At 37.7% G+C, this 72,089-nt stretch overlaps 2 protein-coding genes across 2 annotated transcripts in view; one reads left to right on the top strand and one right to left on the bottom strand.

Moving 5' to 3' along the window:
• The window catches only part of LOC129269635 (thiosulfate transporter TsuA-like), a 13,394-nt gene extending 5,836 nt beyond the window's left edge, over positions 1-7,558 (top strand). Inside the window, exons 5-8 of the mRNA XM_054907143.2 lie at positions 1-28; positions 2,324-2,493; positions 3,168-3,319; positions 4,585-7,558. The exon at positions 1-28 is cut by the window's left edge and continues 33 nt beyond it. Coding sequence (XP_054763118.2) covers positions 1-28; positions 2,324-2,493; positions 3,168-3,319; positions 4,585-4,726 — 492 coding nt within the window. The 3' untranslated portion in view covers positions 4,727-7,558. The remainder of the gene's footprint in view (positions 29-2,323; positions 2,494-3,167; positions 3,320-4,584) is intronic.
• Positions 7,559-21,631: 14,073 nt separating this feature from the next.
• On the bottom strand, positions 21,632-56,219 carry LOC135155612 (sacsin-like). Its single transcript, XM_064105158.1, is given in 8 exon segments — positions 21,632-26,983; positions 26,986-34,454; positions 34,777-36,333; positions 36,853-37,111; positions 44,526-44,605; positions 46,485-46,628; positions 48,476-48,506; positions 55,713-56,219. Coding segments are annotated over 8 exon segments (13,143 nt in total). The 5' UTR covers positions 55,716-56,219; the 3' UTR covers positions 21,632-23,383.
• Between the last annotated feature and the right edge of the window lie 15,870 nt (positions 56,220-72,089).

The raw sequence follows: 72,089 nt of genomic DNA, 5'->3' as shown, positions 1-72,089 counted from the left end.
ACGTTAGCCTGGCCGCCGTATGTATCTGGTAAGTAATGGATTTTTACGTAAAGTTCAATAATGATAAGCTTTTGCATAATGTGTGCAAATATTCTGTATTCTCAACTACAGAAAATGCGTGTATATAATAAGTGGACACTCGACAAAATACTTGATCTTTTTTCAAACAAGAAAGCATATCATAACTTTACATCAATTTTGGATGTGCTTTATCATGTATCCAAAGAATATACACCCATTTAATAAAGGTTGCACATTTCCTTTGTATAATTCATTACATAAATCATTAAAAAAAGTAATAAAGGGTGTAGTTTTCTCACGGTGTAGGGGATAAAGTAGACCAGATCCTTCTTTGGAGAATGAAAGGTCAAAGGAAATGACTTCTGTCTCATATGCCTCCGGCTTTACGCAACACCATCCCTCAGGGTTACGTTTTATCACCCTTGCTATTCAGATACACCATTTTTTTTTTCTTGTCACAACGGTTGCATGCATGAGAAGATAAAATGCCACACTATAGCTTTGAGATACATATCTATCAGTGTTGTGGTCAAAGCTCAAACCTCCAAGGCCCTCTCAAGGCCAAGGCTTGAATGTTCAAGGCCAAGGCCATGACAAATTAGGCCTTAAGGCGCCTTAAGGCCAAGGCCGAGCATCAAGGCACTACAACACTGATATCTATACTACAGAGGTTTGATGATGAGTAAATCAAGACGGGGGCATTAAAAATTGCAAGAATTTGAATCAAGAAATAAAAAATAAACTCACCAGAATCTGAGTGCTTGATGAACAAATGCTGACAATTCCTCAAATCGTCAAATAGGAGTCCAATTGTATCATGTCATGTTCAAATCAGTTTCGGAGCCTGATATGGCACGATGCCCGCTTACTGAAGTGTGAAATATTTACAAATGAAGAATATGGAAGTCAGGCTGCGCTGCAAAGACGGCACATAGCAGTGCCCTCGAGTGTTCTTCCAAATTATATTCTATAATTCCACTTGGATAACACAGCCATGGATATTTGTTGGTGCAAATGAAAGAGATGTATGAAAACTGGTTTTCCTCATAATTAAAAATATCACTGAAGAATAATCAACGTGTAAGCGTCCACAATGTTGAAGGAAAAACAGGTGAAGACTTCCTCGAGACGTATGGTATGTTTGTTTAATAGTGAGGAACGCATCTATAGGAACAGTAGCAGAAGAAATTCCTTTGCTGTATTAAAGTATATGAATGAATTCGGGGCTGCTACTTACACAGAACAAAGGCATTAAATTGGGGATCACCTGTTCTGCACTGGGCGTAATTGAAAAAAAAGAAGTGATAATCAAGTTCTGATTTAAGACGTCGGATGATGAAAAACATGCAGATGGATGCTACAATTCCATGGACAACTTTCACATACCATAACACCAGAAACATTTTGCCCGTTTTAAGAATGAACTTTGAAATGCTTGATGATGGACCAGAATATCATCCTTAACCGCCTTAACATAATATGAGGCCCGTTTCATAATAAGTTACAAATATGGTAATTTTGCCAAGTTATAGCTACCACACAAACCTTGATTGTAATTGGCTGCTGAAGTCAATGGCGACAATAATCAATTTATGACTAATCGCCACTCAAACCAACCGAGGAAGAAGAAAAGCTGAGCTTTGTTACCATGGTAATTGCCATAATGACAAAGTTACTCATTTTTAAACAGGCCCCTGATGGATAAGGAACCCTTCCTTTCTCCCTTCATCCTTTTATATTTTTTATATATATCGTTCAGTTTTAATGAAGGAAAGCATATGTGTCAGACTTTCATTACGTTATTTCGTTTCTTTAACATATTATTTTGCGAATTACGTGTACGGAAACATCTTTTTTTAAAGCATACAATACGTCATTTGTACCATATACCAACATGAACATTGCATGTCTATATGAAAATTTTATATCCCCATTGTACTTGTATTTTTGTTTGGAATAATTGCGTATTTTATTTATTTATTTCATTATTTACATTTATTCATTTATTTATTTAATTTATTTCATTCATTTTTTTTTTTTTTTTTTTTGGGGGGGGGGGCTTTTTATATTGCAGAATTGTTTTTATACCTATCTTTCTTTCACTTTTTAAGCATTAAGGAATAAGATCCATGCACTCATTCGTTTTTGGATATCAATCTCATCCTGTGGCCTTCCCCAACAAACGTCATAAAACTCGAACATCTTGTGAACACATATTTAAGATGTTTCAAATAAACACAAAATATATGGAGCTGAAACAACTTAACGTAACTTATCATGATTTGAAATCTTTTCTTTTTAGGAATATTGATCGGGTGCCTTCAGATCCCACTCGTATTGTTAATGAGTGATACCATAGGAGGGAGCAGTAGTTACTGTACCTTAGGGGCACAGGCTCTCGTCACCAAACGGATGGAATTGTGGTCCCCCTACCTCGCGAAATTCAAGAGAGGTGCCGAAAACTGGTGGCAGGTGAGTCAGTTGGTGATGGTGATGATTTTTTTTGCCTGATTAATAAGAAAGCATTAAAGCAACCAGAGGACCGACGGCTTAAGGTACTTTTGAGGGACCTGGTAATGAGGATAAATGCCTTACCGTGACCAAACATGCCAAAAGACACTCGTACATCAAGTGGGAATCGAACCCGGGTCATCGGAATCCGAAACCCCGCTCTACCGACTGAGCTATCGCGCATCCTCATCGAGTCGTTACTATTTAGGCCTAATCAGTATTCATTACTTTACTTTTTGAATTGATAAATACATCGTTATTCTGATAGGAAAATTATGAGAAAATATATTCATTTAGAAAGAAAACAATGTAATGATTTTTTTTCAAACATGGCAGGCGCTAGATGAAAACAATATTGTACTAGGCGTACTAATCAAGATGGGGAGGGGTGGGGCATAATAATTATACAAACAAAACTAGCGCGTTGTCCACTTTTTTATCCCAGTAATACATGAAATTAATGATTTGATTGCCCTTTCAGAAGTTAACCACTTGAGCTTTGGTTAGTGTCGCACATTTTCAAACAAATGAAAAAATACGAGTGTCACACACAGTGCCTAAGATCATGGATTGGTTTAACCCTACCATATTTTGCAACAATTACTCATGTAGGCCCTATATTATTTTGTTTGCAGGTGTTTTATGTGACAGGGGCGATAGCTGGTGCTTGTATCTCCGCCGCGGCTTCGGGTAGCTTGGGCAGCACGCCCGGTGTCAGTCTGGCGTCATCGTTCCTAGGAGGAGTTCTGCTCATCTTTGGGGCTAGGCTCGCAGGAGGCTGCACTAGGTAAGATATTGTGATTCCGCTGATTGCCGCAGTCACACCGAACAAGCTAATCCCAAATCGATCGATGGTCTGTCATTGGTGAACAATGTTATAGCTTTTGTCGGTCTGGATGGATTTCGCGGGTGTGACGGTAACATCACTGATCCTGGAAAGGGTGTCGATTCGACGGTTTATTTCCAATTCGTCTATAATGCCAATTCATCCAATTGCCAACTCGTCTACTATCATTTGGTCTACCATCAATCCGTCCACTCACCACATGGTCTACTTCCATTTGGTCTAATCCCATTGCGTCTAATAATCAGTTGGTCCAATAGCCATTTAGTCCATATACCATTTGGTCTAATTGGATTGAATGATAAATTGTGCAAAATGAAGGAAACTGAAATGGATATTAGACCAACTGGTTATGAGACGAAATGGTCATATACGAATTGGTGATTAGACGAAGTGATGATTGGACCAGATGGTTAATGTACTAAATGGTTGTTAGACGAAATACTGATGGACGGCATGGCATTAGACTAAATGAAAGTAGACCATGTGGTGAGTGGACGAGTTGGCAGTAGACGGATTGGCAATTTTTCGATTCGACATCCCCTGCACAATATTTGCGATTGTCCTATAATATTGCAACATAATGATATACCATGAAATCGGGAAATTAAGGTCGCGGGTTGGCGATATAAATTGTGTTGTATAATCGGACGTAGAGTGAAGATGAATACCGCTTTGTAAAATAGGATTTTTTTTCCATCCTAAGCAATTTCAATAATATTTCCTCATTTAGTATTTATCAAAATTAAATCATGGAACGTAAGAAGTAAAAATCAAATTATGAACAGGAAAAGAATAAATTCACATTTATTCACATTATTGAATTTTATATTCTACAATACTGTAAAACGCGGTTTAAAATCATAGGAACGTTATTTTAGTCCGTCACTCCAACAACTATTGTTTAGACTTTCAAATAATTGTCTAAAATTTTTGAACAACCTCTTTAAGAGCTTAAACACGTAATCACAAAGTTTAAACAATATTCATTAGGGTGACGGGCTTAAACAATGAGCTGATAATTTTAAACAGCGTTTTAGAGGTAACCCATGAATGTACATGTGTCCCACTTGAAGCAATATAGAGTCTCAGTTGAGCCCTCAAAGTGACCTGAACTATCGCCCCCAACCCTCAAAAGAAGCTTACTGATGTGCTCGTATAGTAGGCTTACTCTTACCTTGCCATATTTATCGCTTTTTTTCACCCAGCGGACACGGACTATCTGGCATGGGGGTTCTTTCAGTACTGTCCTTTGTCACCGTCGCCGCCATGTTTGCGGGGGGCACAGCCTTTGCCTTCATTTTTTGGGCCGTCAGTAACGCAAGCAAGTTGGATTACTACACTTTCTAAAGCAACAAGATTTTCCCAACAAGACCATGAAGACCCAGCCAAAGGACACATTGGTGAAGACATCATCATTCGTTTTCCTTCTAGAGAAACAAAGTTGTCCCAACAAAACCCAGGCACGGGACGCCCTTGTGAAGACATCATCATCCATTCTTGGTCTGAAGCAACAACATTGTCACAAGTCCATGAATACCCAGACCCAGGACGCCCTGGTGAAGACAAAATTACCCATTCTGCTTCTAAAGAAACAAGATTTGTCCCAAATAAAACCCAGGCACCAGCCGCCCAGGTGAAGACATCATTATCCACTCTGCTTCTAAAGCAACAAGATTGTCCCAACAAGTCAATGAAGACCCAGGCCCAGGACGCCCTGGTGAAGATATCATCATCCATTCTGCTTATAGAGAAACAAGATTGTCCCAACAAAACCCAGGTACCAGCCGCCTTGGTGAAGACATCATATCCACTCTGCTTCTAGAGAAACAAGAGTGTCCCAACAGACACCAGACGCCCTGGTGAAGAAAATCTTCACCCATTCTGCGTCTAAAGCAACAGAGTTGCCCCAACAATGAAGAACCAGGTACCAGACGCCCTGGTGAAGATTTCATCATCTATCTGCTTCCGACATAATCTGAATCCGTTTATCGTCGGCCTCATGCCCAATTTTGTTGGTTGTTAATATTTACATCATCATGTACATCTCGACATGCTTTTATTTAATAGTGTCCCTCATTAGTCAAAAAGCTATATTTATTAAGATATTTATGAAGTCCCCCCTAACACGTATCCCTGATTTCCATTTGCCACTGGGCCTTAAACGGGGCGGCATCAGATACAATACGCTACAACTGATATTTTGGCACATTATGCATCGCGCCTTCTCCACATTTCTTTATGTCAAAAGGTCATTATTGTATGCGCATGCGCACACTGACCCTTTTGGCATGAGGCATATCTCATACATTAATCATACATATATACGCTTCGGCTACGGCCCTACTCGGCATAAATGCGAGTCATTTTTACATGATTTTTTTATTGAATATAAAACTAAATATCTTGATCTTTCATCAAAATATTCAATATAGTAGGCCTATTGTGTGAGACACAGTCAATAAACTTATTTGTCGAGATTGAGTTTACAAACGAAGAAACGCGCACAATCTTTCCAATAATAAGAAAGTGAAAACTTTAAAGCCATTTATCTTCGTATGCAAAAAGCAACAACTAACAAAAAAAGGCTAAGGCCCTTTTGGCATAAGACCGACGATATTTGATGTTCAGTATTATTATACATACAACGGGTCTTGTGGTCTAGTGGTTAGAGCATTGGACTCGTAAATCCCAAGGTTGTCAGTTCGAATCCCCCTCTACCATTGTCTCCTGTGTCCACTTTGATAATAAGTCCCGCCAAGAGTAATTTTGTCGTCTACTATGATCAGCCACTCCCGACAGCCACTATACATGATAACTTAGACGTAAAATATGTTATAATTATGTAATTGGTTATATACCAGCTTGGTGTTTACCTGCAAAACGATTTCCTGCCGATCCCTATATACGGGCGTTGCTATAAACAGAACCAGAATACTTAGGAGAGCTGGTTTGGTCAGGTCTTCCAGATGAAAGATTTAGTCTGGATGATCGGTGCAAAAATTAGCAAGAATTGTTCAAATTATGGTACAAGCATGAAATTTGGCTGACAGGTAGAGTAAATAGTGCTGAACATTTTTAGCAGGGGGTGCCAACCTGATCTCTCCTCGTATAGCAACAGTTGCTAGGTAACATATTTACCGTAGCAACCACCATTTTGGGGTGTTATCTACATTTAAAAAACTATATTTTGACTTCGAACTGCCAATTTTACAATCACATATCAAGCAACGTTCCAACCATATACAGGAACAGTTGCTAAGCAACACATTTTCCATAGCAACTATAGAAAATATTACTAAATACAACATCTGGTCATAATTTTTTAATGGAAATGGTAAAATAATTGGTCAAAGTATGAAACCTTGGAGTAAACAATATCTCATTGACCTGAAAAATAAATAGTCCAAATAATATAATATCTGCATAATAATAATAGTTTTTAGGTAAAACAAACATAATTTTGATATGCATGATTTGATTATTTTGATTTTTTCTTCATATTATTTATTCATACATGACACAGCTAACACACCGACAAAAATCATCACTGGATCATTGAATGTGCTTACTATTTAATGATTATATAGGATCTCGCCTGTTATGAAAATGAGAAAGGGTATTGTAGTGCATGAACTTTTAGGACAAAGGGAAGCAGAAATTTGATAGGTATGAACTAATCGCTCCCAAAGGACAATGCATAATTGGGAAGCAATGGCGATTAATGCCCACACACTTAATTGTCGGTAAAGTTTTGATATTTTTGACTAACTTGAAGAGCATGTACAGTAGACCTGAAACGGCCTCAAGCATTGACTGTATGTTCACTGTATAGCATGTACAGTAGACATGAAACAGCCTCAAACATCATTGACTGTATGTGTACTGTGCATAGCATGCACAGTAGACCTGAAACTGCATCAAGCAGCATTGACTGTATGTTCACTGTATAGCATGTACAGTAGACCTGAAACAGCCTCAAGCATCATTGACTGTATGTGCACTGTACATAGCATGCACAGTAGACCTGAAACAGCCCCAAGCAGCATTGAATGTATGTTCACTGTATAGCATGGACAGCAGACCTGAAACAGCTTCAATCATCGACTGCATATACATGTACCACTTGTGAATACGTCACGAAGCAGTACATTAAAATACAACAACACATTTTAATAGAAATGGTTATCTCTGTAATTGACACTAATCATTAACGTCGCATCCTATCATGAAGATGAAGCGGTAATATGCAAGATATTGTATGTTGTACCAAGACATCAAAAAGTATGGCTGGAAAATGGAAAGCAATTTTAAGGTGATGGTACAGAGCTTTCTAACCAGCTTCAAATGACTTCTTTCATCATTCTTGCCCATTATATTTCAGCATCTTTAAACAAAACAAAAAAAACCCCCAATGATTCTAATCCCAAGTTTAGAAGCAATTGCCACTGTATGTATTTCCATTATTTTATCATAATTCTGGGCACTTGAGTCATAATTTACATGATATTTTGCAACAGTTTCTAGATGAAGGAAAATAAATAAATAATTTTTACACTGTAAGTTTCCAATAGCTTGGGACTTTGGGTAGAATTCTAGCGAATTAATCGAACATACATTTTATGTGTCGCACATGCCTTCTCAGAGTAGGGCATATATTTAGTCAAAAAAATAAGTTAAGACTGTCTGGGTTAATCATAAGTGCGGAAAAGCAAGGCCACTGTGAAACATGCAGTATGCTCGACAAAGAATAGCAGATGCAACAGAGGAATATATCAAGAAAGTTACAGTCATCATCCTCTTCGGTCGGACAATTACTTGTTCATCAATCAAAGTGTAAGAAACATTTCTCTTCATAAGGAAATTCTATTGCGAGACAAGGTGGTAGTGCCATCAGCAGGATCATTTCTATCTGAGTTGGACATGCCAAGAAGTATCGGAGGTATACGGAAGGAAGAAGCATATCAGAACTTCATGCTAATGTTCTGTGGCCGAGTATGGATCGCGTCGAGCCAACCTGATATCATAAAAACTTCATATACGTAGGTGATAAAGCATAGTCCTGCAAGATTTATCAAGTCATGATCGGTCTTGAAGCTGCAAGATCCCGGCCAAAATACCTGCAATTGGAACTAACAGGTCAAACTAACTTATGCGCATGCTTTCAAATCATGGATCCTGGAGCTGCAGGATTGATCCAGGTCAAAACACCTGGATACAGAAAGGACAGGTCCAATCAACTTCTGCAGGATCGAGCCATGATAGATCAATCATATAGCTGCAGAATCCAGGTCAACATGCCTAGAAACGGAACTGACATGTCAAAATCATCTCTAGCAAGATCTTTCATGTCAAGATAGATCCCAGAGCTACATTATTAATCCAGGTCAAAACACGTGGAATAGGAACTGACAGGTCCAAATCGACATTTACAGAAGTCACAATGGATCATGTAGTTGCAGGATCGAGACCAACACCCCTGGAAACGGAACTGATGGTCTAAATCGAATCTAACAGATCTTTCAAGTGATGCTAAGTCCTGGAGCTGTAGGATTGATCCAGGTAAAAACACCTAGAAAAATATCAAAAAGGTCCAAATCAGCTTCTGCACAAGCTTTCAACTCATGATAGAGCCCTGAGCTGCAAGATCCAGGCCACCACGCCTGAAAACAGAACTGGCTGGTCCAAATCAACTGTTGCGAAATCTTTTACGTGATGACACGTCCTGGAGCTGCAGGATTGTTCCAGGTCAAAACACCCGGAAAAAGGACGGACAGGTCCAAATCATCTTCGGCAGGATCAAGTCATTTAGCTCCAGGATCCAGGCCAGCATGCCTATATAAAAACGGATCTGACGGGTCTAAATTATACCTCTAGCAAGATCTTTCACGTCATGATAGATCGTGGAGCTGCAGGATTGTTCCAGGTCAAAACACCTGGAATCGGAAGTAACAGGTACAAATCAACTTCTGCAGAAGTCATGATAGATCATGTAGCTGCAGGATCCAGGCCAACAGGCCAGAAAACGGAACTGAAGGGTCGCAATCAATTCTAACAGATCTTTCCCCCAGCTGCGCAGGATTGATCAAAACGCCTGGGCAAAATCAACTCCTACCCATGGCGTTTGGTTTGGGAACAACATGGAGAACTAATATGATCTTCATTGCAGGCTACGGAAGGGAGTGGGTAAACCAAGGCAAAGTGTGTTGGCTTTCAAGCGAACGACTGCTGTTAGCAAGGGATAATTGGTATCCAATCACTCATTTGAAAATTAATTTTTGACAAGATTTATGTGTTTGAAATAATTCTAAACTTATATGACTCAATCAATTCTTAGTGGTCATCTCTTCGAGGTTATCTCTTCAAGATCAGAGCTATTTAGGTTGTAAGTACCCATGACCTCCTGGGGAGTTCTTGTAACCGTTCTTATACAAGAGTGACCTCTTGCTAAATGTTGATATAAGGTGGTTTCAGACCGCCTCAAAGTTCGTCAGTTCCAGGTATTTTGGTAATGTGAAAGCAAACTACGCGAAATTTCCCCGAAAGAAAATACCCGCTAAATAGTAGGTACTTGGCCAAATAACGAGAACTTTCGTGGGGATTTATCTAAGGTCGCAGGTATTTTGGCAATGTTAAAGCAATTTACAGGAACTTTTAGCCCAGCGTGTCGTTGGGCGCCGTGGGTGGCTGCTGGGCTAGTGATTTTGAATCTCGCGCCTTGCCTGCTTATCAGAACATACTGCTCATGCTCGTAACTTCATGCAGGAACTTATCCTGGGGAGCGTTTCATCAATATTTTCATCCGACAAGTTGTCAGATCTGACATCTTTCCTTGATTCTGATTGGCTGAGAGGCACTGTTCCTATGGTAACTGTTGGATAAACTGGTACTTGTCGGATAAAATGTCCGACAAGCCCTTTCATGAAACGCCCCCCCCCCCCCCTGAAGGGTATGTTTCGGGGCGGTGTGAATGCAGGAATATGGGTATTTTAAGCCTTAAAAATTCTCGTAACTTAACGGGGATTCTTGTGATCGAGGCGGTTTGAAACCACCTTTTGTTGAATTATTCCAAGGGTCGATATTTTACATATGTTTAGGTTAATCCATAATATGGTTTCAAAATGGATAAAGATTGGTGTTAAAGGTGAAGTTCTTTTGATATGCAATAAGTATTATTATACCAATACTATGGAACCCATAGGCATCGTCTTTGGAACTATGAACCATTTCATGAGGTAGTTTAATTTGTGCAAGGTTTTACTTTTTAAGCATCTATTAGTACCTCTATAATTTACACATCAATAATCTTACCATACTGCCTTTAACCATTGGTTGCTACAGAAAACGTAATAGCAACTGGTACTTCGCATGGGCTTGTATACATTGTTCTTTGGTTTTTGTGATTAATGTATTAATGCTTTAATAGAAAAGATGCGATTAAAAAAAATTATAATCATTAAAAGATACCCTATAATAATTGTTACCGTGGGAAATGTTACCTAGCAAAGGTTGCTATGGTACTCATTAGGTCTACCTATGGAAACATTCATCACATGATGAATCTATGGGCCAGATTTAATTTCTGAGCTATTCTGAGTAGATTATAATGATCGGAATTAAGATATAGAATTTGTTGCTACGGAAGAGGGTCCCTTAGCAACCGTTGCTACGAATAAATGGATCAAAACTGTTGTGATACAAAGGAACATGCTTTAGATTAAAATTTGTATGACATATCGCTTATGAAAATGTTACTTTAGCCCAATTAAGCTCAGTTACTAAGGTAAATATGTTACCTAGCAACCGTTGCTATGTTCGGTGAACTCACGTTGGCACCCCCTGCTAAAAATGTTTAGAATAACTTACTCTACCTTTGTGCCGATTTTCATGCTTGTACCATTTTCTGAACATTTTTTTCACCAATCACCTAGACTAATTCTGTTATATAGGTCTTTCATAAAACTGCTTTTAAGTTACGGACAACTTTACAAATGACTGGTGACCCTTTCTTTACAGTTAAATCTACACCTATGGAAATTTGGGATATCCTATTTTCCACAAGAAAATGATCAGCAGTCGTGCATAACGTCATTCGTTACTTCAATAAGAACAGCTTTATGAATCGGCCCCTGGGATTTATAAAAAAATGTATTTTTGTCTTGCCCTTTATCATCGAATTGATTGCATCACCCTAAAATTGATTACAGGTATTGTGTGAATCACTCCATCATGGACCATTTTAGAAGTCCTGTTAAAAATGATGAAAATATTGTTGTCCCATACGTTCATTTATTCATCTAAATAGAGATTTATTTTTTCCCATTTTCTCAATTTTTTCCTCAATTTGTCATCAAATATACGTGTATATCACAAGGTTTGTTTACATATGAAGGATGCGAAATTATAGCACACTGGCTATTTAGTCACCTATAAAATATATATCTTCATAACCATTTTTATCTTTTAAAATATTGTACTCTCAACATTCTGTTTACAGTTTGACATTTTTTCTTAATCAGTGAACATGGTAAATGGATCGTAATTGACACAAACAAATACGGACATCGCCATCTACGTCAGCTTCCTGCAAGTAGGGTTGAGAATTTCGTCCATCAATTGAGGAATTTACCATGGCATAAAACCCTGCTATTTTCAATGTAAACAACATAAATACAAATTCAACAGAATTTATGAAACAAATAGGGAAAATTATAATTTGATATTGAGAACCACTTTTAAAGAATTTGTATGAAAGGTATTTTTTTCTAGATTTGTTTCCTATTTATTCCATAAGGAATACCACATGTATACCACGGAAGATTTGACAATCTCTTAGAATTATATTTTGTGTACAATTTTTGTTGGTCTCCCTGTGGATATAGATCGACAGGGCCCAAGTGTAGACCTTTATTTGGTTGGTCAATAAAAAGCTGACCCCCTCTCCAGAGTATTAATACCATATGTAAAGCTCTATCTAAATATTTTGATTCGTGTGATCGGGTAAATATTTATTTGTCAACATTGTTTTGATAAGTTAGACTGTGTAACTATTCTTTTCTCCGTTTTTTTTAGTTTCTTAGAGACAATGACTCTTTGATGAATTTGTTGTAAATAATATCAAATAATTATTATTGTAAATATTGGAGTGCCTTATATGATATAAATATAAAACATGCCATCAAAACATGGATATTTCCTTGTCATTATGTTGTTTTATACGAGACTGCATTGAAGGTTTGGATCTAGAGAGAGAAAGATGAAGAGGAGAGAGAGAGGGAGGGAGAGAGGGGAGATGGGGAGAAAGATATAGGACAGAAAGCGAAGAGAAAGGGATTATAAGAGGACAGAAAGCGAAGAGAAAGGGAGTATAAGAGGACAGGAAGACGAATAATGGAATGGTACATTCAGTCCGTGTGGTCAGGCCTCGGGGGGGGGGGGGGGATGGGGTCACTACCATTGTACAGCATCCGCAAGGAAAAAAATAACGGATAGGGGTTGTTTTCTGCGGGTATCCATGCACGGGACGCGAATAATAGTGTCATAAACACCCCCCCAAAATATGAGAGAAAAAAGCCCCCTAAATCACAATGACCGAAAACGCGAATAAGGTTGGCCTATAATTTGCAAACCTGGGGCCCGTCTTACAAAGACTTGCGATCGATCCGATCAATAGCAACTATGGAAAGCCAGCAGTCATGAGAAAAGCATGTTTGTTCAAAACAAAATTCTAGATATGAATGTATATCCATGAAGTCATCGATTTCTTGACAATTTGGCGTGTTTTCTTTTGTTTACAAAGGACATTTTGCAAATTTCCTGTAGAAAAAATTGTGACACTGATGGATTTCCATAGAGTTACGATTGATTGGATCAATCGTAACTCTTTGTAAGACGGGGCCTTGGAGCATCTCCACAAAAATCTCTTTTTGGAGTATACAAATCAGGGAAGTGTTTCATCAACATTTTCATCCGACAAGTTGTCAGATCTGACATCTTTCCCTGCATGTTGATTGGCTGAAAGGCACTGTTTCTATGGTAACTGTCGGATAAAATGGGACTTGTCGGATAAAACGTCCGACAAGTCCTTTCATGAAACGCTTCCCTGTGGCATCTGCCGGGGACATCTGCACAAAATCCGCGTTTAGAGTGTCTTACCGGCCTGTCCATGTATCCTAGTTCCTTTAGGGTGCTCTTGTGCAGGACGATTCTCGCTTATGCTGTTACCTCTTAAATGGCAGTGACCCCATCCCCGGGATATATCGAAGGCTATGAATGATCTTCTCTTTCATGTATTAAAATTTTTCAGTTTTTTTTTGTCTTCATCATCTCCTTTTCAAGAGGGAGTACCGCAATAAATTGAATTCCCTTTCATTGGCAAAATTAAGAGGAAAAGGTAACGAAAGTACACAATACATGTGGCCATTGTCTTAAGCGGTGGTGAATTGTAACTGTCAAACTTACCTACCCCATATCAAATAGATACAGAGCCGTAAATACGCCCCCCCATCAGCCGGCAAAAGAAAAACAAAACGGGGGGAGAGAACAAGATGGAGAAAAAGAAACGTTATGAGGAAAGAAGATAATTGCATGTATATAATATATTGTAGCATATAATATTATGCTACAATATATTACATAAAAATTATATTGTATTGTATTATATTATATAAGAAATATTTTTGCATAACTTTATAGAACATAATTTGCTTTGTAGGGCCTATTGTGTTCATCACCCCTGGTGCTAGCATCGTCTGTTTAATGAGATGGATATTACTGTTCGAGGGGATTAAACGGTACTTTTATCATCCCGTTTTGAAATCAATATACACCAAAGATATTTCCTCGCCCTTCGAAAGTTTATTCAATGTCCTTCTTTTTCATGACTACCCTAAGTGATTGTCCCCTTTTAAGGTCTGAATATAAAACATTTCCAGCCGTGATTGCGTTTGCATTAGTAGATTGGTGATTTACAGTGCGTCCCACATAAAACAAAACCGAGGTTTATCGATGATTTATCATAGTTTAATCACAAATACAATAGACAAATAACCTATCATCGTAAAGCTTAGAATGTCTTCTTTCAGTTGGCATGAGTGAGTAAAAACAATTTGAAAAAAGGATATAAAAAAGTCATTTGGCGGGAGTATCAACATTTCAAATAGAAAATCACATGCCTAAAAAGTTCAATATCTGCTCTTTAATTTAACAGCTAAATCGCGGAAAATGGTCAAGAAATAACAAAGTTGTGTTTCTTCAAAACAATGCCTATATTTCCATAATTTCATGAAACATACGTGTTTTCACCGGTTTCCCACAGAAGCTATCGCATATTAACAAAAGACTTTCGGCATGGCTCATTATCAACAAAACGGAGTGTTGAGTAAGTCTAAAAGCTATCCTGTAAAACCTCTTCACTTTATGAAATTATTGGAATTCACGCCTTATTTCAAATAAACAGAACTTTGTTATTTCTTGACCGTTTTCTGTAATTGAGGTATAAAAGTAAAGATCAGATATGGAACTTTTGAAAAATGTTTTCCTTTTGAAACTCAGATACCGCCCGCCAAGTGACTTTTTGTTTTCCTTTCTTCAAATTGTTTATTGCTCACTCATGCATGCATGAGGAATAATCTTAGTTATTTCAAATGAAAGAGGAGATACTAAGCTTTACAATAAAAGGTCATTTGTCTATTGTATTTGCGATTAAGGCATGATAAATCATCTATAAATCTCGGTTTCGTTTTTTTTTGTGGGACGCACTGTATGTCTGCTCTTCATGCATATCCCTTTTCCTGGTCTGAATAAAACAAAATCATCGTAATGAATTACAACAAACAAGTCTTGGAATGCCCCTCTTCAGGTCTGAATGTCAACATTTTTCAGCTCGCGCTTCGCGCTCGCAATATTTGATTAGTGAGATACGTATCATGTTCATGATTCCATTGATTGAGAAAAAGTGCTTCATGTATTTAGGTGTAATTCTAAAAAAAAAATGAACAAGCTCTTGGGGTTCACATAATGATGGCTATGGCATGATATGTATGCTTTCCATGAATTTCTAAAAAGAAAATAGTCCTTGAAATGTATCATGATTATACAATTTGCTTAGAATTTGATAAAATTTTAACCAATTGTTGTGTGGACAGTATGTCGCCCAAAATTTTTAAGAGTGTATTAAATATGGAAACGGTCTTTCTCAAAGAATAAAATTTGACAAATGGTTCAACTGCTAGAAAATATAAGCTATATAAAAACAATGCAATATCAGATGAACATCTGTTGTATACATGTTCATGATTTTTTTCTTTTCTCTCATTCAAGCGTGACGTAAACCTTTCAATTCACTTGTCAGAATAAAGTACATGATAATGATATATATATAAACAATCTTTCGTATATATTTCATTTTAATGCTAACAGTCGTCAACACCAATTACACACACGTACTTCATGGAAAATGTTTTTTTCTCATTGACTTAATTTTGACATGATCCACTTTTGTACAGGGGCCGCAGAAGCGTGGGTGATGTCGGGGGGGGGGGGGTTCCAAAACCGTGTACAAAAACGTAAAAATGACCATATGATTGTGATTTTTTGCATGGTCAACCCCCCACTTTTGGCTTAGCCCCCCCCCCCACTTTGAAAAACGTTCCTTGACCCCTGTTGTAGGCGCTATACAAACAATATTAGGCGAACATCAATTATGTACACATTGATGAATGAAACTCGTTTTTCCTCTACCTTTCTCATGAGCAGTTCAATCAAGAATGAAGTACAGAATATACTTTGTACAAATATTTTTTTAAAATTTATTTATTGCTCACAATCATCAACAGCACTACACATTGAACAACTTTTCCAACTGAACAAATTTTGATATAAATGGTTAAGAAAACGTAGGGATGTATGTACAAACAGTATACCTAATCATTACATCATTACACTCTTTCCTGTTTTTTTTTCTCTTTCTTGAAAAATGTAGGGCATAATCAGTTTAGTACAGTAATTAGTTTCAAATATACCATATATCAAATTAAATCCAATCGATGTGTTTTTATCATTCTCACAATTGTCTTCTAGGCCGATTTGAATAGAAATTGAAGAGAACTTGAACACCAAGATCGTAAAATATACTCCATATGAGATGGATATGAAAACAAAGTTGAAGAGTTGCACTACTTTCCTCGTCATAAACATGTTCGAAGAAATATAAGCAAGACAAATAACATTATAATGTTGATAAAAACCTATTGAAGGTTTAGGTATGAAAATGATTCATGCATATAACAGGCGATATACTCAACAGAAAACATTAAAAATCTTGCATCATGGTGACACAAAAGTACATGAATAGAACATTATTCTCACAAAGAAATTTTACAATTTGAGAAAACTTTCATAACATTCTGTTGACATGGTAAAAAAATTTACTCGGTTACAAGAAACTACAATATCTACTGATATCGTATGTCATCGCAAAGTTTAATATGATAACATTCAAAGATAATAGTGCTACACTTCCAAATATGAAGTGTATAATGTGGGCAGTAAAAAAAAACCACTGCACGATATGAATTTAGTCATGATCACTCAAGATACAAAATACTACTACCGTATTATTACTTATTTAGCGCAAAATAACTAGTGCAGTTCTATATGCGCTTTACAATTGCGAATGAACAAAATACTAATGTACAAAAAGAAATAAAGATTATTCATGAATCATAGCAATAACATAAACAAATTATAATAACATAATGTAACTCAAAATATCAATGAAAAGGTGCATTTTTTAATATATAGCCTTTATGTATAGTTTACACACAAGCCTTGAAACGGCTATCACATTCTTTTTTCAGAATTCCACACTAAATGAAAATTCCATCAGCATATAAAACAATGGTCTACATAAATTCTAAAAGATAACTCATTGGGCTAAACTGAACAGAGTTTTGTATTTCATTTTAATGCTCACAGTCGTCAGCACCAATTACACACACGTACTTCGTGGAAAAAGTTTTTTTCTCATCGACTTAATTTCGACATGATCCGCTTTTGTATAGGCGCTATACAAACAATATCAGGCGAACATCAACATTGATGAATGAAACTCGTCTTTCCTCTACCTTTCTCGTGAGCAGTTCAATCAAGTATGACGTACAGAATATACTTTGTACAAATAATTTTTTGTATTTTATTTATTGCCCACAATCATCAACAGCACTACACATTGAACAATTTTTCCCATTGAACAAAAAAATGATATAAATGGTCAAGAAAATGTAGGGATGTATATACAAACAATATACCTAATCATTACATCATTACACTCTTTCGTGTTTTATTTTTCTTGAAAAATATAGGGCATAATCATTTTAGTACAGTAATTAGTTTCAAATATGGCATATATCAAATTAAATCAAATTTATGAGGATTTATTCTCACAATTGTCTACTAGGCCGATGTGTACAGATATAGAAGAGAACATCACCAAGATCGGAAAATGTATATATCCCTTATGGGATGGAGATGAAACAAAGTTGAAGAAATGCACTACTTTCCTCGTAGTCATAATGTTATCTTCGTCATGTTCGAAGGAATATAAGTAAGACAAATAACATAAATAATGTCGATAAAAACCTCTAATTGAGGGTTTATAGGTATGAAAAGGATTCATACATATAACAGGCAATTAATACACTCAACAGAGAACATAAAACAACTTGCATCATGGTGACGCGAAAATACATGAATAGAACATTATTCTCATAAAGAAATTTTACAATTTGAATGAAAATCTTTCATAAAATTATGTGGACATGGTAAAAACATTATTCAGTTACAAGAAACTACAATATCTACTGATATCGTATATCATCGCGAAGTTTAATATGATAATGATCAAAGATAATAGTGTTACACTTTCAAATTTGAAGTGTATATAATTTTTGTATACTTGAATATACATAAACATTTTGCTTTTTGTCGTCCATGCATCTCATACAGGTATTTCTACGCCATTTTGTAAATATATCGAAATATGAATAAAGAGTAATGTATACATTTTTTACCTCAAATCCTACATGTCCCACGTTAAGCCATTCTCTTCTATCTATTGTTCATTAGTTCTGCCCAAATGCATACAATTTACTTCGATTTTCTGAGTACGCCCTCTTCGCTTTTAATACATTTTACTTTGTAAATAACACACGCACGGTAGACAACACAATCCTAATTTAGGATAATTAGCTATAACCCATGTCAGGTACTATTTCACTTTACTTGTTATTTCTGTTGAGTATGATCCTTTATTATTCCGTGTAATTACCATTAGATTTCTCATATTTATTTTAGTTTTGCTTTAATTTGCTATTATTTACCATTATGTTCGTTCTGTTGCTTATTCTATGAGTTGCTTTATTTGTTTTGTTTAGCAAATAAAAAGTGAAGAAGGCAAGGGCCGAAAGCTTTACAACATTGTGTATACTTTGCTTCATCCTCGATTCTACTCTTCACACATATATTATAAACAATGACCAAAGCGATTGGTAAATATATATATTCACGCCTCTTTCGTTATATATATACATATACATATATATGTTTGCAGTAAAAAAAAACCTCCACGATATGAATTTAGTCACGATCACTCAAGATACAAAATACTACTACCGTATAATTACTTATTTAGAGCGTAATAATAGTGCAGTTCTATATGCGCCTTACAATTGCAAATGAACAAAATACTAATGTACAAAAATAAATAAAGATTATTCATGAATCATAGCAATAACATAAACAAATTATAATAACATAATGTAACTTAAAATATCAATGAAAAGGTGCATTTTTTAATATACAGCCTTTATGTATAGTTTACACACAAGCATATAAATGTATCTATGCTACAAAGAGAAAAAGTGATAGTATATAAACATATTAGTATGAGCACAGAATTTTCCTTGAAACGCCTATTATAACACATTCTTTTTTCAGAATTCCACACTAGATGAGAATTCCATCAGCATATAAAACAATGGTCTACATACAAACAAATTCTAAGAGATAACTCATTATTTGAGTTATACTGAACGGGGTTTTGAACAATCCGAACACTTGAAAGTCTCAACTGTAAATTGTAAAATTTCTGGGATAATCATCTGGGATATATTCACTAAAGGTATTTTCACACTTGCATGCTGTTATTTTTTTACTTTCAAGTATATAGAGACACATGAAAATACAATATAAGAAGAAAGTTATCATATACAATTAGTAACAATCACGTAATACACATTGAAAAGTCGTAAATATACCTAATGATTCTATTTATAGTACCATTGGATAGACATTTACATGCGTTTTGACGATGATCAGTATATCAACAAGAATAGTGTAGCATATATAGTACCAATGATGAGAACATAATTGATGCAATTCGAATAAATTCCCATGCTTGAAATTGTCTGTCTAAACAACAATCCATACAAAACACAGTTCAGCAAACGGTACATATAAGACCCCCCAAAAACCGAAATGTATGATTTTTCATGAAATAAACACCGGACCACAATCATTTCGGTAAAAGCATTATGCTATATTCAAAAGTCAGAAAATCATGTACACACTTATTCGAAACTGGTGCTTATTATATCTTAACAATAAAGTGAGTGACTACACCAAAGTAGACTTGTGTATCAACGAAACTCGTATATCGTTTGTGTTCATTTTCCGTAAGACAAAATATTATACACATTATAAGTTTAGTATTAAGACTCATTTTATCAAGGCAAAACACTGACTACAATATAAAGAAAAAAAAAAAACCTCTTTCATTTGTAAATGTTGGTAAAATATTTTACAACAATAATACTCCACCTGTGACGTATTGGTTCGATGTACCCTGTGTAGTCACCGTGAAATAGCAAAATATACGCCAATTTTACACTGTAAAACTGTGGTGTTAAAACTGACATCAGTGGGTGTTAATAGAGGGCCACACCCTCTGGTGTTAAAATTACACCCTAGAGATTGAATATAACACCAAAAAGTGTACATGTAACAACCAAAGGTGTTGCAATAACACCTATAGGTGCTAAACTAACACTGTCAATTTAACACCGGTGTAAAATTACTGGTGTGGTCCTCTATGTACACCGGTTAACACCGCAGTTTTTGCTGTGTACAAACATTGATTAGGTGCAGAAAATAACAATCCTATTTACATACTTTTGAAATAACATTGTGAACATGAAGTACGCGAAATATCAACTTTGGTCACTATAAGAAGATTAAGTACATGGCAGATCTTGGCGTATATACCTTCCATATTATTAATGTTATCAGCTGCTCGTAAAAATAACAATTAAACAGATACAATGCAATTTACATATATGCCATGTAAGTTGTTACTTTTTGAAGTAACATTGCGACCATGTATTTTGGAATATCAACTCAAAATTTTTTTTTCATTCAAATCAATCTCTAATGTGTAGCAAATGTTTCAATAACAAGTCAGTGGGTTAAATTCATTCATGTCACATAGGCCTAAATACAATACATTACAATAGAAGCCAAATCCTTCTGCCTCACTAGCCTACATGTAGATAATAATTCTACTTGATGTAAACAATGGCAAAAGGTCTAATTTACATCCAAATATAGCAAGCAATCACACTCCACTGAAGCGGTAAATACAGCGAGAATCAAAGCAAAACAACATAAGTATTTCTCATAATTATTAAGCTAACTTTTTACGAAGTAACATGTGGACTATTTACAATACATATATTTTTCATAGACTTCCTATTCTTGAATTTTACACACTTCAGGAATTCATAGCTTGGTCTGTGTAACCCCACCGATTCATGGACTTCAAATTACAAACTCTCACATTGACAATTTGATCATTATAACATAATAACCTTCCACAAATTATCAATCAAAATCATGCCTGAAGAATTGATGGGAACATCATTATGGCAATCATAATACCATAATGTTCTGCATAGTATTTAACATATAAACTCCTTCAAAAATCCTATGACTAAGTACAAGTAATGTTTAATGCTTGATCAGATGCCGATTGTATTGATTATCACATTAGAAATATATATATATATATATAGGCAAAAATGTTCATTATTTGCATAATGATGTATGAAATGTTGATTATAAAAAAATCACAAACAAAGTGTGGACAAAATTAATTTGTTTTCAAAGTGGCATTTTTTCATATTTAGTTTTTTTCTAGGTAATGGATCGCAATCATAATTTGCAATTTCATGGTCGGAAATATGCCAAAGAGAAAGGACGCAACGCGTACAATCACGTATGCGTTCACACTGTCACACACAAACTATATACAGTGCGTCCCAGAAACAAGGAAACTGGGATTCCCACCTTTTTTTTCTTCAAAGGCAAATCAATTATAATATATTTCATTTACATCATCATACAGCTCAATTATTCCTCTACATTTTGATACCTAGTATGTGACGAATACTTCTCGCACTAATGAGCAAGACGAGTTTGAAAAATTTCAAAATCAGGTTGTGCAGAAAAATAGGACAATATTGGTGCGTGATACGACAAACGCGCATAATCGAGGATTGGCTCATTAGCATTTCTTTTGTATTCTTTGTTAAGTTTCTCTGACTGATCCCTGAAATTAGAATGGATAACCTACAAATTAACACGTGTGTTTCTGCGCAAATCGTTCTTGATTTGCCTCAATATTTACTGTTGTAATCTGCCATGCATGCGTGAATGATATTTCAATTCAATTCAAATAAACATTTATTTTCTTCCATTTCATTACATTTTTCGTAAACATTAATTCATACATAACTCAATTTGTTATGAAAAATATAAATATGTACATGCTAAGCTCTTGGTCTTAAATCAAAGATGAGATTCCACTCTTGGTATAAGTATCAATTTCATAGTAAAAACATGTTTAATAATTGTGAAATCTATCTATGAAAACGGGTTTCCTTTTATGTGGAACGCACTGTATAGACAAGAGTAAATATCTCATATCGGGTATTTCATATTGAGTAAGTCATTAGGTAAAAAGGCAAAATAATTGTTACATCGTTCACAAAAATGGCTAATGAGATGGCTAATAATTCATCGTTGATAATAGCCATCCATGGCGTAAAAACCATTTGAAAATATTTAATAATTGCGTATGAATTTACACGGTTATCAATCGATGAAAACTAGCTTAATAACCAATTATCATCTTTCTTTCTTTCTCTGCCTTTTCCTTTGTATTGTTTATTGTATTGTATTTTTGTCTGTAGACGCATCCCGCCACAAACCTCAGCTTTTAGGGTATACGCCTTCTTCCTTAAACCTAACATGTACATATTTGTATTCTTCATAACAAACTGATTTTTGTATGAATTTATGTTTATGAAAAAGGTAATGAAACGGAAGAAAACAAATGTTTATCTGAATTGAATTGTAGCTTTAAGTCGGTTTGGCGTGGTATCATCAACAAAGAAAGAAATAATAATATAGTGTTTTGCAATGGAATGAATCCATGAAATCATTCATTGACATAAAAAGAATATATTTTATATACAACATACGTTCGCGTTTGACAATATTACTTATCCAGCATGTCCAGTGGAACATGAAATATTACTCAAAGAAGAACTGTGACAAGTATGACAATAATTCTTCCCCAGTGAAATTTGAAATTTAGAAATATTCAGAAAATATCTATTTTCCATTCAAATTTTGCAACTCCTGTGGAAAATCTCGATCAAGCAGTCGAATACCATTTAATCATTTTTTTTTTTTTGGGGGGGAGCAAAAAGGATTGAACATCTCCAAGAAATTTAGGGGAAATTTGAATCATCACCTAGGCTTATCTAAAGACATCATGGTGGATCTCTGAAAGCGGGCTTCTATCTGGGTAACAAGCAATTTGATCGCTTAAACCTGCAACTCCCGTGGAAAAAGACAGATCAAGATGAAGCAGTTGCAAGTACAATTTCAGGATCTGGAAGGCAAAAACGATTGAACATTTCCAAGAATTTGACGGGCGAGGTCAATCATTTCCTCACCCCGTGACTTGTCTCTAAAGACTTCGTGGGGAATCTGTGAAGACGCACATTTGTCTGGGTAACGAGCCTGTTGATCAGTTACAAGAGAACTGAGCATGTCCACATTCTTCTTAAAATCAGCTGAGTTTATTCTGCCTTCAACTTGATAGGCAAGAGAGGAAATGGAATGAGTGTAGTCATGTTGTCCATCAATGGCTAGTTTAGCAGCTTTGAGTGCCTTTTCTACACTCTGATGGCATTTGTAAGCAACCCATTCTAATGACGGCTCGTCATCGTGTGGGTTAAGATCATGACGGGCAGCACGAAGATCTTCTTGTCCTTGCCGAAACCAACGGCGCGCATTGCGGATATCTGGTGTTCTTGAAGCAGAAGTAAAGAAATCCTCAAAATTCCAGAAACCAGATTCAGAGCTCCTTCCTCTTCTTCTTCTGAAACCACCTCTTCCCCGAAATCCTCCGAAGTGAGTATACCTCCGGCGGTCTTCCCTTGCTCTCTTTTCAGTTGATCTGAAGAGGTCTTTATAAAATGAACTTGAAATACCTTTTTCTAATCGCTGCAGTTCACTTTTGAGGTGTTTGAATGCTTCATGAAATAGTTCCTTCGGACCTTCTGGATGCTTGTCTGGATGCCATTTCAGCAACATTCGCCGAATAGCCTTCCTTCTATGTTCCTCTGGAAGCTTCCAGATCTCCTCCAATTCGGTTGTCACCTGTCGCTTCGCTTGTTCCACGTCAGTTGGAAAAGATGATTCTTGATTCCCAGTGAGACATGGTCCTGCATCCTCCGAGTGAACTTTTTCAGATAGAACAAGCTCCATACCTGATGTGGACTTAGGTATGTGTATCTTATGTATGTCCAACACATTTGCTTCTATTGGTTTTTCCTTTCCAATATTGACAAGATAGACAGACTTGAGTGATTCGTTGGATATCCTCTTGACAACTATTGCATATATGTAGTATTCGCCATCTTCATCAGTTTGTGCATATGCTATGAAATCATCAACACTGAAAGACGTCCAGGGGTCCTGCTCTATGAGATGATACAATTGTTCTGGAATGGTAGTTCCAGGATCAGGTAGCTTGAAACTTGTATCATCTTCCATGCTCTCTGCAGCAATGTTAAACTTCGAAAGTACTTTGTGTAAGGTAGATGGTGATTTCTGGGATAAAAGGGCAGATACATGTATATAGGCTTTATCTTCAAACACGTTTCCCAGGACTTGATTGACATTAATCACAACACTTAAGAGTGTTTCCGTTATACTTTCTCCTGCACTGTGTTGTACAAACAGCTCACTCTCATTGTTAATGAAGGAAGGTACTTCATTTTCACTTCCTTCTATGTATTCACCATTGATTTGTAGAATCGAGTGTAATCGCTGCATACACGTTATCTTCAATCCATTCAACGAATTTCTAAGGAGTGACTTGGTTTCGTCATCTACTTTTTTTCCATTGTCCTTCATGATGATACAAACTGCCTGCAAAAATTCCTTCGAATGCAGGATCTGAAGTCTTTTTGCAAACTCACAAGGCTCTTGTCCACCTAGAATACACCTTTGCGACTCGTTCCCAGCCTTGCTCAGTATTTCTTTCACCTTCTTGCTTACTAATGTCGGTTTCATCATCTCAGGAAGCCTAGCTACAGCTTCCTGTCCAATGCGTTCTTGATCTTGAAAGAACTTGATGAGAGGAAGCTTAGATTTACGAAGTCTGCGTAAGTAGTGGTCAACATCATTAAGTAGTAGCTGATCTGATCGTTCCAAGTTTTGATGACATGATGGAAGGTAGAGGACTTGTCCAGAATCAAATAAAGCTGCTATCTGCATTTGATCTGTCTTTTTTAGCTGTTCATACAGGCTAGTTGTTGCCCTCTCTACCATGCTTACTACATTTGGGTTTCCCCATGCATTCTCCCCTCTTTCATATATACTTCTGAGAACGGAAGCATATTGTCGAATGGAGGCTTTGCCTGTTCCACCAACCAGCTGAAATAACTTGAAGAAAGGAACCCACTTGTCAGGCAACTGGTAAAGAAAAGGCTCGAAATTCCCTTCCAAAGTACGAGAGATCTGCTCTGCTTTCACCAAGCGATGTTCATCTTCGAGCTCTAGAAAGACAATTGGAACATTTTGCAATTCCTCTCTGATGATACAGCACATTCCACATGGAACTTCATGAGAACAGCTTTCCCCTGTACACTCGGAAGAGAGGAAGGTCATTATTTCATGTAGCACCCCGGATAAATCTTCTGAGAAAGATAGCTTTTTGCTGTTATTTTGTTGGAGTCTGTTGCATATATTCTGCAGATGTTGTATAACACTCTTTAGTCCAGGCTCTTGTGCCTTGCCCAGCTGATCATCTAGTTGGGTTTTACAAGAAAAGCATTGCCTGAGGGCGGCATATTCAGGCAAGATGCTATTAGTAGACCATATCAGTTTCGTGTGTGCAGAGGATAATGAGCTAGAATACCTAATGAGTGTTCCATCCTTGATGAAAGGTGGGTGAATGGATTCTAATTGTTGGTCAATCCTGTCAGTAACAAGAAAATCAATCACACTGACTTTCTGACAGAAGGAATAATTCTTGTGAAGGTTACAGTTCCTGACCAATTCTGACACGAGTGCAGTGGACTTGATTTTCCTATCTTCGGCATCGGGGTATGATTCCCGCACCCGATGGGCAAACGATAGGAACAAGTCTGCAGTAACGGTGGTTTGTAGTCCTATTTCACGAAGGAATGCGAGCCCCAATGACTCTATAATATGTGTTGAAGGAAATTTGTCCTTCAACATCAAGGAGAATACCTCGACTTCTGGGTCATACAGGTCCCTGGCCTTGAGAAGGTTTCCAGACATACCATTTATGAAACACAGGTCTCTCAATCCTAACCTCCGAATCGCTGCTACCCTAATATCCTTATAATTCTGACTTTTAGGGTTGGGTAGAGAATGCAGCAGCTGTTTGATATGTACAAGATGTTCAAGACGACTTTCGTCGCTGAGCTTACCAAAGACAGGCAAAATGTACTTCATGTACACATCAAACTCTGTTGTAATAGTTAGTGCTAGCTTCTTGTATAATGGTTCAAGTGATTTGTTGTCCTGCAGAAATATAGCTCCAGACCCATCAATCCATTTATCTTGTTCCTTTTCAGGAATCATACTTGGGAGAACAAGGACTGTTTGACATTTCCTGATACTGACAAAGTCACCGGCAATGGTCTTGAAGCAAGGAAGACACCTTACTGTCCTAAGATCAGCATCACAATAGCAAAAGGATCTGAGGATTTCATTATGTTGTCTCTCTTTTAGAATTTTGAATCTTCCAGGGTCTCTATCTACCCAGTACATCAAAGCATCTAGAACCCTTGCATTATTCCCCATGTGCTCATGAAGGACAAAATGCTTTATCAGTCTATGATTGTTTTCATCTAGAACAGACTTTTCAATCTTGTAGACATTAAGTGATTCAAGTGCTGAATAGAGTGGCCAATAACCCTTTCTCGACTCGCTTGGCTGATCTACATGTATAACCGTTGGAGAGCTACCTGATGAGAATTGTTACTTCTGCCATCAGTTGGCTTGGTTTCTGTGACTGGTAATATTGCCCAACTTCCAAGTTCCACTTTTAGATTGTTAGCGAAATCAGTGAAGTATTCAACATTTTTACTCAACGATTCAAGTAGAATCCATAACCTACGAAACCATTTTGGTGGATGGCAGGTGCGAGGAGTTATCATTTTATTCGATGTGCACTTGAGAAACGGAAAGCAACCATCAAGAAGCTTCGATACCTCTCTCATATCAATCTTACAAAACACATCAGCCTTTTGTGACAACCTGTGCAAGAAATCAATGTGTAAGAACCTATGACTCTGAGGCCAGAAAAGATCACAGAATTCTGTTGCAAAAACTTGATCGTCATGTGAAAACATCCGTAATGTTTCATCCATGGTGAAGAGCAGCGGTAGACCATGGAGACTTTCTTGAAGGTTAGTTTCTTTACTCTTGCAGTAGTTGATAAGTCCAATCAGTCTATCTTTGCTGTGGATCCTCGAGCTTGATATTGCTATTGGTAACTGCCTCTGAAGGGGATTGTCTCCACGAAGGAAAGACATAACATGGGAAGGTGTAACTTCACGAACTTCATAGTTTGGTTCTCCCCCACTGTTGACTGCCTCTTGATTGAGATGTTTGCATACATTTCGCATATTGTGCATTATCCATATTGGAGACTCTATTAATGGGAATGTCACTTCAATCAGGGTGTCTTTTAGTTTGTTGATGCTTTCTTGAATCTCAGGCGTCATTGGATTATCGTGAATGCTACTTGTGCAGTGGTCAGTCATCTGCCCTGGCAGTGTGTTGAAATATCCAAGATCAAGATCTGACCCATCCGGAGAGGGGATGGGCGTTTTCCAACTCAAGAAAAAGTAATTTCCACCATCATCATTTCGATAGAGTGAAGGAAACAGCAGTAAGGCTTCCACAACAACAATTTCAAACACAGCATCTTGAAGTTTTCTCCAGGACGATCCTTTTCCGGCGTTAGGAAAGTAGTTGTGGTATTTTTCAAGAAGCTTCAAAGTCTGAACCTTGTTTTTACTTGCTAGTGATCCTGACCAGTCATATTTCTCTATGAAAAACTTCTGTATCCATGACAACAACTTTACGTAGGCAGGTGCTATAACTTTCTGAGTAATGTAAAGGTTCCACTTTGTTTGCTCATCTGTCTTGCTACCTTCCCACAAGTGTCTTCTGCTTTCATGGTCCAAGGCAAAGTATCCATGCACATGAACCGGAAGTCCCGTCTGAATAGGGAGTGGTAGAAAGCAAAAAGCCTTACCATTGATTCCCTCTCTTCTTTTACAATTATTCCCCTTTCCTCTGTCAGGTAGACGAGCAGCAACAGCTCCAACTGGAAGTAACTTATGTTTTTTCCTTGTGTGTTCTTCATCTGCGTCTGAATAACTCACTTGCTGGCATACCACCCAATCCTCTTCTCTTTTTACCCCTTTCAGTTTCATCTGGTAGATGACTTCCACTTGTTCCGATTCCAAGGTTACATTACCTTGTTTTGTCAAGGCAATGTCCTGAACTTTCTGCAGAAAATCCATTTTCTTCTCACCTTCACTCCGAGTCATTTCTGCACTGACAACATGAGTAGATCTGATAACTCCTGAATTTGTTACCTTTGAGATCCTGATTTTGGTGACGTTTTTCAGAAACAAAAGACATTCAAATGCCGCAATCTCAAAATCCCGAAGTAGCTTCCGAATATCTTCGGCTTGCCAGACATTGGTGCTTAGGGTTGAAGCTTCTTGTCGCAATGGAAAACGAAAAATGGTAAAGTCTTCTTCTCCGCCTGTGAGTTTGTCTTCCATATAGCACTGAAAGTTATGTGGGTAAGAACGGCGCACACTGCTATTAACTTTGACCTGACGACCTGGTCTTGTTGGGTTTGCTCCTGGAACATACTTCAGAAGAGGGTCAAACATACACCATCGTTCACCTTTGGAGATGAAACTAGGGCAATCTGTAAGTTGATATACTGCATTGAATCCTACTCCATAACGCCCAATCTTTCCCATATGGTCAGCTTTACTTCCTTCTCCAAGATTCTGTATCCCGCGAATGTCATCGTCGGTGAAAGACTGATTGTTGAAGACACAAAGAGCTGGACCCTGCAAGGCTTTCATGCCATCTCCTAGAAGCTTGTGTCCCTTGTGTTTCCGAGGATCGTACACAAAGTGGATTTCAGTAGCTCCAGCATCGTCAGCATTCAGTATTGTTTCATCGGATGGGTAAGAGTCGAGAATACGTTTGATACGGGTTGTAAGTTTCTCATGTTGGCCGAATTCGTCTCCTGGGAAATCCATATCGAATGCTTGAAGCATCTGTTGTCGAATATCCTTCACTTTCAGCTTTCTCGCGACCATGAAACTGATTTTTGTATGACACCTATGAAGTTCAATTTCATCATTTTCAAACCAATCCACATCACTGTAGCATAGATCTGATACAGGCCTCATGCAATTCTGCTCATCTGGTAGAAATGTATCTGCATGTTCTTCTTCTCCGTGGGGTAAACCTGCAAGTCGCTGTGCAGCTAAGATAGCCACCTCTGTGTCATCATTACTTAATGGTTGCCCATTACTCTTCATGTATAGTAAACGAAGAACACCTTCATAGTCTCTGGCATCAAACTCATTCTTCAATCCTGCATGTTTTAGAAGACTTGGATATCGTTTAAGGAATCGAGAAGCTTCAAATAGATACGGCGGAAGGCTGTTTCTATCGGAAATCACAGAAATCTCAACAAACTTGCTACCTACGAGGAAGAATTTTTGATTCTGCAACTCATTGTAAATGCCATCAGCGACACGTTCTCTACATGTATTTTCAACACGCTCATAGATGTCCTTGCATATCATTTTTAAGTCACGATTAGAAATGGATTCACTATTCACTTCATAGTGACTCCGAATGTTCGAAAACTGCTGGATTACATCCTCAGTAGAGGGATATTTGTGTCTGATACCAAGAAAGTCCTCAACGTTCCACGGAAGTTTCCAATCGTTCGATTCGTGCACAACAATGTACATACTGCTCACAATATTTCTTTTAGAATGAGAATAGATATCATTAGCAGATGCATAAGGACAGGTGTTAATGGTTTTCAACCATGGAAGAGCAGGGTCTTGGTTTCTCTCACATAAGATAGGCAAGAATGGAATTCTCACAAGGTCTTCTTTGAAATGTCCCTCCCTACTCCAATCACCCCTTCCCAACGCCTCTGACAGATACTTAAGTAGAGCCTTGGATCTATTTTGAGCCGCTTTCTTGTTGGTTGAATGCAGGATGTGAACTGAATGGCACCTCTCAAGGAAAACTTTCTGATGAATATTATCCTTTACCATTCCCAACTGAGTAAGTGATGTTAGAGTGTTGGTATCATTGAACAGGTTTCCTAGGGGAAACACCTTATCAGACTCAGTATACAGCGGCGCAACTTTACCCCTCGGGTGTACTAGATCACAAGGCTTCCTTAGGTTAGGTCCCCCTTCTACTGGTATGCATTTCACATCTTTCAACTTTTGTTTCAATGTGTCATCACGTTTGTTCAGTGCAAACAGAACCAGCTGATTTCTCATGTCACTCTGCACCTGACTGATTCGTGGAAGAAAGGCTTCTGTGAAGAATCTATTGAAATCATATGTACTTTTCAGAACACTGTCCAGAAGATCTACTCTCTCTAGCGCTCTCCAGGTTTTATCAGTAAGCGACATCACTTGCTTTGATGAAAGGTAGTTGCTTAGAACCTTTCTTATAATATCCCTCACTGATGTCTCCTTTTGGACTTCCTGACTGAGGAACACGACTTGTGAGAACTGATGCAATTCGTTATCGTTCCAGAACAATGATGGTTCACGACCTTCAAAGCCATTTACCATTGCCTTGTAGAAAGCATTAAACAATGCTGAACATTCAGAATTCTTTGGAACATCATCGGTATCAGGCCATAACTGGTCAGGGGAAATATCTGGACCATAAACCTCCTTTACACGCTGAATAAACACAATGTCAGACATGAGTGCAATGTAAGCTCGGCATATCACATCTACGAGAAGCAGGTGATTCCACTTCTCAGATATCAGCGTTCCATTGGGAACTGGCATGTGAAGACTCCTCCGATCTTCTTTGACAGCGAATGCACCATTGATATGCACTGGAAACATGCTTGTTATTGAAAGAGGAAGAAAGCAATATATCTTTTTCTCAAATGAAGACATTGATGGTTTGTGGAAGGGAAAGGCAACTGCACCTTCAGGGGATAGTCCACAATCTTTCCCATCTGGAGATGTCGCAAGAGCAGAAGCCTGATTAGAGGTCTTACAGGTAACTTTGACATTATCCAGGTATCTACCACCTTCTGGTTCATGAGCCATCACTTCACTTCCCTTTGGAGTCATTGTAAATTTGAAGGATTCTGTTGAAATTTCAATGTTCTCATCATTCATCCTTGTGGATTGCTCGGTTTTCTGAATGGTGAATAACTCTTCAGCCATGGAAGGATCGCTACATTTCTCATCAAGGAAAAACACAGCAACCCTCTTGACATTTTTGGTAAACACCAGGAGGTTGTGAGATAAATCCCAAATTTTTTTCATCAAGTCAATCAGTTTCGCCCCATTGTAGCTCTCCTTGCATATTTGACTTTTCTGTGCAGCTTCCTGTGAACGAAGAGGCAGTCTAAAGAGCGTTCCACTGTAGTTGAATGGTTTATTCTTTCCACACAAATCAATGCCAAACACTCCATGGAATGGCTTGAACTGATCTGGGAATCTCCGGAGTGCTTTGGTATCATTCAATCTGAGACGTACACCAGGTTGGTACTTGTTTGGGAGAACGTTGCCAAGGTATGTAGTATGAGGGTCGAAAAACTGCATATACTCCCTGCTCACAAAACTGGGAACATCAGTAATGCGGTACACAGAGTTGAAGCCAGTCCCAAATTTTCCAATCTTTTGGGCATCCTTTTCCTTGGTACGTCCGCCAAGACGGAGAATGTTTTCAAAGTCTTGGTCTGTGAACACTGCATCGTTGTATACCCAGAGTGCTGGTCCCTGACATGAAATCATTTCAGGATCGAACAGCTTTTGGTTTGCATCTCCATTTTTTCTCATGTCAATAAGAAAATTAACTACTTGAGCACCAGCGTCTTCTGCATTCTGTATCATCTCACTAACAATAGCAGTATCAACATAGTTGTTCTTTAGGATATTATACAAACGCATAGTCAGGTCTTCATGCTGACCAGCTTGTGTGAAACCCTGGAATTCTTCTGAATCTAGAAGGAGTCGACTGACAGGACGTATATGGAGAAACATTGCAAGGTTCATAGAAATATTTGAATGAACCAAAGTGAAATCTTCATCATCATCTAAATTCTCAGAGTCAGTGCTTTGTCTTAACCAGTCTCTGTCCACATATGCACCTTTCTCAACAGGAATAAGATGGCATTTCCCTTTTTGCGATGGAACAAGTAATCGCAACCTTGCATCTTCTGAGAGATCTCCTGCAGCTTGTAGATGGTTGAGGATTTGTAATACAAGTTGGAGTTGTCCCTGTTGAAACACCTCATCGATTTCTTCACCTTCACATGCTTCTTTGATTTCGTACAAGATGTCAACCAGGGCACACGAATTTGCCATCATGTCTGTTTGAACTCCTAGCACTTCAAATAACTCTCCAAATGCAGATGTGGCTTTCGGAATAGAAACCATGTAAGGGTACAAATCGAAAGGAAGTTTTCTCGTACATATTCTGCTTGGCTCTGAAAAGCCACTTCCATTCCAGATACACGACTCGACTTGATTCAAGATGAGATCCTTGATGTTTACGTGCTCGTGCATTTCTTGCATAAAAAATGAATAAATCTCTTTCAGCATCGGTACAATGTCAGAAGTATCTTCCCCAGTTCTGTCTTTTGTATACTTGACACAATACTCTAACTGGGCCACAACTTCTGTAAGAAGAAGCGATGGGGTATACATTCCAAGCTTTGTAAAGACTTCAGAGAAGCGACTCCAATCCGCATGAGAACAAAAGCGTTTAGAAGCTCCACACATTAGAACTGCCGACTTCATTTCCCTTAGGGTTTCAGTGGGGGTTGACAATCTTGAAGTAGAATTACCATACCACTCAATAGCTGAAGGATAGTATTCTGGAGGCGACTGTCTGCAAGGAATGCATTCTTTTTGTTTCATATGATCAATGACAGAAGTGCAGAGAAGATCCGGGCTTTTGCTAAGGAGTTCTAGTAGCAAGTGAGACTTGTCAGGGCTCTGTGATTCCTCTATCATGTCAACACATGCATTCAACTCGGATGAAGAAACCCCACTTTGCCCACGCATGCCAAGCTGACTGAAAGCCTCTACAATCTGAGGTGAATCAAATGGATCCATTGGAAATACTCCTTGAGATTCAAACAGTTCGTAGATCAATGCATCTCGTGGATCAAGTAGTTCTGAAGGACTTAACAACGATGCATTCTTATTGGGGATGAATTTCATTTCACGGAGAATACCCACAATTGATTTACAGTTTATCTTGACGTCTTCCCATCGTTCCATAATCCATTGTAAAGCTACTTGTCTTTCATGTTGTGTGTAAAGTTGCCCTTTACGAATTTCTTCCAAAACATTCACTATGACTTGATACTTTGAAAGTGGACATGCTTCTAACTTTTGTAGTAAATATTGATTTGATTTTGCCCTTCCATCAATCAATAGCCCTGTCAACTTCAATGGGTTAGGAATATCTACCTGACTGCATTCAATATATCCCAAGGATTCTTCTACACTGAATGAATGTTTGTTTGACTGGCCAGTTCCATCTACTCTCTTAAACAATGGAAGTTGCTTCAGAAGTTCCTTCCCATTATCACCAAGCTTCGCTTGTGCAAGAAATTCTACAAGGGTATCTCTATAACTGGCAGAGAATGAACGGAGCTTTGGGATCAGCACCTTCTCATCAGAAAGCAAAAGACATTGAACTACCCCATCAGGTGTTGGCATCTTGATATATCCATCCCGAATGACAGCTGGATGGCGGAGAATATAACCAGGACAATCTGTGACTCTCATTCCAATATCATGCAGAATGTTTTCAACATCATCTTTGAATTCGACTTTGCCATCAGCCGTACTGTAACATCTCTGGATAACCCTTGACTTGGAACAAAGTGGAAAAAGTCTTCTGGAGTCACTATCATCTGCAAACAATGGTAATAGATGGATACCATTAAAGAGTAGTAACTTACTTGGACTTTCCCTGTAAAGCATCGACCAGACTTCTTCAAGCCAAGTATTGAGGGTAGGCTCTTGGGGTTCATGTATCCAGATTCCTTGATCATCTATCCAAGATCTCTCCAAATTCTTCAAGAGCTTAGCTACAATTTCGATGGTTAAAGTTTTCAGCTGATAATGTCCACCTACACAAGACGAAAATGGCACAAAATTCCATGAATTTATTTAAGCTGTAATTCCCAATGTGAATGAAGTATTTTCTTATATGCAAATATGAATCGTATAATATTTTTAAAATTTGATTTAAATGGTATGAAAAATTTCTCCATTATCAACTTTCTATTTTTCAATTTCCCACAGACGTATGTTCTGAAGAAAGAAAATAGTGGTATTTAACATTTCAACAGTCAGTGTTTAATCTCTAGTGATGCACTTTCAATCAAAACAAACCGTGTAAAAGCTTCAAACAGTAATTTAGAATAACATATAGTTTACAAAATAACATACTCATATTTGATAGGAGTTGGTGGAGTGGAAGTTCCTTTTGAATCGTTCTGATGAATTGATCACATCCACCTGGAACAAGCTGTCGATGGAACTCAGGGGTTGGAATGTACACTCTTCTTTCACCAGAACTTGTGAACACGTCAAAGCCTCCATTGTCAAGCGGAAGAAGACATAACCCCTCCAAGTCTTGCATGGCACCCTCCTGCAAGATGAACTGCAGGATCAGAAGCTTCTCATCATTAGTTAACCTTTCCAAAATAGTTGGATCATCGTTGAGGCAACGGCAAAGGCTGGATACAGAAACAGTGGATATCTGAAGATCGTAATACTTCCTGATGGCTTTTCTGCATACGCCTGGGACTCTAGCATGTGCTATGCCTTTGAAGTTGAAGCATTTGAGAATTGCCTTTTCTGTCTCTTCGTCTACTTGCAGCTCATTGAAGTGGACATCAGCAATGTTCTTCCATCCACTGTTATCGCTATGTATGATCGATTCACTGAACAGTGCATTGTAGAAGGGTTCCAAGAGAATGTCCCAATTTCCACAAACATCTTCATAGTCTGGCCATGAACGATAGATGCAATCAGCTGTCAATTCTCCCCGAGATTTCTGCATATCAACAATAAATTTGATAGCATCAACGTAAACCATGGGAATCAGTTCTCTCACAAGTAGTTGGTTCCATTGTGCTGGAGTGTCTGTTTGGTCTGGTCCAAGCCACTTTATCCCACGGCGATCACTATTGACACCAAAGAATCCATGCACATGAACCGGTAACCCTGTTCGACTCTCTTCACCAGGTGGCAAGGGAAGAAAGCAGAACACTCTGCCATCGTTGTTCTCTGCTTCATCTGCTACATTGCTTGTCTCTGAAGAACTCATGGGGATGGCAACAGCTACCCATGGCAGATGACCTTGCTTCCCAGCCAGGTCAGTAAGCTCTTGAGACATGCTGTCACCAGCGATGTGATGGCAAACAATCCAGTGCTCTTTCTTGGACTCCCTACGTGTTTCTGTAGTAAATGTTACAGAATCAATGAACTTAATAGACTCTCGGCACCCACTGTTATTAGAGATGTAGGATTGAAGACGCGAGGTAATGTCCGCTCCAGGAGGACACGTTCCTTGATCATGCTCCCGTTGAACTCTTACAATCAGTGACAGGTCTTGGTAATCAGGGGATCTCTTCAACACTTCAATGTTATTCAAGGAGCGCAGAAACAGCATAGCCACATTAGCATCTGCTTGGAAGGCCTGTAGTACCTCGTCTAGTGTGTCTTCTTGTTGATAGATTTTCTCGCTCAATTCATTTGCCTCTTGACGCAGAGGAAACCGAAACAAAGTGCCATCAAAATATCCCGTTGAAATCCCTCCCGTCACTCCAGGAAATACATTGTTGTAGGGTTGAAACTGGTCATGACACTTTGAAAAGATTTCCCTGTCTGATCTCAGAGAAAATCGCCATCCAGCCTTGACTCGACCTTTACTATCAAAGAAGTGTTCCTCCAATGGATCAATGAAAGCCAGTGTTTGGTCGCTCATGATGCTCGGTAAATCTGAAAAGGTTAATCAAAGGAAAATTAAAAGGTAAAAAAAAACATTTTCAACAATGTATCCACGATTTTACGCATGTTTTGGAACATGTTAAAGATGAAAGTAGTTGCAATTAACAATGATTTTATGACAAAGTCTGTAAAACCAAGATTAATTGTCCCCATAACTTCCTAGATCTGGTACATATACATAAACTTAATTTTGTGAAAAGATGAAATCTTAGCTGAAAACAATCACACCGATGATCACCAACACAGATTAAGCATGTGTGGAGCAATGTTTTATTAACACGACATTTTGAAGAAATGTCATGCTTATTTTGCTTATTTCTCAACAATTACGAAATTTCTTCGAGAAAGTTTTGGCACATATTTTGTATTCATACATACAGACACTTGGGTGGTCATTTTATTGCATTCTGTATGAATTCATTTTGAAATTGTTACCACAACTGGCGTTTACACGGCTTCCTACCTTGCCTTTTAATCATGTCATTACCCATTTCATCATACAGCTCTCACCTGTTATGTGGTATACAGAATTGAATCCAATGCCGAATCGTCCAACCTTCAAAGGATCTGTCTTCTTCTTGCTGCGGGCTGGTTGTTGAATCCCTTCCCAGTCAGCTTCCTTGAACTTGGCATTGTTGAAGGAATATACAGCCGGTCCTTGGTAAGGTTGTAGGGAATCTTTGTAGAGTGTCTTGGTACCATGCTGCCTCATGTCATACAGGAATTTGACAGTATCCGCACCTGCATCCTCTGCGTTCTGAACGAGCTCCTGCATTGAAAAAAATAAGACAGTGGCATGCTATTAATTAATCTTTGTTAAAGGGATGCTCCAAGCTGAAGATATTTATATCTCAATAAATAGAGTAAAATTCACAGAGAAAATGGTGAAAATTTGATCAAAATCGGATAACAAATAACAAAATTATTGAATTTGAAAGATTTACATTATCCCGGTGAAACAGTTTTTGGCATGTATTCATGAATATTCATTAGGTGGGCCGATGATGTCATATTCCCACTTGTTCTTTTGTATTTTATCATATGAAATTAGGTTTATTCAAATATCTTCTACCGGGAGCTAAAACAATTGGATTGACTGATTAAGTGCATTAGTTATTTATTTCATCATTATGGAGACACATCATTTACACATTTATGAAAAATATGATTTCATGTAATAACATTAGAAAAAGGAAAGAGGGGATGTGACATCATCAGAACACTATTGAATATTCATAAAGACATGCCTAGAACTGTTTCACCGGAAAAATGTAAATCTTTAAAATTCAATAACTTTGTTATTTGTTATCCGATTTTGATCAAATTTTCAGCATTTTGCTCTGTGAATTTTACTCTATTTAGCGAGTATCATAGCGCTCAATTAGCGGACTTTCAAATCAGTTTACTAATGGGACCAAAAGTGTCTATAAGAGAAAGGAAGAGAAATAAGGAGAGAGGTACAAAAAGGGAATAAAATAAAGGGAAAGAATGTAGTATATAGAAACAAGTGAAATAAGGAATAGGGACTATATTTGGTAATAAAGAAATTAGAAAAAAGGAAAAAAGGAAACGAAAATTATGTACATAGGGGAAATATGACTATTATCATTCTATATTTTCTTTTGTCATTAGCATCATACAATATTTCATTTTGCACATTATTTTGACAATAATGAGATTTCCAAATCATGGTAGGTGCAGCAAAGTTCACGGACGAATCAAACTTTGTTTCCAGAGACTCTAACCCCAAGAACCTTCTGATCTGATCGTGGTCTAGTGGTTCTGACTCTCGCCTTTCAAACAGAGGGTCGTGGGTTCGAATCCTAACCATGGCGTGTTTTCCTTCAGCAAAAAATTTATCCGCACTGTGCTGCACTCGACCCAGGTGAGGTGAATGGGTACCCGGCAGGATTAATTCCTTGAATGCACTGAGCGCCGGTGACGGTAGCTCGAGCTAAAGCCGGGGTAATAATAGCAACGCTTTGTATCCTCAGGCAAAAGGCGCTTTATAAATACAGCTATTATTATTATTATTATCTAGAGATTCTCCCGCCTGGATTCCCTAGCAAACTGGAGATTTCAACTTGAAGTGTGCGAAGCGCACATCACGAGCGCGAAGTCCATTGCGGCAGGGGTCCAGGTCTCGCTAAAAGGGCCCAGGAAGCTCTAGAGAAAATTACCTTTGACCTCTGAAAATGACCTTTGACCTAACCATGTGTCCTCCGACTGCAGCATAACATGCAGGTCCCCAAAGTCCATCAACCATCCAAGTTTGGTTGAAAAGTGATTTACGGTTGCGGAGTTAGGTGTCAGAAGAGAGTCTTGCATGTAATCTTTAACATTGACCTGAAAATTACCTTTGACCTGATCATGTGACCTCCAACTGCAACATAACATGCATGTCCGGAGGTCCCCCAAGTCCATCTAGCATCTAAGTTTGGTTGAAAAGTGATTTACGGTTGCGGAGTTATATAGGTGTCAAAAGAGAGTCTCGCATGTAAACTTTAACGCTGACCTGAAAATGACCTTTGACCTTACCATGTGACCTCCGACTGCAGCATAACATGCAGGTCCAGAGGTCCCTCAAGTCCATCTACCATCCAAGTTTGGTCGAAAAGTGACTTACGGTTGCAGAGTTAGGTGTCATAAGACAGTTTTGCATGTTAACTTTAACGTTGACCTGAAAATGACCTTTGGCCTTATTATGTGACCTCTGGCTGCAGCATAACATGCAAGTCTCCCAAGTCCATCTACCACCCAAGTTTGGTTGAAAAGTGACTTACGGTTGCGGAGTTAGGGGTCATAAGAGAGTCTTGCATGTAAACTTTAACATTGACCTGAAAATGACCTTTGACCTTATCATGTGACCTCCGACTGCAGCATAACATGCAGGCCCCCCAAGTCCATCTACCACCCAAGTTTGGATGAAAAGTGACTTACGGTTGCGGAGTTAGGTGTCATAAGAGAGTCTTGCATGTAAACTTTAACTGTTACATTGACCTGCATGTAAAACTTTAACGTTGACCTGAAAATGACCTTTGACCTTACCATGTGACTTCCGACTGCAGCATAACATGCAGGTCCATCTACCATCCAAGTTTGGTTGAAAACGACTAACGGTTGTGGAGTTATGTGTCATTAGATTTGTGACGGACGGACGACGGACGGACGACAGACGACGGACGGATGACGGACGACATTTGGATCCCTAAGTCACCTCTGGTGGGCGAGACAAAAATAATATCTTATTTCACCCTTCTCTCTTTCCTTTTCTCTTTTGTTCTTTGTCGTGATTTTTTTTTGGGGAGGGTGTACGCCTTAGGATGGTACTTAGTAATTAACAATTCAGTGAATCAAATCCAGGGATCAAATCACACACGTAGGCCATAGGAGGACCTAAGGAGGGATGATGCTAGCTAGCTAGCTAGCTCGCGCCCGCTAAATTTACGAGATCGCGCGGAGCGTTGACGCTCTACTTATATGCAAGTCTTAACTTAAATATCGGCTTGGATATGAAAAATTTATTCCAGTTAGTTCAAAAAGGTGTTTGGGAGAGAGAAAAAGATAATTTTAAGCAGGAGAAAAAACACAGGGCCTGGGCGGGAGATATTAAATCTCGAGCAGGAGAACGGGAGATTTTGCGAAAATGGGCTTTCGGCGGGAGATCTCCTGCCGAAAGCGGGAGAGTTGGATTCAATGTGTTTCCGACAATAAAAAATAAGAATAGACCCCTCTAGTATTTAATGAATATTCTCTCTTAGAATTTAACACACAAAAAAAATATTGAGTGATGCAATCGTTTTCCCCACCTATAAAAAATCTAAAATGTAATAACTTTTGTACATCCGATATTGATAAAAATTTCGGCTTTACCAAAAATTGCTCAAAAACGTCATTTCGTGTACAAAGTCAATGCAAATTGTGTTTTCAACCAAAATTCATAAATGTTTTAGTTTTGCAGGTCTTGATGGATTTGTTTTATGCTGTTTATTGTCTCAAAAGGTTTTAATGAAAAAAAAATGAAAACAAAAGGTCCAAAAAACAACGAAATTCCTAAGAAATTCCAAAAAAAAATCATACATAAGAAATTTATCTCATATCGCATTTTTTTTTCATATACACTTGCTGAGAACACCGCAAAGGGTTTTTATACCAAAGATGAGAACATCTGGAGCTTTGTTTAGGGAGTAAGAGGAAAAATAATGATTTCGCATACTATCTATGCATAAATTAGGATAATCACTTAATAGCAATTTGCATGTAATGATCAATAATTATACAATTTTGTAGATTATGTCCCAGGCAACCTCCTAACCAATTTTCAGCGTGATCGCACGGTCGAAGGCCGAGATCTTAAGGAGGGGGGGGGGGGGGGATTGGAGCCCCCCCCATATGAATTCCCAAAATACCCCGACCTAGATAGGGTCAAGCAAATGACGATATAACTGTCGAAAAATCTTTCCGCTTGAGTAAGCACCACATAGTTTTGAAAAATTCGTGAAAAATGATTTGCGCAGAACTTGGAAATAGTTATATTAATAAATGTAGTAGACGTTAATCATGAAGAACACATAGACTTTACCAAGGAAGATTGATTTGAAGATATCTTTTACCGTTTTAATTTGTTTCCTATAGCCAAATACACTTTATGAAGCCCTGTTACAACCGATAATGTCGCATCAACGCATAATGTCGCACCAACGCATAATGTCGCAGATTGCGACATTATGCCAAGAGCATCCGACGCATAATGTCGCAGTCAACGCATAATGTCGTAGTTTTTCTAACGCATAACGTCACATGTCGCAACGCATAATGTCGCAGCAAGTTGTCAACGCATAACGTCACATGTCGCAACGCATAATGTCGCAGCGGTATTTTCTTCAGGACTCAAGTTACAGATAAGATATAAAATATGCTTTTACTAAGTATTTTGAGACACGAGAACGAGAATTAAGTGATTTGGAAATCAGGATTACTCTTTGTATGGATATTTATCGGTTTATTGCCATTTCGTCTACTGCCTTTTTCCCACTATCGCATGGTCTGATATCATTTCGTTTACCATTAGTTAGTCAACTATGAACAAAGTCCAATAACCATTTCGTCTAATTACCATCTCGTCTAATAGCCAGTTGGTCTAATAGCCGTTTTGTTTATTATCATTTAGTCTAATTGTATTTTTTTCAATTGGTCCAATATCCACTTTGTCCAATATCATTACTTTTATTACCTTTTGGTCTAATAGCCAATTAGTCTAATAACCACCTGGTCTACTCTCATTTCGTCCATGTTCCATTTGATCTAACTTAAGTTGGTCGATCACTTTGTCGAAATCCATTTCGGCTAACAATCATTTGGTATCGTTGCCATGGGTCCAATCACCATCTTGTCCAATCATCATTTCGTCCAATAGGCATATTCATTTCATCTTATAACCACAATGGTCTACTGGTACTAGACCTCTACGGTGACTCTATGTATCATTGCCGACTTGTTGCAGTACTACTCCTGATTTGTGGTTCAGATCAGAAAATGGAAAAGAAGGGGAAAGATAGGAGGGAAAATGAGGAAAAATAAGAGGAGACAGAAGAGTGAAAAAAAGGGTGAGGTGAAGACTTGGAACATAAAAAACAAATCTTTCAAGCTCAAAAGAGGCGCGATAGCTCAGAAGGTAGAGCGGGGGGGGGGGGTTCTGATTCCAGTGACCCGGATATGATTCCTAATTGGTGCATTAGTGCCCCTTGGAGAGGTCCTGAAGCCGTCAGTCCTCTGGTTGCTTGCTTACAAGCAATCATGCTTTCTTAGCAACCAGGTAAAAAAAAAATGTACTACGTGTATATAGGCTAAAATTTTCGCTCGCGCTTGAAAAAGTGCTTAAATTTACCCCTTTTTGGACTGGAATATGAAGCATTCATCTCCACAGGCTTTTGAAAATCCTCATATTTTTTAAAAATTGGGGATGGAAATATAGTCACTCTAAATGTACTCAAATATCGAAGGGCACACGGTTGAATATTCGAAGCCGGCGCGCGGAAAGTAACTTTAAAAATTTCACCAGAAAAATGAAAACAAGTTACCATGCAAACTTGACATATTAGACCAAGTGACATGTAGACGAAATGAATGTTAGACTATCTGGAAATTAGATCAAGTGGAAATTGGCCGAAATGGAAATAAGACCAACTGCACATTAGACCAACTGAATATAGACCAAATGAATAATGGACCAAGTGAGGATTAGACCCACTGGTATTAGACCAACTAGTATTAGACCATCCGATTATTAGACGAACTGGTATTAGACTAAATGCAATTAGACCAAGTGACAATAAAATACATTAGACGAAATGGCAATTAGACCAAATGAAAATTAGACCAAGTGGCAATTAGTCCAACTGGGAATAAGACCAAGTGGCTATTAGATCAAGTGGTCATTAGACCAATTGGCTATTAGACCAAGTGGTCATTAGACCAAAAGAGAATAGGACTAAGTGTGTTTATCACGAATGTTGTTAGCCAATCTGATGATTAGACATAGTGATAATAGACCATCCGTCAGTGAACCGAAAAAATACCGGAAATTGCATTATTGGTGATTGGACCATGGCAACGATACCAAATGATTGTTTGCCGGAATGGGTTTCGACAAAGTGATAGTCACCCAACTTTAGTTAGACCAAATGGAACATGAATGAAATGAGAGTAGACCAAGTGGTTATTAGACCAATTGGCCAAAAGGTAATAGACGTATATAATGATATTGGACAAAGTGGAAATTGGACCAATAGAAAAAATACAATTAGGCTGAATGATAATTGACAAAACGGCTACTAGACCAACTGGCTATTAGACGAGATGGTAATTAGACGAAATGGTTATTGGACTTTGTTCATAGTTGACTAACTAATGGTAAACGAAATGATATCAGACCATGCGATAGTGGGGAAAAGGCAGTAGACGAAATGGTAATAAACCGATAAATATCCATACAAAGAGTAATCTTGATTTCCAGATCACTTAATTCTCTTTCTCGTGTATCACAATACTTAGTAAAAGCATATTTTATATCTTATCTGTAGCTCGAGTCCTGAAGAAAATACCACTGCGACATTATGCGTTGCGACATGTGACGTTATGCGTTGACAACTTGCTGCGACATTATGCGTTGCGACATGTGACGTTATGCGTTAGAAAAACTACGACATTATGCGTTGACTGCGACATTATGCGTCGGATGCTCTTGGCATAATGTCGCAATCTGCGACATTATGCGTTGGTGCGACATTATGCGTCGATGCGACATTATCGGTTGTAACAAGCCCCTCCCCCTCACAAATACATAAATACATAAACTTTTATGCAACAAGGCCCTGCTTTAATGTACGGAGTTGTGACTCACATGAAATGACTTGCGCTTGATTTCCCTTCTGCTTATCATTGTCAAGCTTGGGGGACAGTGTTGAGAAACAAGTATGTGATATGCTTCCGAGCAACAGCTATTAATTATGCTTTTATCACCCCTGACCAGCATGTAGCACTGCTCCATTCTGTATTGTTTGTTTTTTACCATGTATAATGTCATCTATGCTTGTATCATGATTTGGTCAAATAAATAATAATAATAAAAAAATGAAATATGGAATTTAAACCCACTTTAAATAGTTGGCAAAGTTGTTACAAAATATTTAGATGTATCTAAATATACAATATTTAGATGTATCTAAATATATGGGTAACGGTAGGAAACAACCGTCATTGTGGTTGGTTTAGGTTTGCGCCTAACAGGCTGCTTGGAATGCTATGAATCCAGTGACCGGGTAATAATAATTGTAAAGCGCTTTGAACAGTCGTAGATTGATAAAGCGCTATATAAATGCCAATTATTATTATTATTATTATCTGCTTTATTAAAAAAAAAAACAAGTAGTATATTTTTCAATTCCCAGGACTATTTCAAAGTGTAAACATTTTATTGATAGACACTGTATAAGAAATATTCTCATTTACGTTTCAATATGGGAATTTCAAAATTGATAAAGAGAGAGAGAAAGAGAGCATATTTCTTTATTTACACGATGCAACGTTTTATGAATATTGAAATTATCAAAAATAATTTTTAAATGAGAATTCTCAAAGCGTGAAGTACATTAGACCTACAAAAAATAAATTGAGTTGCTCACCTTCAATATTTGACCATCACTATATTCTCGTAAAATTCCCTTTAGGTATTCTACTAACGGTGGAGTCGATATCCCAAAATCTGGGGGGGGGGGGGGGTAGACAGAGAGAAAAAAATGTATTTAAAACATTTAGTTACATACCTAGTAACCGTGACAATGATTTACACACCTGGCCCTTCATACCCCTCCTCATACGCCTACATGTAAATTATGTCAAAACATTCAATTCAATTCAATTAATTCCAATAAAAATCAATACAAAGTATAGACTTCAGTAATAACAAATAAAATGTACACTAATAAAATGTAAGATAAATGTAAAACAAGAGAATAAACAGATACAAATGACAATAAAAATACAATATTGGAATTGGGTGGTCATAAAATCCTTTAAAGGTTTGTCAAGATAACCACCCTTATATAAACGAAATAAGTCACATTAAAATTACAAATGTAGTGAAACTGGTAATTTAAAATAAAATTCAATATTTGAGATCATTTATTACATGAAATATTATAAATATATCAGTTAAACACATTTAGCGAACAAAGCCAAGACATAAACGCACACAAGGGCAGTTCAAATCCTTGCTTTCACACACTATTGATTAAATATAGTTTCAATTTCCTGCTTAAAGCATTTCTATTGGAATATCGTTCCAAACACCTAGAGCACGGTGTCTAAAAGAGAATACTACATATTTTTTTTAATTTGCAGTCCATAAGTGATATCTATTTTGTTACTTGTATTATAATCATGTATATTTACACCTCCTCAGGTGAAAGGGGCACAGTACACGTTCGTGAGGGGGCATATTTCTTGCGTAAAAAGGGCACTTTTTCAGTGCTTCAAAAAGTGGGGGAACTTTGCCCCCCCCCCGGGTCGCCGCCCCTCATGGACCTGGCCACGTAGGATAATCTATTGTTACTGGGGGTGCTGCGACAATGCTCAGCACCCCCTCCCCAGCAACAATAACATAATCCTCCATGGACAGGTCCATGCCGCCCCTCCTAGCAATCGTTGCTAAGGAAAGAGTTGAAAATGTTGGCACCACCCCTTTAAATGATCAGTATGAGGTGAAGAATGATTATACCAAGGTTTATGCTTTCACCATTTTCTGACAAAAAGTGGCTATTTTTTGCACCAATCGCCGCCTCGACTAACTTTTTTTTTATTATAGAATGTACATTCAATGATTGAAAGTCATGTTCGCGGTCAGGTTTGGGTGGTTCTTATCAAACAAGCGAGAATGTATTTTGATTCTCCTCACTAACCAGGGGCGGAAATCTCTTCCAAAAGGTAGGGGGGACAAGTGGCTGGAAAATTTGACAAGGTCTTCAAGCTCGTCAGGGGGGCATTAAAGGTCTTAAAGCTCGTCAGGGGGGGCAAAAAAGGTTTTTCAAGCCCGTCAGGGAGGGCAAAGATACGTTTTTGCATGGGTTGAGACTCGTCAGGGGGGGCATGCAGAGTGCGCCCCTGCCCCCCCCCCCGTAGGTACGCTAGTGGCTAAAATACATGTTTTATTTCGATTTTGAATGATGTATTTCTTACCATCATAAAAGACCACAAATATTGTGTCCCCCCTACTATTTTGAGTAGGGGGGACACGTCCCTCTGTCCCCCCTGGGATTTCCGCCCATGACACTAACAAACTCATCCATCAAGAAATAACACAAAGATGGATGAGAATTTTGCACACACAAAAAAAGTGAGAAAATGCACACATCATGAACCATGTGAGGAACAAAAAATATTATTACCCAGTTAAATCATACATGTTGAGCAGTTTCTGTTCAATAGACCTGTTCATGAACAACGACTTAATTCTTGCTTTGCCTGGCAAGATTTCAGTTTGTCAAGAATAAACTTTGAAAAGTATGGAACTAATTCGAATGTTAAAGAATGGTTTAATGAGGTTTAATGTGGAAGATAGCATGAAGAGAGTTCAAATTTAATACCTGTTGATACTTTCTCCTTGGATTTCTCAGTTCCCTTCTCTTTATCCCTCTTGGTATTCTTTGCTGATGGCTCTGCAGAAGATGTTCCATCTCGATCACTAGGTTGGACAGCAATTTCTCCATGCTTACGTTTCTTCTTCTTCCCTAATCATTCAAAATAAGATATATAATGCAAATAAATAAAATTGATGCAGCGAACCAGTCCGCTACGGTTTTGGTTATCTTGCATTAAACGCAGATGGCACTTTAGCTTTTGATGCGTGCCAGAGCTCAACACCCTTACGGACGCAACACACTGCATAATGCTTCGGTCACGCGGCCATATTACGGACCTGCGGATGCCTGCGTATATTTGGATAGTGAAAATGTACAAAGGCTAAATTGCATGACTCTATGTACTTTGTGAAGAAAGAAAACATAAAAATATAGACATAATTTCACATCACTCTAAAATCAAATCAGTAAAAAAAGACTAGTTGATAGGGTCAGCTGGGTGCAACTGTTATTCCAGTCATATTTGACTATTTTCCAGTCGTATTTTACGAGAACATAGTTATTTTTTACTAGAATATATGTCAAAAATATGACAAGACATATCAGTTGCACCCAGCTGACTACTGGTCTAGTCAACTTGACTTACAAAAGAACAAGGGGGATACTCACATACGTTTGCTCATTGGATATTCATGAAGACATGCATAGAATTGTTTCATCAAATTAACGCAAAATCTTAAAGTGTCATAAATTATTCCTGGTTCGATTTGATCAATTTTCAGTTTTTTTAAATATGTTAAAATCATATTATTTTCAGCCTGGATTACCCCATTATTCAAGTTTTGGACCCGCCACTGATTTTACAAAATCTCTATTTTGAATTGAGAAATGCCAGACGCCCTATTTATTTTTAAGATTTCAAGTGTGTTCGCTCAACCATGAAAATGTAAAATCGTATCAAGATTGCGTGAGTGTTGATAAAACGATGGATGGTAAAGAACATTTACAATTTACAAGTAATTTACAATATCTATTGAAACGGAATTCGCCTGGTTGAAAATGGTGATTTTCACTATAATTTATGCTCACGTGTCCATAAATAAATCATTTAATCAAAAGAAAAAAAAAAGTCACATTCCACGTGATCACTGAAGCATAAATGTTTAATCAAATGTCAATGAACCATTCAAAAAACATATCAATTCCTCATATACTTTACGAAAATCGTAACGGTGCACAAAATGAGAGAATACTTGCCTAGAAACTTTGAAAATGACTTTTTTTTTCTTTAGGTATAAAGGCATATTCAGTGAACGGTGAAATTACGAATACTATGGAAGATACTCTCCCCATAACTAAATTTAATTGTATTCAATATTGATTAAAAAGAGAAATGCGTCCAAATTTTTTTTTAGCATATATGATGTCATTCTTTTTCAACAGTGAAACCTAAAGCAAAAGTAGTATCGCTTGTTGAAAAGCGCCTCTTACAAGTCTTCTGTTCCAATGGAATCAAACTTATAATTTTAGGCTTGCGACCTTTAAAAAGTGAAAATTTCACCTTATTACTTTGCAAACACTCATGCATGACATCAAGATTTTCCGTAATATTCATATCATAAACATAATACATTATAGATTCAAAAATACTGTTTTCCAGTCAGTACTCTGATATTTTTTGTACAAACTTAATAATTGCCTTACATCAATCACTTAAAAAGAAATCTATCATATATTTTTTTCCATACAAGATTTCCATTAATTTTACTTTTCCAAACCAGCAGTTCTTTTGCAAATTAAAAGAGGGAGGTATGTAATCATATATCAAACTCATTCCATTCTTGCGTCTACGGTTACACGCCCCCCCCCCCCCACCGGCCCGCTCCTATGGCCTTCACAAGCACAAGGACAGTAAAAATTACTGTCGAACAATGCACTTTGTTTCTATTAAGAATTTACTGTTTATGATGAAAAATTGAAATAAATTATATACTTACGGTCAGTGTCTTTTCCCCCTCCCTGTGTTGCCTGTATAAAGGAAGGAAAAGAAAGAGGGAAACATTATAGAAAAATCGATCCCCCTTGGCTTCAGTTGATCTTTTCAGAATATTATACATAAAAATAATAATAATATTAATAATAATAATAATATGCATTTATATAGACTATCTATCTAGACATATTCTATTACGAGGCGCGTTGTTATTATTATTATTATTAACCCGGCTTTAGCTCAAGCTGCCTTTCAGCTCTCAAGGAATTAATCCTGCCGTGTACCTAGTCACCTCACCTGGGTCTAGTGTAGCACGGTGTGGATAAATTTCTTGCTGAAGGAAATTATGCCATGGCTGGGATTCGAACCCACGACCCTCTGTTTCAAAGTCAGAAGACTTATCCACTGGGCCACAACGCTCCACATAAATACATAAATATATACAGTGCGTTCAACAAAAAACGAAACCGAGAGTTATCGATGATTTATCATAACTTAATCACAAAAACAATGGACAAATGACCAACCATTGTAATAAGTTCTTATTCACGCATGAGTGGGCAAAAAGAATTTGAAGAGGGGATACCAAAAGTCACTTGGCGGGCTGTATCTGGGTTTCAAAAGGAAACTCACATTTTTAAAAAGTTCAATATCTGCTTTAATTATTTAAATTAATGAAATTATGGAAATACAAGCATTGTTTCGAGGGAACAGAACTTTTTTTATTTCTTGACCATTTTCTGTGATTAAAGGAGAATGAAACCTTTGGAACAAGGTAGCTTGTGTGAGAACAGAAAAATCAAAGAAACAGATCAATGAAAGTTTGAGAAAAATCGGACAAATAATGAGAAAGTTATGAGCATTTGAATATTGTGATTACTAATGCTATGGAGATCCTCAAATTGGCAATGCGACAAAGATGTGTGATGTCACTTGTGAACAACTCTCCCATTACTTTAATACATATTTCATTTAAAATGCCTCTTTTATCACATCTATCAGTAGATCATGTGTTCCTTCTATAGAATAGCATGTAATACAGATTCTTAAAGAATACATCATGGATAAAGAGTTTGTATCAGCATAAGAAAAAGCAAAAATAGACATTTTGAGGGTATTTTATAGTCCATTAAAGGGAAAGTTGTTCACATGTGACATCACACATCTTTATCGCATTGCCAATTTGAGGATCTCCATAGCATTAATGCTCACAATATTCAAATGCCCATAACTTTTTCATTATTTGTCCGATTTTTCTCAAACTTTCATTGTTCTGTTTTTTTTTAATTTTCTGTTTTCACACAAGCTTTCTTGTTCCAAAGGTTTCATTCCCCTTTAAGGTAATAAATAAAAGAGCAGATATTGAACTTTTTAGGCATGTGATTTTCTTTTTGAAATTCAGATACCCCCTGCCAAATGAGTTTTTTGTATCATTTCTTCAAATTGTTTTTGCTCACTCATGCGTGAATAAGGAATAACGTAAGTAATATCAGATGAAAGAAGAGATTCTAAGCTTTACATTGGTAGGTCATTTGTCTATTTTATTTATGATTAAGTTATGATGATAAATCATCGCTAAATCTCGGTTTCGTTTTTTGTGGGACGCACATATACAGTGCGTATAAAAAAACGGGACAGATTTTAAGTCTACAACATTTTTGTTTCAAATTATATTGCTCAGCCGTTATATAACATTTTCAATATGTCTCTGAGTACTGGTTCAGTGCCTGAAAAACTAAAGATAGCAAAGGTTGTGCCATTGTTAATAAAAATCCAGATTTTATTGAAACTTATAGACCTGTTGCACTCCTTCCAGTTTTTTGCTAAGTTGCTTGAAAGAATGTTTAATAGACTAAGTGATTTTGTTACTAAAGAGGACAATTTTATAAAGGAACATTTTGGTTTTCACAATAATTATTCCACTTTTTTAAGTGTAATATATTTTTCTCATTATATTTTAAATGAAATATAGAAAGGCAACTTTCGTTCTGGAGTTTTTATAGACCGTCGAAAGCATTTGACACCATCGATCATCGCATTCTTTAAGTTTTTATATGGAATCAATGTTTTCCTTTACAGTGGCTTGGAAGTTACTTATTAAAACAGACAACAATTTGTGGTGTCGATGGTGAATCTATTAAACTATGGTATTTCAGGTATACCACAAGGTTCCGTGCTCGGACCCCTCCTATTTTTAATTATGGCAATGATAATAATGAAATCTTCTAATTTATTGAAATCTCACTCTATGCTGATGATACTGTTGTTTTTGGTTCGCATAAAGATAATACTCTTATATCTACAATTAAAAAAAAAAGAATTGAACATATTGAATGACTGGCTTATATGTAATAATTTCATTTCCAATGTATATTTCGAACAATAAAATATGGATATGAACGTAAACATGTCTCGACTTTTAAGAAAACAAAGTACTGGTAGATTATTTTTCATTCTAACCTTAATAGATTCAATTGAATAGCCGATACAAATTGATAATACTGCTTTTTTTCTATAAATGAATCATTAAGTTTTTTTCGTGTACCGGAACATGAGTCACTTGACTGGAAATATAATATTGTTAATTATGTTCTATAAGCTTTCATGAAGAATTGGTGTTTTATCAAACCTTATAATGTTCACCCGTTAAAATATTAGTGAAGAATTATAATGCCATAATCTTGACACACCTTAATTATTGTGATGAGACCAATAAAGAGAAACTCTATATTTTACCCCCAAAAAATGAGCACTAAAATTGATAACAAAGAATGCCTTTCGCAGTCCCAGTCTACCATCATTTCTTAATCTACAAATAATTCCTTTATATGAGCATGATAAACTAAATAAATTGGTCTTTATGATTAAGTACCACGGAAGGATTCGAACCAAAATATTTTATATGTTTAAAGCCAATCGTTCCTTCGATTAATAACCAAATATTACATTCATTTGTGTAAATCTAAGAATACTTTGCCATCTGTTGATTTATTTAAAAAGTATGTTGAAAGACAGAAGGACATTGGGTCCCACTTAGCTAAAAAAAAAAATAATAAACAGGCTTTACTATACACTTAAAAAAGAGGCGTTTAGTTGTTGTGTAATCTTGTCTTATTTTAGCCCCATTTATAGTTTTTGGTGAAAATGTTAATCATTCCTGATAATTCCATGCTCTTATTCTAGTCTATATTTTTATTATAAATTCAAACTATATTTTCGTCTTAGCTCTGTGCGTACATGTAGTTCAAAGGTCGTGACCCGGCCACAGCGCAGTTATCTGATTTTTAAAAGACCAATTTGTTGTTTCTCGTCACTGATATCTCCTTCGTCTGTTGTCAAACCTGATCGTCTTGTTCTGGGATAGTTATTTTTTGAGGTATTTTTTAAAATAAATTTATTTTCTCTTTTTCTCTCTCTCTTTCTTGCGGTCATCCCCCCCCCCCACGACTAAATTGCGACAGGCTCAACACTTTTTTCCCGTTTGGAAGGCCATGTCTCCAGATTGTGGATAAGAAGGAGTTGATTGTAAGAGAAATGTCGACTTTACTGGCGGACATTTGGCATGCCATAGATTTGAGGTCTGTTTAAAAAAGGAAGGAGTGGATAAAAAATGTGAGAACAATACTGTTGTTTATTGAGTCCGTCGCTGATCTAGGGTCCTGATTGATCGCAGGTTGGCGCGAGGTCTTTTATTCAAGTAAAAGTCAGTGTTGGGTGTTTTTCTGCTAGATAATCTGCGATGGCTGGCTGATCTTTTTTCTCCTTTTCTTCGAAATGTATATTCTTCTAGTCACTTACCTTTTTTCCCTTTTTTTCATGCTTGTTATTATTACTGCTGTTATTACCTTCTTTTTCCCCCCATTAATTATTTTAGCAATGATATGTAAATATTGTGATTATGTTTGTGATTTTAAAATCAATAAAACTCATTAAAAAAGTTCCTTCCATAGTTAAAAACACATATATGCGAAGTAATATTTGTGTTCCCTTTACTCATTTTACAATGCAAACTCATTCTATTCGATACATAGCCTAGGCGTTCATGAATGGAACTCATTACGAAGCTTTCGATTGTCTGCGACTGCAACGTATTCCTATATAGTTCACCGGAAGTGGTGACACCGCTCGTACAGTATCACGTTCGTACATTGATGGACTTAATCGACGTACCCGTACTGGGCCCGTACCAGACCACAGCATATACCAGCGTGATAGCGAGCGGGCCGTGGGCCGATGCTCGCGGCCGGAAAGTCAGGTGCAGCATCACCCTACGAACCAGTGGGGCGACTGAGGGTGCAACACTTGCACTAATTGCGCAAAAACACAGTTGTTTGGAAATAGAACATCAATTACCTATCGGATATGTAGTGTCTGAAAACAGGGCACACTAAATGTAATGGAAAAGCTGGTAACAAGCAGCAATTTGCAGTTTACCAGCCCTGCTGAATCAACGAAACTCAAGTGTTGATGCGGCTTCGTTCATTTTGGCTAAGCTTGAATGACGTCATCATGCACGAACAAGCGCGCGCTCGTTCACACCGAACGTCAAAAGTTCAAAACCCTCAAATACGAGTCTAGTCACAGATTTGGGCAGTGAACGAGAAGGCTCGTCACAGAATACTTCGCGCATGCGCAGTGCTCCCAAAATCCCTTAATCTCGTACGTCCACATGGCTCGTCTCAGAAAACGAAAGGTCTCAATTGTATGATCATATACCTACTACAACCATAGAGCTATATTACAGTCATGTTCGACACTAGCTCTCTCGTGTCAAGCTATTACTGAAACGATTAATTTTCGAGAAAAAAAAGAAAAAAAAAAAAAAAAAAAACTGTCATCCCTGGCCGAGCAGACTCCTTCTCTTTCATTTTTTCTTCCCCTTTCTTCATCTCATCTTTTCTTTCTCCCTCTCACTGTAATTCTCACATTCCTCTCCATTCTTATTTTTTGTCTCCCTCCCCCCCCCCCCCCTCTCTCATACACTTTCCTTATTATTTTATTGCAATATGTGATTGCGGATGTATGGGTGTGTGTTTTTTGGTAGGTATTGTGTGTAGGCCTTAAGCTCATGCTAATGTTTTTTTTAGAACATGTTTATTTTTTATTTTATTGTATTTTTAATTGTCATTTAGGGCCTCAAATATAAGCAGAGGCTTCCTTTCAGAAGTCCTGGCTACTTATGTATCTGATTTTTGTTTTATTTGTAACTACTTGATTGTGTTATTTTGCGATATAAATTGAAAACGTCCTCCCCCCCCCCCCCCCCACCTTCTCCGGATCGCCACTCACAGTTGCACGCATGTACGTCACAAGAATATCCAAACTTTGTTTCAGAGTACCCATTTTACAACTACATTTTGGACGGTAATTGCACTATATTCCGCTTTGTCATTACTGCGGAACTATGTCATTGCGAAATAGTCCAATATCCTTCTGAAATTATGGCAACATTCTAATGCTTAGGCCATCATTCTGTAAAGAAAATGTCTACAATGTACACATCAAAATCAAAGGTGGAATAAAGCAGGTCGGGTAAAAGGGTTGTTTTTCACGATCGCGGGCAATGTACATAATAATGCCAAAATCAGGGGGAACTTAACACGGAATATTTGTTCACAAGACTTGTGTGCATTAATATTTAACATAGTATAGCATGGCCTTGGGAAGCGGGGAGCTGATCTGATTTTTGTTTTAAGTGAAATCCATTTTTTTCCTTGTTCAAATTTCTCGGGAGATAGATGACTTTCAATTTGTTTTTGTTTTTTAAGGGCTTGTCAAATTTACATCAGCACCCCGGTGAAAAAAAAAATCGTTCCTAGGGCCCCGCACACTAATTGTTTAATAAACGCTTTTAAGTATCAATTCACAAATTAATTTCATTAGAGGTTTGCAAATTTGTTTTCTAACTCTTTTAGGATTATGACACCATTGGCATATGGATTCATTCAACGCAGCCCCCCCCCCCCCCGAATCGAAGTGTAAGTTCATCAACGTGCCCAACACCTCGGCGATACTGGAAAAAAAATGCGGTCACTTTACTTGTTTTGCAAATTTCCCTTTTTTCTATGAAAACCGCAAAACTGAGTAAATAGATTAATATTTTAAAATGTGTTAATATTATATCTCACTCTCATGCACTCGCCCTCACTATCACTACCAGAGCAAGTCTTTGTTTTTGCGAGTGAGTGTACACACACCCTCCAGCACAACAGTTTGTCAAAGTAAACATGTATTGCGGGCGAGCAAAGCAAGCGAAGAAAAAAACCCAAAGTTTAAATGAGTAATGATAATATTACTTCAGTGATAATATTCATAATGTTAATTACGATGATGATAAGAATAATGCTAGTTTATTTTACGTGCATAATATCAATACATTAAAAATAATAATATCGCCATTGACGAGTGGATACCATGCGTGATCATGGGGTTTCGAAAAGCACCCTAAACAAGTATTTTCCATGTTCTGAAAATGCACCCCTGAACAACTATTATTGGCGTGTGAAATCCTACCCTTAACAAGTTTTGGAAACAAAACGGTACCCTTGACAGGTATTCCCTTACTTTGATCCCCTAAACAAGTACATCGATAGAAACAGCCCTAATATTAGCAGCAATTCTTTTTTCTAGAGTACATGCATTTTATTTTGAGTTACAATTACATCAGAGAAGCAAACAAACTATGAGCAAGTTTCCCGGGACCGCCCCATCTCCCACGTAGTGTTGGTGCAAAAAGGGTAAAAACTAAAAGTACATCCTTTATAAAGCATTTTAATATTTTTATACCCTCACAATATGAAACGTAAACATGTAGTTTTCCTATAACGAAATTCCCTTTTTCATTAGCGTTTTGACACGTTGTGTACGTTAAGTGCCCCATCTTGAAAAAGATCCTTTTTAAGTGTTGTCAACCCCCCCCCCCCTGGGCTTGAAACCTGGTTACCGTTTCATCAACATTTTTGTCTGACAAGTTGTCAGATCTGACATCTTTCCTTGATTCTGATTGGCTGAGAGGCACTGTTACTATAGTAACTGTCGGATAAAATGGGACTTGTCGGATAAAACTTCCGACACGTCCCTTCATGAAACGCTCCCCTGGGCCTGGGGGATGATTGTATATACACAGGCACATCACCCCCAACCTTAAGTTTTGGCCGGAGGCATCGCCCATCCGTTCTCTACGCCCCTGACCCCTCCCCTGTACAGGACAAGGGATTTCAACTCCAACTGTTCCAACTTACCATTATGGGGTCGCTCGTTCGTGGGATATCCAAAAAAGATTTCCGATTCCCGGTCTGATCATTCCTTCATTGCCTGTGATATCTCTCCTCGGAGTCCTATTCTTTGCGGCCGTTGCCGGGGCCGGTTTACTGGTACAACCACACAATCTATAATGAAAGCTAACAAGTGGCAGGAGGAACGGGCAGACTAAAATGTCGCTTGGTCACCGGCTTGGTCGTGACATAGGATGGGAATTAGATCCGCTGCAATCAGGAATACCGGCAACACCACTCCACCATTGTCATCATGGTACTATGTTCACTTCGTAAATGACGATATAATGATACCAAGGAGCTCCTTGGTGACGAGCCGAAAAACATCTGTATTATAAGCCAGTCATGCAGCAATGGCCCAACCCGGTGTGTACCATGTGCAGCGCATTTGATGGGAAAAAGTATTATTTTTTAAGGAAAACCAACTTCCCTCCCATTTCACACGTGAAATTTCAGGCTTTGACATCTGACTGTAGTGCAATCATAATTATTGCTCTCTTGTAAAATCTGAGTGCCTATACTATCATGGACCTATCCACGGAGGATTATTCTATTGTTACTGGGGGTGCTGAGCATTGTCATGCACAGCATCCCCAGCAGAGGCGTCGATCCTGGGGGGCAGGGGGGGGGGGCGATCGCCCCACCAATGAAAATATGGGGGCAAACATGTAGTTTTGCCCCCCCCCCCCATAATTCCGCATGTGCAAAAATAAAATAAGATTGTAATGATACACAGAAATCAGCAAGCGAGATTAAGATACACAAATCGTTCTTTATTTAAAATCGTGCTCAAAATGTCCGCTTTTTCAGATTGGAATATAAAAATTTTCAGCTCGCGCTTGCATCATTTCTGTAGCAAAAACCCATACTTTTCATGATTAAATAGGTGAATTGAATGTCCCGTTTTCAGTATAAACCTCAAAAGAACTCCCACTTCGATTTGCAAAAATCTTTTGTTGGATTTAATTGTTCTTTATTAAAAACGTCCATTAAACTTTCAATTTTTTTCAGATCGAAATATCAAAATTTTCAGCTCGCGCTTCGCGCTCGCGCATCTATTGTTGTTTTAGATACCCATCTTAATCATTGGTACCAAAAATGTTTAGAATATCAAGCATTCAGGTCAGAATATAAAGAAATTTCAGCTCGCTCTCGGCAATCGCATTATCTGTGTAGTGATCCTCCTCATCTGGGTTAAACAGTCCTAAACAGGTACCCTTTTCCAGTTTTCAGGTCAGTATACTAAAGCATTGAGCTATATGTCTCTTTCTCATGAGTCATATATATATCTTAAAGATTCACGTATTGGCTTCTGTAAGGTAACAAAATAATGTTAGATCTAGAAATGTTAGATGGCCAATCATATTCAAACACCTAGGTCAATCAGCAATATCAAATTTTAAAATAAGAATGGGGTTGGCTTGAATGAATATATTTTGCCTTCATGTTGTATTTAGGCTCGTGGCATCCCGAGACAAACAATTAGCAAAGGATATTATTAAGAAATTACGTTTGTGTACAGTTTGGGGAAAAAAAGTGTGGGAAGGGGGCTTCAGCCTCCCCCCCCCCCTCGGTTCAGTGGCCCCTGAAAAAAAAATCGGCGCAACTTTATATCAGTCATTCGTACCACCAATTAACGCGACCAACACGCTTTCTACTTGTATTATTTGGTGCCGACTGTGAGTCTTATTTAAATAATATAATTGATTGTTCAAATAATCGTATCTGAAAGCTATTGGCTGATAGAATAGCCTGTATTGAAGTACGAACTAAGAAATCCGAGGGAGAAACGCCCCCTCCCCTATTCCGGATCGCCACTCACGCATGTGACGTCACAATATCCATTTCGACAGCAATTTTGGACGGGAATTGCGCAACTTTCCGCACTGTCATACTGCGGAACTATGTCATTGCGAAATACATCAATATACATATCAGGATTGCAACATTCTAATGCCTAGGCCATCATTCCGCTAAAAAAAGGTCTACAATTTGCACATCAATATCAAAGGTAGAAACGGGGGGGGGGGGGGGGGGTGGGGGAGGTACACTGCCATTACGCACGTATTTTAAGGTCTTAATATAAATAATTTCCTGTCCGTGCTAACGTTCGCATTAGTTGATTTGTGAGATGTCTGCTCTTCATAAATTACTAAAATCAGTCCTGAAAATGTCAATTTTCTGATCTAAATATCAAAAATTTTCAGCTCGCGCTCCACGCTCGCATCATTTGGTTAGTGAAATACGTACGGTCTTAGTGAATTCCAAGCCTTAAAATGCCCCACTTCAGGTCTGAATTTCCTAAATTTTCAGCTCGCGCTTCGCGCTCGCCGTATTTGATTAGTGAGATGCGTATGATTATGACAACAAAAAGTGCTTAATGTGTTTAGATGTAATTCTAACAAAATGAGGAAACGCTTGGCACTCGCATTAGACGACTTTGGTGAGATATGACTTGTATACTCTTAATGGATTCCTAAAAAAATAGTCCTTAAAATATCCATGTTTGGGGTCAAAATATAGAAAAAAAATCAGCTCGCGCTTCGCGCTCCCATCATTAGGTTTATAAAATACGTACGGTTTAGTGAATTCCAACAAACAAGCCTTAGAACTTTCCTCTTCAGGTCTGAATTTCCTAAATTTACAGCTCGCGCTTCGCGCTCGCAGTATTTGATTAGTGAGATGCGTATGATAATCATGATTACAATGACTAGAAAAAGTGCTTCATGTGTTTAGATGTAATTCTAACAAAATCAGCAAAGGAAGGCACTAGCAATAGATTACTATGCTGAGATATTTATACTCTTAATGGATTCCTAAAATATAGTCCTTGAAATGTCCCTGTTTGGGGTCAATATATACAAAAAATTTCGCTCGCTCTTCGCACTCGCATTGTTTGTTTAGCGAGACAGGTACGTATCATGATTACAATTTTTTCCCCTTTTTAGGTCTGAATATCAAAAATTTTCAGCTCGCGCTTCACGCTCGCATTATTTAATCAGTGAGATACATATCCGTTTAATGGCACTGCATGTCATTAAAATGTCTCTGTTAGGTCAGTATACCTGGATCTGAGCGCGCTTCGTGCGCTCCCTAAGTGACTCGAAATTTTTGATGGTTCCCCCCCCCCATGCCCTGACCCACGGTACGCCACTGACTATCCACGAAGATTCCTATAAAATCAAGCATGTTAATCCCTATACCTCGACCCAGTCTGCAGGCAGACTCTGATTGAAACTTTGGTCAACAAGCATGTCTCCACGCAAAGACTAGCGCATACAAAACTTGCCTTCAGTCTAGTACACAGGGCATGAGTAGGCTGCACATTCAGACCCTTAACTCGAGTGAAGGGTTTTGCACAGCAGATTAACCTCGACCCACTGTCAGATCAAGGGGAGAGGGTACAGCCGGCCAGGGGCGTAGCTACGGGGGGGGGGAGCTGAAAAAAATAGCGGAGCAAATAAAAAAATGGGCGAAAGAAAGAAAATAGAAAAAGGAGACAGATAAAAGGGAAAAAAAGAAAAGGAAAGTATATGAGGAGGACGACGAGTGACTAAAATAAGGCGAGGGGAAGACTTGCAAAAGTAAAAAAAAATAATAATAAAAATCTTTCATGTCACTATATAAAATTTTCGCACGCGCTTTACGCTCGCATTGCGTTTTCGATGAGATGCATATCTTACCCATATCTTATTCATGATTTACAAAACATGAATAGTGTTCAATTTTTAGGTCTAAAATCTTAATATTCTTCGCTCGCACTTAGCGCTCGCATCAATTGTTTAGTTACATACCTACCCCTTTCATGATTAAAAAGTGCTTAGAATGACTTTTTTTTAATATTAGGTCAGAATGTCAAAGATATTCAGCTAGCGCTCGCGTTATTTAATTGTTGAAATCATCTTCATGGGTAACAGCAAACATTTTCGATCAGGCTCAGCCAGAGCGTTTAAAATTTCTGCTCGCGCTTGGCGTTCGCAGTAATTATCAAGTAACACACGCATCTTGTTCAGGATCACAAACATTGCTCAAAATGTCAAATTTTCAGGACCAAGTACGTAGTAGTTCTTTAAAAAATAGTTCGCGCTTCGCGCTCGCTCTTTTTATATAGGGCCTATGAGATAATATCATATTAAAGTTACATGTATTTTATAAGAAGTGACTGTCAGGACTATAAACCTTCAAACAAATAAAAATCAACTTTTGGCAGCAGATCGGGGAAAACATGGGTGAAAATAATAGCTTGATCCGCCCCTGTGACACATACACACACAGAGAAAAAAAATGTTGCCCCCCCCCCCCATTAAAAAGCAATGTTTATTTCAGATAAGATTGGAGAGGCAGGCGGCGAAAGCAGGAACAAAATTGTACGTTTTACCATGGAACTACAATGGTTAGACAAACGGATGTACTCGGCTTCGTGGTACGTCACCCCCTTCTCCTAGCCCCCCCCCCCCCTTCCCTTAGCCCCCCCCCGTAATTCCATATCAACATGGTTCCATTATATGTTAGGGCCGGACCACTCCGATTCCGTTTTTAAGGTCAAGTTCACACCATAAAAATGTTGATGGGAACAAATAGAGAAAAATCTAACTAGCATAACGCTGAAAAGTTTATCAAAATCGGATGTAAAATAAACAAAAGTTGACATTTTAAAGTTTTGCTTATTTCTCACAAAGCAGTGATTTGCACAAGACATGCAAAGGAGACAGTTGATGATATCCCTAACTCGCTGTTTATTTTGTTTTTTTATTGTTTGAATTATACAATATCCAATTTTTTTTTTTACAGATTTGACAATAAGGACCAACTTGACTGAACCATGATGTATCAAACAATGCTAATTCCACGTGTTCAGGGAGGAATTAATCGTTGTTTCAATTGACAATGAGGAGAAAATTAGAATATTTCATATAATAAAATACAAAAGAAATAGTGAGGGGATGATGTCATCACTCTCCTCATTTGCATACCGACCATGATATGCATTATAACTGTTTTGTGAAATTAGGCTTAACTTGAAAATGTCATAACTTTCTTATTGTAGGCCTACATCCGATTTTGATGACATTTTCAGTGTTATGCTCGTTGGATTTTCCTCTTTTTATTCAAATCAACTTTTTGTTGGGGTGGACTTGTCCTTTAATTAATAAGTATAACTGCGGGCTTTGTGCATGCCTAATAAAAGCTGTGACCGCCACAAGCTTTGCTCTTAAGTCCGATTCATCTAATAATGTGTTACATCTGACGCCCATTAAAACACGCAGTTTGACGACGAAAAGGCCATAATTATTTCGAATTTAGAATGTATGCCCATGTATAGCAGGATGTATCCACCCCCGGCGAAAAACACACCATTATTAGGCAAGGCAATCCTGGGTCAATCTGTAAAGCACAAAGAGTCAGAGTTTAACTTATCAGTGTAAACGGTGCTCTTTTCCAAATTCCCCTCGTGTGAAATTATTAGTGCGCAGGCCCCGCAGACGTCTTCTGCATGCGTGCTTTGGCGAGAAGGACGGTGGGGAATCCCCATCTGAAGTGTACAGATCAGTGTGATTCGCCGAGCAGTGGTTTTCACTAGTGTTTGCAGCGCAAACCGTCTCGTTTGAGGAAAGTGGTCTGGAATTTGCAGAGTCAGTGGCGTATCGTGGGTCACACGTCATTTTTTGGGAGTGCGAGGGGGGGGGGGGCACCAGCAAAAATTTACGTCACTTAGTGGGCGCGCGAAGCTCGCTCTATAGTCAGGTATACTGACCTAATAGATGTTATGATTGGGAAATCATAGTAATACTAAAGTGAAAGGACTTTAGATAATTTCTGTGAAACTTCTTTGTGTGAGACATCACAAGATGATGACTCAGGTAACCACACATTCCAATGAGATGAAGTACTCTGTACTACTCTCTCTATCCATGCTAAAATGAAAGTTAATTGTACAAATGAATTTAGTTCCAATAAAGTAGTCAAACTATACACACGTGTCTCTCAAGCCTCCTAAATATTGTGTAACTGGAACTCTACATGGTGTCAGAAGTTAAAAACTGACTGTTATCTAGTGAAAATGGATGGCATGCGACCACCAGAAGCCTTTTCTCTACAGGGCAACATCACAGATAATTGGAAGAGGTGGAAACAGCGTTTTGAGCTGTATTTAACAGCTAGTGGACTTGACAAAAAGGACTCAAAAGTACAAACAGCGACATTGCTTCACATTATTGGTGAAGAGGCGTTAGAAATTTACAACACATTTTCTTTCGAGCAGGTAATTTCATCGTCAGGACAACCTGTAGCACCGACATTAAAAGACTTGCTGGAGAAATTCTCTGTACATTTTGAGCCACAGTCCAACGTGACTTTTGAGAGACATATATTCAACACAAGATTTCAACATGAAAATGAATCATTTGACCAGTTCGTCACAGACTTGAAGAAAAAAGCTAAATCATGTGAGTTTGAGCATCTTCGAGACAGTCTGATAAAAGACAGAATTGTTGTTGGAATACGTGATGATGGTACCAGAGCACGACTACTCAGAGAAAAAGACTTGTCTTTGGAGAAAGCAATAGACATTTGCAAGGCAACTGAAATCACGTCACAACATATTGCAGAGCTGAAGCCCAAACAGAACATTCATGCAATGCAGGCGACATCGATGACTAGGAAGACATGCCCTAAGTGTGGAAATAAGCATCCACCCAGAAAATGCCCTGCATATGGCAAAGAATGCCATACCTGCAAAAAGAAAAACCATTTCAGCTCTATGTGTAGAGATCGGGATCGAGATGACAGAGACCGTTCATCAAGGAAGGTTCCATCTAGAGGACAAACAGGCAACACAAAGGGTCATCGCCCCAGCAAAAGAAGGATCCATGACATCCAACAGGACAGTGAATACAGTGATGCCGACAGTGAAGAGTTCCACGTCCGTCGACGCCATCAATGGAGTCCAGCAGAAAGAGGAGAAATCGAAAAAAGAATGGTATGTCAATCTCACATTTCTTTCTGACAAAAACAGGCATAAAGAAAAAGCAACAACCAAAAGTGCTCAATTCAAAATTGATACAGGTGCTCAATGCAATATACTGGCTGCTAAGGCTTATAGAAATTTAGGGATGCCAAAAATTTGCAAGTCAAAAGCAAGATTGATGTCATACACAGAACACGTTGAAAAATCACATTTGGGAAAATGTACCCTAACATGTGTGAGGAAGAACAAATTCCATAACATTGAGTTTGAGGTGATTGATAGAGATGCCCAATCCATACTTGGACTTGAGTCATCTGAATTACTAGGCTTTGTAAAGAGGGCAGATTCAATCAAAGATGATAATTTGGCAAACCAATACACAGACGTGTTTGAAGGCCTTGGATGTATGGGGGAACCACAGCATTTAGATGTTGATAAATCAATCAGTCCAACAATCCATCCTCTAAGGAAAGTCCCAGTGGCAATAAAACAAGATGTCAAAAATGAGCTCAATAGAATGGAAGAAATGGGTGTGATAATAAAGCAAACAGAACCAACACAGTGGGTAAGTTCGATGGTCACAGTAGCAAAGAAAGGGAAAAATAAGGTAAGAATATGCCTAGACCCTAGGGACTTAAATAAAGCAATAAAAAGACCACACTACCCGATGAAGACAATTGATGACATTACTGATAATCTAGCCGGCGCACAGATATTTAGTACATTAGATGCTAATTGCGGTTTCTGGCAGATTCCTCTTGATGATGAGAGTTCAAAACTTCTCACATTTAATACGCCCTACGGCAGATATAGATTTCTTAGGTTACCATTTGGAATCAACTCTGCTAGTGAGATATTTCAGAGAATTATGACCGATATGTTTAGCGACATAGAAGGTGTAGAGGTTCTGGTAGATGACATTCTAATATATGGCCCCTCAGAAAGTGTCCATGATCAAAGGCTGAAACAAGTACTAGAAAGGTGCAGAGAAAAATGCATCAAACTCAACCCAGACAAATGCCATATCAGGCAAACACAGGTCACATACATGGGACACATAGTATCAAGAGAAGGCCTAAAACCAGACCCAAAGAAAATAGAGGCAATCACAAAGATGCCTACCCCACAGAGTAAAAAGGGTGTTCAACAATTCCTGGGAATGGTAAACTACTTAGGCAAGTTTATCCCTAACTTGACAGAGAAATCAGCACCAATTAGAGTACTGCTAGAAAAAGATGTGGCATGGCACTGGGATGACAAAAAAGAAGCAAGTTTCAAAGCGCTTAAAGAAGCAGTAACAAATGCTCCAGTGTTAAAGTACTATGATGTAAGTAAACCAGTCAATTTAAGTGTAGATGCATCGCAAGCAGGCACGGGCGCAGTCCTACTACAAAATGGACATCCAGTGGCATATGCATCAAAAGCATTTACAGATGCTCAGACACGATATGCCCAAATTGAGAAGGAGCTAGCCGCGATTGTATTTGGTTGTAAGAAATTTCACCAATATATATTTGGACGCACAGTGGATGTGGAAACTGATCATAAACCACTTGAAACGATATTCAAGAAACCACTGCATGCTTCCCCACCGAGACTCCAAAAAATGCTCCTCAATCTGCAAAAATATGATCTGCGCGTAACATATGAAAAGGGCGTCAACCTTTTCATATCCGACTGCCTCAGTAGAAATTTCCTAGCCAATCAAAGTGATGATGTTGATGTGGAAGAAATACCCATATGCATCATTGACAAACTTCCCATCGCAGACGAACGAATGAAAGAAATAAAAGATGAAACTAAAAAGGATGAAACGCTACAAAAGCTCCGCAAAACAATCCTAGCTGGATGGCCAAATGAAAAAAGGGAAGTCAGTGAAGAAATTCGACAATACTGGGAGTATAGAGAACTACTAACAGTAGAAGATGAATTGATATGCAAAGATGCGCGAGTGATAATACCAAAATCACTTCGAAAAAAGATGATCGGAAAAGTACATGGTCATGCACACCAAGGAATATAAAAGACTAAGAAATTAGCGCGCGACATCATGTACTGGCCCGGCATGTCAGCACAAATTGCAGACATAGTTGCTTCATGTGAAATATGCAACACATATAAGCAAAACAATGCAAATGAACCAATGATTGGTCACACAAAACCAGACCAACCATGGCAAAAAGTAGGCTCAGATATCTTGGAATTAAATGGAAAGTACCATTTAATACTGGTCGACTATTACTCTAGTTTCTTTGAACTCTGCGAACTAAAAAACATGACAACATCAACAGTCATAAAGCACTGCAAAGAGCATTTTGCTAGATACGGGATACCGAACGAATTCGTATCAGATAATGGACCATGTTATGCTTCGAGCGAATTTAAGAAATTCAGCCAGGAGTATACATTCAAACATGTAACTAGCTCCCCTGGATATCCCAAATCCAATGGGAAAGCTGAAAGCGCTGTCAAAATAGCAAAAAATTTGCTGCGCAAATCTAGCGATATACATCTCGCATTGCTGCAATATCGCAACACACCGTTGGAAGGTTTAGACGCTTCTCCTGCCCAATTACTAATGGGACGAAGGACAAGAACACCCCTTCCAACAAACAAGAGGTTATTAAAACCTAAAACGCAACAGAACATCAACACAAAGCTCAAGAAACAACAAGAGAAACAGAAAATGTACTATGACAAAGCAACACATTCTCTCCCCAACCTGGTTATTGGAGATGTCGTTAGGATGCGAAGTACAAGAAATCCTAAAATTTGGCAAAAAGCAATCGTTGTGAGCCACGCTCATACATTGTACAAGCTGAAGGCTTAGACTACCGTCGAAATCGTAAAGATCTCATCAAAACAAAAGAAAGTCTGAATCCATTTCATCAAAATGATGAATACAATAATCAGACTCAAACTCCTCATGACAACCTACCAAATACCCCTCAAAACACATCTCAACACACAACCCAGCATAAGCAAGGTTACACTACCAAATATGGCAGACATATCAAACCACCAGAAAGATATGGGACATAAAATAAATTTAAAAAAAAAACATGAAAAGAGAAGGGAAAGAAAAGTGATTAAAATCATTCAATGAAGGTTTAAGTTCCACCTGACCCAGCCAAGTTGAGCATTGTTTACTTTGTAGTTATTGTTATTTTATGTATTATGTAGTATTAGACTATTATTATTTTATTTCTTATTTTGGAAATTATTTTGTAGTAAAGATAATGCCTAGATATGTCTGGAAGGAAGTATGAGTATGACATATTATTATTATCCGAATAGTTTAAATAAACACTGAATTCAGCCATGAAGAACCCTATGGACGATATACAGGAGAAATTGAAAATAAATATCAAGAAGAATAAATTGGACTCTGATTAACAAATTCTATCTCATGATAAATGTATGCATGTTTATGTTTTACCAATGCTATGTTTATATAATTCTTTATTATTATATTGAAGAATCATCTTCTATGTAATTGTTCAAAGTTGAAATGAAATGAAATTTCACAGCATCAAATTTCTTTGAAGGAAGATTTAACAAATTGTTTCTAAAAACCTTATTGATAATTCTGAATTTTTTAGTTGTGAAAATTCACAACTGAAAAGGGGGATGTTATGATTGGGAAATCATAGTAATACTAAAGTGAAAGGACTTTAGATAATTTCTGTGAAACTTCTTTGTGTGAGACATCACAAGATGATGACTCAGGTAACCACACATTCCAATGAGATGAAGTACTCTGTACAATAGAGACATTTTGTGGACTGTGCCATAATGATACGTATCTGTCTCACTAAACAAACAATGCGCGCGCGAAGCGCGAGCTGAAATTTTTGTATCTAGTGACTCCAAACAGGGACATTTTAAGAACTGTTGAATTTTGACATTCACGAAGGGCATCATGTCTCACCATTGGCCTTCCTTTCTTTCTCCCTTCTTTTCTCTTTTCCCCGTTTTTTGCCCAGCCAATTGAGTGGGGGGGGGGGGCGGGCACGTGCCCCCGCAGTTACGCCACTGTGCAGAGTGTAGACTAAAGAACTTGAATGAATATTATCCTCCCAACTCCTTGCTCATGCCATGGACATATGTACTAGTAAGTCCTCGCGCGATTGTTCCTTCTTCTTAAATCGAATGAAATGTCACATTCATTGGATAAATTTTCAATCAGGGTGTGTGTAGCAGACTAACAGATAAAACCGCACCGTTTTCTTTCATCCCATGAAATTGTAATCTGGCTGGTGGGTAGGGGCGGATCCAGGATTTTTCGAAGGGGGGGGGGGCACGTTTTTCCGAGGAAAAATTGACAAGCAAAAAAAAGGGTTTTAATCCAAAATTAAGGGTATTTCGTCCATGAAAAAATTTGACAAGCAAGAAAAAAAAAATATAAGGTCTTCACTTTCAAACGGGGGGGGGGGGGGGATCCAAATTCTCGATGCGCTTCGAACTCGCAATTTTTGTAACCATTCCTAAAATATTTGTATTAATTTTCAAATAATTCACCCTGTAAAAATCCTAGCTACTGGTCTCACAGTTACTATTGATATTGTATGATGATGCTGCAAAAAAGCAAAAGGGCGTAAACAGGAAATTATCATTTTCCACTGATCTGGTATTCCCCACCATGCGCATGCGCTCTTCATTATCTCGAGAATATCCAAAATTTTGTTTTATCAAGTGTATAGTATGTGTTTGATCAACTGTCTTCCACTGACAAGGAAGCAACTCGATTAATTGATATTGACTTTTTGGATTGACTTTATAGGGCAGGTCACCGTAACAGTGGCAGATCAAAGGCAGGGGCGGATCCAGCTTTCGCCAATAGGGGGGGGGGGGGTGAAAAAAATGTTCACCCATATTTTCCCTGATTGGCCGCTCAAAGATGATTTTTTTTTCTTCAAAGGAGTTGTCCTGAACAGTCACTTCTTTGCTTTATTCTTATAAACATGATACAACAACATAAATATATGTAATTACCTCATAAACTATTTGAATAGTGCGAGGCGAGCGCGAAGCGCGAGCAATTTTTTTGGAAATTTCATGTATTTTGTCCTGAATATTGAACATTCTGTGCAACATTTGTGATCCTAAACAAGCTGCACAATAAAATAATTACCGCGAGCGGGAAGCACGAGCAGAACTTTTTTTGGTATACGTTCTGGCCTAATAGAAAGGGGGGGGGGGGGGGGGGAGGGAGCTCTTAAGGACTCAAGTTTGCAGTTATAGCCATAAAGACGATAAATTATTATTTCATTCGGCACTTAATGAAAAACAAGACAGCATGTACAATGCAAGATTAAGAAATAGTACAAAAATTCAAATATTGTTAGACCCTTTCTTACCCAACCAGGTCTATTGTTTATCTAATGAGCCTTTTGAAACGAATTTTATTGATAGGCCTATATATTGAGGCCTGAAAACTGGACATTTGAAGCAAACTATGAAGGATGCATGGGTTGACATTATGTTTAAACAATTACTGCAAGCGCTTATCGCAAGCCGATTTTTTTTTAAACTAAAAAGTGTGAGCTGTTATACTTCCTTTTTCCCGCAATTTCTTTGTCTAAGGCTGGGTTCACATAGAAGTATACGGTATACGGTATTCTCTATTCGCTATTTGCTCTTCGCTATACGCTATACGGGCATGGCGGGTCACATAAAGGTAGCACGCGTGTCCTACTTTAATATTCAAAATGGATACTTCAGACGAAGAGGATTTGGCTCTTCTCCTACTGGCCGAGGCTGAGGAGGTACATATGAAGTTAATTTCTGAAAAAAAAGAAAATAAATCATATTTTTTCTACATAACTTACTAAGATTCGAAAATAAGCTTGTTTGGACTAACTTCAAGCAGAGAAGTCACCTCTGCAAATTATTAAACTTCTATTTAATACAACTTTTAATGATTTTTTTTAATGGGGTTAGTTCAGCCAGTCCTTCGAGATGGGCTTATTTGAGCCATATGATTTTACACACTAAAAACTAAAATTTTATTTTGGGGGAGGGGGGGGGGGGGTGAGGAATGTTATTGGAAATACTGTAGCTATGTTTCCAAATTATATTTCAAGAGTTCAAACCTGTATCAGCTTAATTAATTCTATCAATCATTCCTATTTTTGCTTTGATGACGTCATTTTTAGGGGGGAGCTTGATTCTACTCCCCCATCCCAGCTTTGTGAAATCATAGCAAAAGTGAAATAATAAATAAATCATTTTATAAACAATATTTTCTTGAATGAAATCTATTTCCACATTATTATCGACTTATCATAGGAATAATTAAGTAATTAATTAAACATGAGTCAGCGATACACAACAACATAGGTCAAGTAGCCTTCGCTGCGGACCTTTTTGACCTTGTATCTTCAGTCATTTCAAGGTAAAATAAGACAGAACGAAAAATGCAGAGCCTACATTAATCATACAACATGTGCATGAGATAAACTCTGAAGTGCTGGATAACTTAAATATGACGGCATGTGCTAGAAATTCCAATAAAAAAAGAGTACCAAGAAATCATTTCATTTGAACTTACCTCATTTAACCAACGCACACAGTAAATATTATAGGGAAATTCAGAACACCACCTGCCACGTCTGTATACGCTGCACGAAAATCGAACAAGTACGATTCCCACTATACTATACTATACGCAGCTATACGGCATTTTCGTATAGTGCCCTCTCATGTGACCCGGTATGAGGAAATCCTATTGTTCGATTCAAGCTATTCGCGTGCCCCACAGAAATATAATACACTTCGTTGGCGTGCCCTCGAAAACGTGCACCGTATACCCGAATAGTATCCTTCTATGTGAACCCAGCCTTACGGCATCCTTATGCAGCGCTACTCGGCCGTTGATCGTGTTGCGTGCAGGATACCAATGGATGCATGTGCAGGAGAATGTCTTTGATGGGCGCAGTCTGGGTAAATAACGGAATGCGGTGCCATTTCGAGTATATAGGCCTATCACCGGGGCCTATCTGGGGTCGGGCCAGCCGTTACGAGGCCGTAAATTGAACATGGGTATAGTACCTCCTTCTTACCTTTCTTTCTGTTTTTCAGCGTTTCTCTCAAGTTAAAAAGGACATTTTTTGGTTGCCAAAAAATAGTGAGGGCGGGGCCGGCTTGGCCCTTAGATCCGCGCCTGTAATGGGGGAGGTTCAGGGTGTATAACGCCCTATAGTAATGAGCTACATTTTGGTGGAGCCAACCCAAAATTGTCTTCATTTTAGTGAACTTTTTTCTTGTAAAAAAGTTCTCTTCTCCAAATTACCTTCATTGGTAGTGAAATCCCGCTTTTTTTTCTTTTTTTTTTTTGCTTGTCAAATATCTCGGCCAAACCCCCTCCGTAGAGAAAACCCACGAAGATTATCTGGAATGCGTTTATTTAAGTAATATCTTAGGAAAATGTGTCATTGTTTTGTGTTGAAATATGTCAAGTTACATGATTTGAAACGTTTATGTTTCTTTAATTTACATCATGCAGAACTTACAGAAAATATCTCGAATAAAAAAATGTATTGCTTAGTTATTCACCTTGATTATTCCTAATTAGAATGTTCAAATTTCAGATAATAATGAAAATAAAAAATATTCAGCTCGCGCTTCTCTCTCGCAAGAATTGCTATGCGCACCCACGGAAATAAAATATAATAATATTCTATTTCCGTGTGCGCACCATTTTCATGGTTACATCGCTTCGAAAGTTTTGTTTTAATAATTATGTTCATATATCTGCAAAATTTCACAAGATTGCACTGGAAATAAGCTTGATCGAGCTTTCGTCGGTTGTTATCCTGTGCAAGCCTATTGCTTTCAATGCTGCTCTCAAGAACTTAGTTGCAAAAAGGGTTAGGTCAAATTTTCATCAAATTTGATTTTGTTTTGGTCTCAATGTATAGACTTTTAGCTCTATAAGGTGAAACCAAAGAAAAGTTGAATTTCCCATTAAAAAGTGAAAAAAAAATGGCAAACAATTTTTTTGTTCAAAAGGGGCTAGGTCCACTTCAGTTTGTTTAAAAAAGGGGTTAGGTCGACAAAAAAAATTTTGAAAATAATTTTTTGAAAAAATATGAAGACAGGTAGATTTTTTTATACCCAATTTTATGTTCACATGGTAGGGTACCAATCAACCAACCAATCAATCAATCATTCAATTAACCAATCATCAATCAATCATCAAATTAAATCAATCAATCATCAATCAATCAAATTAAATCAATCAATCAATCATCAATCAATCGAATCAAATCAAATCAATCAATCAATCAATCAATCAATCAATCAATCAATCAATCAATCAAGCAATCATCAATCAATCAATCAATCAATCAATCAATCAATCAATCAATCAATCAATCAATCAATCAATCAATCAATCAATCAATCAATCAATCAATCAATCAATCAATCAATCAATCAATCAATCAATCAATCAATCAATCAATCAATCAATCAATCAATCCAATCAATCAATCAATCAAATCAATTACACAACTAAGTCTTATCAATCAATCAATCAATCAAAATTATCTGTGGACCTGAATAAATGAATGAATGTTTCAATCAATCAATCAATCAATCAATCGAGTTGCTTCCTTGACAGCGAAAGACAGTATAGAATCAAGCACATATATGACTTGGCTTGATCAAAACAAAATTATAGGTATTCTAGATACTGAAGAGCGCATGCGCGTGGTGGGGAATACCAGGGCCCCGTTGTACAAAGAGTTATGATCAATCCAATCAATCGCATCTATGGAAAGCCAGCAACGTAAACATATGAAATGCATGTTTGTTCACAAAAATTCTAGATATGAATCCATATCCATAAATTCATTGATTTCTTGACAATTTGAAGTGTTCTCCTTTGATAACGAAAGACATTTTGCAAGTTTCCTGCAGAAAAAATTATGACACTGATGGATTTCTCTTTGTACAACGGGGCCCAGATCAGAGGAAACTGATGATTTCCTTATTACACCCGCTTGCTTTTTGGAGTGAAAAAAATGGCAACCATTTTTTTTATTCAAAAGGGGCTATATCCTTTTCAGTTTGCTTACAAAAGGGGTTAGGTCCACAAAGATTTTTTTTGGAAAAGAATATTTCAAAAAATATGAAGACAGGTAGATTTTTTAATACCTAATTTTATGTTCACATGGTAGGGTACCAATCAATCAACCAACCAACCAATCAATCAATCAATCAACCAACCAATAATCAATAAATCAATCAATCAATCAAACAATCAATCAATCAGTCAATCACTTATCAGTCAATCAATTAATCAATCAACCAACCAATTAATGAATCAAATGTTTCTATCAATCAATCGAGTTGCTTCCTCGACAGCGAAA

This window comes from Lytechinus pictus, chromosome 10, assembly GCF_037042905.1.
Source record: "Lytechinus pictus isolate F3 Inbred chromosome 10, Lp3.0, whole genome shotgun sequence".
NCBI classification, from domain to species: Eukaryota; Metazoa; Echinodermata; class Echinoidea; order Temnopleuroida; family Toxopneustidae; genus Lytechinus; species Lytechinus pictus.
The sequence above is the reverse complement of the archived record's forward strand: the minus strand, read 5'-3'. Positions and strand labels throughout refer to the sequence as shown.